At 42.8% G+C, this 72,089-nt stretch overlaps 1 protein-coding gene and 5 non-coding genes across 6 annotated transcripts in view; all 6 read left to right on the top strand.

The window, feature by feature from the left end:
- Positions 1–19,729: 19,729 nt before the first annotated feature.
- trnal-caa (transfer RNA leucine (anticodon CAA)) lies at positions 19,730–19,838 on the top strand. The gene is made up of 2 exons: positions 19,730–19,767; positions 19,793–19,838. It is a non-coding gene; the product is annotated as a tRNA-Leu (tRNA).
- A 1,396-nt stretch (positions 19,839–21,234) lies between these two features.
- trnal-caa (transfer RNA leucine (anticodon CAA)) lies at positions 21,235–21,339 on the top strand. Its single transcript has 2 exons — positions 21,235–21,272; positions 21,294–21,339. It is a non-coding gene; the product is annotated as a tRNA-Leu (tRNA).
- Positions 21,340–21,578: 239 nt separating this feature from the next.
- Positions 21,579–21,683, top strand: trnal-caa (transfer RNA leucine (anticodon CAA)). Its single transcript has 2 exons — positions 21,579–21,616; positions 21,638–21,683. It is a non-coding gene; the product is annotated as a tRNA-Leu (tRNA).
- A 402-nt stretch (positions 21,684–22,085) lies between these two features.
- trnal-caa (transfer RNA leucine (anticodon CAA)) lies at positions 22,086–22,190 on the top strand. Its single transcript has 2 exons — positions 22,086–22,123; positions 22,145–22,190. It is a non-coding gene; the product is annotated as a tRNA-Leu (tRNA).
- A 695-nt stretch (positions 22,191–22,885) lies between these two features.
- trnal-caa (transfer RNA leucine (anticodon CAA)) lies at positions 22,886–22,990 on the top strand. Its single transcript has 2 exons — positions 22,886–22,923; positions 22,945–22,990. It is a non-coding gene; the product is annotated as a tRNA-Leu (tRNA).
- A 27,326-nt stretch (positions 22,991–50,316) lies between these two features.
- ppargc1b (peroxisome proliferator-activated receptor gamma, coactivator 1 beta) overlaps positions 50,317–72,089 on the top strand; it is a 108,463-nt gene continuing 86,690 nt past the window's right edge. The window contains exon 1 of the mRNA XM_030061460.1: positions 50,317–50,453. Within this exon, the coding sequence (XP_029917320.1) occupies positions 50,373–50,453 (81 nt within the window). The 5' untranslated portion in view covers positions 50,317–50,372. The remainder of the gene's footprint in view (positions 50,454–72,089) is intronic.

Genomic DNA, 72,089 nt, shown 5'->3' on the forward strand with positions numbered 1-72,089 from the left:
AGCACAACTTGTGATTATATGCTATATATTACTTTATTGTATTTTATTGTTATTGTACATTGTCGTCTTACCTTTGATCACTAAAACTATTCAGATTCAGGTGAAGATGATCTGCAGGTGCTCATTTTGGAATTTTTATTTTGTTCTGGGTGTGTGTTCATGTGGCGCTCGGCCTCATTATAGAAAAGTGGCCTGTGATCTTGTTAAAATAATAAATAAATGTTAAAAAATAATAATTTTGTATTGAATTTGTTTTGCTTTTATATAGCATTATCATTTGTGAGATTAAAATGATCTGTTTTACTTCAATTATCAATGGCACAATTTACCCCAGTGTATTCTCTCTAATGGCACAATTTACCCCGCACCGGGGGCAAGTTGTGCCACAAAACCACTTTTTTTTTTAAAGCTATATTTCTCAAACAGTTTGTATAAGATCCAAAGTGATTGTTCCCAGGGATGCACAACATCCTAAACTATATGTGCATATTTTATTTGGAGGCATTACTGTAATCCCCTCGCTTTAAAGGCACTTTAAGTAAAAATTGGCACTACTTACCCCACTCTCCCCTACAAGGAGATTGTCGGTATAGTTAAGATGCACTAAGTGATTTATGACCACTAGAGGGCGATGTGAGCTCCAACTCTGTTAACAAACAAACACACTCAGTCCTGCTTCCGGGTTCACGGTACATCGCTCAATTAAAACTGAATATTAAGGCGGAAAAAGATGTTTTTTGGTTGGAAAGGAGGGGTACGTTTCATTTTCACGGGGTTCTTATTGGATTACTTGGATTATTTTCGCTCTGAGCATCAACTTGAAAATGTGGCGAAGCTGCAGACCTTCAGCTGCAAGGTAGGCTGCTTTGAATGAACTTTCTCTGCTGCCGCTGTGCTGATTGCAGCGACGGAGGCGCTCATGCGACTGATCTGAAATTTGGATATGTTTCTCTGCAGGTTGTGAGATATCAGAAACGTTTTGAATGAATGTGAAGCGGCGAGGGGCTGAAGAGGAAGGCAGAGGAGACGATTATTCAAGGCAGTACAGACATTTAGAAAGCTGAAACCAGGAAATAACAGGCTGGCTCTAAAGAAGCCCCATATTGCTGACTCTCACATTGCTAGAGGTCATTTTACTGTAAAAAAAAAAAAAAAAAAAAAAAAAAAAATGCATGTAATATTGTTTAATGAAGCTTTAATATATAACAGTTCAATCATCTGTGCCATAATTATGCAAATAATAATGAAAGACAACAAGGGCAAATCAGAGATATATTAGCCTCTCCTTGAGTCTTCATCACTCACAGATCTCTCACTAGCTTTCACACACACACGCGTGCGTGCGCGCACACACACACACACACACACACACACACACACACGCACACCTTCAATGGGAGTCCAGGCATTGTTAAGCTTGGTGCAAATGGCCTCCTGCACAATTCAATTACTGCAAATGACAGAGAGAGAGGTATGCTGCAACAAGATAACACACACACACACACACACACACACACACACACACACACACACACACACCTTTGTTTTGGCATTTGTTTCTAAGTGTGTGTGCATCCATTTCTTCATTTCTGTATTCTTCTCTGCATGTACACCTGTGTGTGTGTGTGTGTGTGTGTGTGTTGGTACCCCTCTCTCTAAACTAATGAGTCATGTTCTATTCCGGTGTCTCATGGCAGTGTGTCGGTGTGGTTTCTGAGGTGCCTTTCATTCAGGAGACACACCGGAGTCCTTACACAACCAGCAGCTTCCGAGCAATCCGATTGGCCGGCAACACCAACCAGCCGCGCTGATATTTCCCATAAGCCCCGTGATCGCCTTGGCACAGATAATCACAGGGCTGAAGTTGCTCTCAGGTGCCGTCTCTCCATCCGGCGCTGCGTGTCTCACACCTGCAGCACGGCACAGCAGGAGAGCTGATTCCTTCCAGTGTTGTTTACATATAAACAACACTGTGTGGATTATTTACATGTAAACAACTGGATTAATGCACAGAAATACACAGGGACAAATTGTGTGTATAAGGAGCGGTGTAATCTGAAGTGCACAGGAAATCCAGTGCATTCAAAGGTATAAACAATGCTGAATTACATGTAATGGGAATATTAATAATAATAATAATAATAATACATTTTATTCATAGAGAGGTTTTAAAGCAATAAGCACAAAAAAGCTTAACAATGTGGCAAATTTCAAAACAACGGCAGCAGAACAACAACATTACAGAAGAGTTGCAGGAGATAAACTTAATGTACATACATACAAATTAAAAGCATAAGCAACATGAGGAATAATTTCAAAAAAACACAATAGCTTGTGAACCAAAGATGAAAAAACTAGTAGTAGTAATAGTATAATTTGATTGCAAAACAATAATAACGATAACTTTACTTTGGTTGAAATAGGCATGTCTTAATCCCATCGAATGGGAGCAGAATAATCTGAAAAGTGACTTGAAGTGATTCCTGCCACAGAAATAAAGGAGGCTGTGTCACATGTAACGGAAACAGGCGGATCTGATTTATTCTGTTTCAGGCTGGTGTCCGTACACAGTTGGTTTCACAGTTTGAACAGGGATAAACAAGAATTAATAACATGTAATTTCGTTAATCCGACATCAGATTGGCGACGAAGTGGAGCACTTTCACAGGAATAAGCGAGAAAGAAAAGAAAAGAAAGAAGAAATACAGATAAAACTGACAAAATAAAATAAAAAGAGAACACAGAGACATATACAACAAGAAAATACAATAATACAAACAAACAAAACAGTCACAACAGCAAAATGCATCATGACAGAAGTTCCTAGAATAAAAATGGAGTGCAACAAAATATTAAGTCAAGATTTTGTATTTGAGGTTATGCTGTGGATAAATCACCCTAAAGTGTCTCAAAGAGGTCAAATAGTTGCCCAAAAATACTCCAAAGTACTTCCTGTGGTACTTCCAGAGTACTGTTTGAGCACTTTGGGGGCTTTTGGGTATTCTGGGTGGTTCGGAGGATTTTTATTTAGTCGAACGCAAATCTGATCTATTCCTAAAAGAGCTATAATTTGATCACTGAAACAAAACGAAACAGACGTGAGGAAGAGTCGGCTCGGCCGGTCCTCAGACTCAAATTTAAAAAGTGCATTAAAATCATCCTTCAGGATCCTTCACGGTCACTCAGGCTGCAGAAAGTTATCTATGATTTTTTTTTTTTTTTTTTTTTTCTGTAATTGCTGCTATAAAACAAAGCTCATTTATGTGCGCAGCGTTGTTTAAATGTCATTAACGAGGCGAGTTTGGGCGCTGTGGTGTTTGGCTGTTGGGAAAGAGTCATTTCTGCTGACACTTTACTGATGAGGCTGTTTTGGGCCGCAGGACGACAAACGGCTTAATGGGAAATCTGAAGTGTGGGGTTCCAGCTTCATTAATGAAACGTCTCACAACAAAACACTCGGAGAAATACTTACAAACTAACACACACACACCAACAAAAGTGGACGCACAAAGTATCTGACGGACTGGCGTTTAAAGGGCCATCCCGGTCAAATATGTGCTCAGTTTCCATATTTATACAAATTCAAGTTTTCAGGTGATTAAAATCCCTATAAATTCTGCGCTGCACAGTCTCACATTCATGCTTTAGTTTAGAAATAAAGATGTTTGAACTTGGCTTGCAAAACTATTTTTAATTGAGGGATTACTTTCCTGACAGGAAGGTGAATTTCCCTTTAGGTAGAGAGTCGGGAAAATTTTGAAAAACGAAGATCATTTTTTTAATAAATAGCTCCTGAATGGATTAGCAGCTTCCCACCAGCATGTGAACGCACCACAAGGTATCACACTTCTCAGTTCAGTGTTGAATTATCATGCAACAATAAAGCCACTCTGACAAAAACAAACCCAGGCGGGATGTTCGCTCTGGTGGATCTCATGACGTTTCAAGTCTGTGCGAGCAGATTTTTGTTGTATATACTGAGGTGAATGGAGATGAACGTTCACTTTGAAGATGGAAAAACATTCAAAAATCCTGGAAAAAAGGTTTTGAATTATATTTAATGGGTTAAGAGACTGCTGCGGTCTTTTTAATACAGTCAGATGATATTTTTCAACTTATAACTTATCTGTATCTCCTCTATTCTGGAATAGAATTGAGCTGCTCCTCAACGTGTTTGTTCCCGCAGTTTCCAACAAACATAATCATGTTATAAACTACTCACAAAAAGTTAGGAATATTTGGCTTTTGGGTGAAATTTATGGAAAATGTAAAATGTTCACGCTACAGTGATATTATATCATGAAAGTAGGACATTTAAGTAGAAGCATACACTGGTAATTTCCTCATCTCAAACAATTTCTTGAAACAAAAGCCAACAACAGTGGTGGATATAGCACAACAAAAAATGTCAATGTCTCAATAACTTGTCATGTGCCCTTGAGCATCAATTACAGCTTGACAACGACGTCTCATGCTGTTCACAAGTCGACTTATTGTCTGCTGAGGCATGGCATCCCACTCTTCTTGAAGGGCGGCCCTCAGGACATTGAGGTTCTGGGGTACAGAGCTCCGAGCCTCTACACGGCGACTCAGCTGATCCCATAGGTTTTCTATGGGATGCAGGTCTGGAGAAAGTGCAGGCCACTCCATTTGAGGTACCCTAGTCTCCAGCAGCCGTTCCCTAATGATACGACCTCGATGAGCTGGAGCATCAAACACCTGATGTGAATTTTGCCGTTAAACTCCTTGTTAGAGAACAGCAACTTGTGCAAAAAGTACTGAAACATTGAACAGTTGGACACGTGCATTCAAAAGTTTACAGAAGGTCACATTAAGTTCACCTGTAAAGGTTAGAATGCATTTTAGGTTCACCCTGAAATTTCACCCGAAAGCCGAATATCCCTAACTTTTTGTGAGTAGTGTATATCAACTTCTTTCAGTGTCTTCTGCTGAATCTAGCTACGGCAGGGTTGTGGCAATTTGATCTCGACTTTTTGCACGACGGCCTTCGAAAAGGCGGCTCCGCTATGTCCGAGACACACCTGTCCTTCAGAAACGTTTCTGTGTTTCTGTGTTCGTTCTCACAGTTTCAATCCAACATGCAACATGTGACATATGAAAATGTCAAAGCAAGTCCACTTCTCATTTTTACGCTACATCTGTTGGAAGTGTTTGACATCACCGAGGCTATGCTAGGCTAAATTACCTGTCGTAACTGCTCAGCTAGTAAAACAGGGCATTTTAAGTTAGCATCGCCTCCAACTGTATTATTAACTGGTTTGGTCGTTTTATGAATCCAGCACAGTAACTCACCCTCAGCCAACACACACAGGTGCACTTCATCCACGTCTATGGAGACAGATGTATGGCCGAGGGTGACATCTGCTCAGCCACGATTGGCTGGTTTGAATTTGGGGGGTGGGACGGGATACACTTACACACAACACAACTTATACACAACATCCACTGATTTTGGGTGCAGTATCCCTTTAATCTTTGTGTAGAAGCGGCAGCAGCTGCAGGATGAAGAGTTTGTGTCTCTGGTTTGTTTCGGGTTTCGTCAGCAGGAGCTCGGCGTCGCTTTCTGCCGGTGGTTCAACCAGCGAGCAGACACACACACACACACACACACACACACACACACACACACACAGTTTTCCTGAGCAAAATGTTCAGCCGGCTGTCAAAATGACAAATTAATTCCTCCCACACTGACGCACACACACACACATACACACACACACACAATCTTAAATGAATCCTTGTGAATATTCTACAGAGAAACATCTAGAAGCACAAATCTGTGTAAACTTGTTCGCTCCCACACACACACACACACACACACACACACACACACACACACAACAAAGCCCCATGCAAGTGAACTTGTTTTGTTTGCTAAGTACATGTATTATCATGTGAATGTGACTGTGAGTGCAATGTGCAATGCATTTTGAGTGAGTGTCTGTGTGTGTGTGTGTGTGTGTGTGTGTAGGTTAAATCACTGTTGTGCAATGTCTCTGCATGATAAAGTATCAAAGCATTTATTCATATGAAAATAGCGCAGATTCTTTCTTTCTAAGCTACACAGACACAATCCTCGGTGTTTCAGAGAATTTCAATGATGAGGTTTTTATTCATATTTATTTATTTAATTATTTATCTATCTATCTATCTATCTATTCGGGATGCTAGTGTGTGTTCACTGTTTTCAGGCCTGATTTGCTTGACTTTCGGTCAGAAATCAGCCCCCAGGTTATTATATCGTCGTAGTTTTGTTTGGGTGTGGATGGGCTTTCACACACGACCAGATTTTGGGACAAAGTGGAAGCTGTCGCAGAAGAAAAATGATGCGGCAGCTTCATGTTGTAACGCTGGCATTTATCATTTGATTATTTCATTATCACTTTGGAGTCTGAATCTCAGTAAAGGTCAGCGGAGGAAAGTTTTCGCTGGGAAAGTCTCGTGCGACGTCGTGTGGTCACGAACTTAGAAGACGTACAGAAAAGTTTTCTCTCAAACTGAATGGGTGCTGTGAAAGCGCCCTTACGGCTGCAGGAACTCTTACACGGTTCACTTCCACAATTTGAATGTGGCTCTATAAAGAACTAAAAGGGTTTATTTTAGGACAAAAAAGGCCTTTGCCATCGTACAAGCCTGAAGAATCTTCTTCTTAGTATGAAACCCTCTCTGTTAAAAGTGTATTGATTTTTTTTTATCATTATCTTGAATTTAAACCTGATCAATGAAGGGAAAAAAGTTACATTATTGAGCAACCTGCCTCTTTCTTTGCTGAAAATGTGGCTTTATTGTAACCTCTGCACCTTAAAATGATCGGATGTGTGTGTGTGTGTGTGTGTGTGTGTGTGTTGAAGTTCTCTGCAGAGGCTGAAGAGCAGAAGTTGCTCAGAACAGACACCAGTCCATTGAGGCCACAACTGCAAGAATGCCACACATCCAACGCAGAGTACACACACTCTGCTTTGAGTTGGCCGACTGCGCACACACACACACACACACACACACACACACACACACACACACACGCATGCGCACGCACGCACATACTCAACTGTTGACACACTGCACAAACTCATACATTCTCATACATGCCAATACAGTAAGTCACAGGTCACACCCAAATACACCCACACACACTCACACACACACACACACACGCGCACACAGTCTGTGGTCTGTGCAGTCCCAGGTCAGAGGTCAAACCACAAACAACTGAACTGACTTATAGTAAATGATTTAGTAATAACAATGAGAGGAAGTTTAAAAAAAAAAAAATAGAAAATCTGAACCCACTTCTACCGAGAAGTTCCACCCATTTTAACCAAAGAGTTCATATCACAACTAATGAACGCCTTTTATGTGAATTTAAAGAATATCTAAGACTATCAAACACACAAAAAAAAGTAATAAAACTGTCAACCTGTGCTGTGAACTCTTTAAAGAGGAATAACTGTGTTGCATTCTAATTATGTTCTATATTGATTTTCTTTTACTGGAGCCTATTTTTCCTAATAATGTTTTCTTATTGGGATTTTAGCATTATTTGTTTTAATTCGTACTCCTGTTTCCTTGTACGTGTGTTGACCTCATGTCTGAAATATCTGTTTATTTGAATGTATTATCAATACAGATTAAAAAAAAAAAAAAAAAAAAAAAAAAAGCATGGCCTTTTGCATGGCAAGCATTTTTTCACAATAGAGGATTGATGAAAATGAAAAATAACCTTGTGGCTCGCTCAAAAAAATGAAATAAAATAAAATAAAATAAAATAAAATAAAAAAACAGGAGAAAAATACACAGAGTGGTTTCTTATTCATTCTTTGACTTTTTTTTTTATAACAGAGAACCTGGAGAATAACAAGTAAACAGCGAATTCTCCTCAACATTTAGCGTTTGATTATTGCTGCTGATCCTCCAGAGACACTGAAAGCGCTCGATAGACGAGGTTTGGATTGATGGCTTTGATAAAAGTGAAAACGCTCCAGAGCACGGCCGGGGCCACAGCTGTAACAGTGAAACACCCCTAAAACAATGACAAAGAGCGACACCAAATACATTAAAACCACCATAAAAGAAGTCAAAGTAACATTTAAGGCTGAGTAAAAGCAGCTATTTAAAACGGCTGCATGAAAGCTGAACCATAAAAAAAGGAGTTTTAGGAGAGATTTAACAGAGATCTCGCTCTCTAATGCGGAGCTGTAACTCTGATGTACCACCGGCCCTCAGCGAGGCACTTATCGCCCCACAGGAACACGACAGTACGTTTCCCCTTCCTGTGGATGACGGACCAGCTTTGTCTGACTGCAGGAAATGTTTGAACGTCAGGTTAAACGCCACAATCCAAGAGCGAGGCTGTCTTTCTAGAGCCGCCGTCTTGATGTTCGACAACCACGCCACTGCAGACAAGACACCGCAGGAGCAGCAGCTTCACCGCAAACAACCTGATCTTACAGAAAAAAACATGTAATACCGTATTTCACCAATTAATTGCCTGGCCGCAAATAGCCGCCTGGTTCTTTTAAATGCCTGGGGTCTGCACCCATAAACGCCCACCCGAATAACCGCCGGGGCGATTATTTGCATTATATTGAGGTTAACCCAAAATAAGGCTATTCACCTTATTTTTGCAGAAGTAAACAGTTAGCCGTGTGTGCGGCACTTCCGTTTTCTGTCAAAATAAGAGCGCTAGTTAACGTTAGAAAAAAGGGTGCACCGTAATCTTAAATTGCCCGACTGTAAATATGTTGGACAGTAACTGTCATCACAATAATGGCCTGGTGCAGGTCTGTGCAAAAATAAATAAAGGCCTGCAGCGAATAGCTGCCTGGTTCTTTTAAACGCCTGGGGTCCAAGTTGATTTTGCATATTAAACACCCGGGCGATTAATTGGGGAAATACGGTAAATTCGATTTTTTTGCCACCAACAGGGTTGAAATTATGTGCCGGCACCAAAGTGTGCACATGCTCACAAATGTCAAGCTGATGTTAGAAAGCTAAAAGAGTTTGGGCACCAAAACTACGTGGCTGAGGTTAGAGAAGGGTCATGGTTGACGTTCAGCACACTAATGTTAGTAGGGGAAATGAACACAGGAAACCCACGGAGCTGAATCGAGGGCCATTGGACTTGTTTGTAGATTCTCAGACCTGGGAGGAGCACTATAGGCCCGTTTCCACCAAAATGTTCCTGGTAGTATTTGGGGGGCAGGAGCTCCTACAGGAACGTCCTCTCGCTCGGCCCTCTCACCTGCCGTGTCTCCACTGAGAGGGCTGAGTAGGAGGAAGGTTCCTGTAAAGTTACTGGGCGGTTGCGCGACCATGACTGGGGCATCAAAATGTGTGTTGTTAAAAAAGCCTGTTGCTAACGTTAGCGCCCCTAAAAATGCCGGCTAAAAAGTGTGTTGTTAGCGTTAGCTAGCACGTTAGCGTTAGCTTGGTAGTGTTGGCCGTGTTGCTGGGGACGCCTGCTTTCTGTTGACATCACATCGCGCCGTGAGTAAACCCAGGAGTTTTTCGGGGCCGCTCAGAGTCCCTACCCCGAGGCAGGGCCGTTTTTTAGCCCCTGTAAAGGTTCCTGAACTCTCTCCTTCGGGTTGGTTCCGGCGGTGGAGACACGCGACAACGGCCACGGCCCCGTAAAATTACCCCGAAGTTCCTGCAGTGGAAACAGGCCTTATGAGCCATGTAACGTCCCGGCTAGTCTGTATGTGGGTCACCAGATTGGATTATAATTATGATTACCCAAATGAAAGTTGAGTGATTGACTACTACTACTACTACTACTACTACTACTAATAATAATAATAATAACATTTTTTTTTTTTTTTTTTAATTTATAGAGCACTTTTGAAAATCGACATTTCAAGGTGCTTGCTTCACAAAGGCAGCAAAAAAATTTTAAAAAGTCATGAACTCAGGTTTTAAAAAACATTTTTGAGTATAGGGGACGATAAAAGACAGTGCAAAGAAAATTAAAACTCAAGTAAAATCAGGAGAAAAAAGTCTGTTTTCAGAAGGCACCGGCTCACTCTTTATACTTTTTCACTTTTCGTACTTCTGCTATTTCTTGTGTCCAGCATGACTAAGGAATTGACTTTAATTTAACTTTGCATTGGCCTTGTTTCTGTTCAGCTGGCATGTGATTTTTACCCATTTTATGACACCGCCACGTAATGCGTTGTTAAGAATTTCATGCTTATTTCTCGTATTTCTGTACATCTGGCCAAACAGGCTTTAAACTGGACAGGTAGTTGTTGTTGTGTCACTCAAGCAGGAACATTCCCTAAAGAGAAATAAAGATTTTAAAAGCTGTGCAGCATCCCTCCAAAAAAAAAAAAAAAAAAAAAAAAAAGCCACTCAGATAAAGAGACAGAATAATTTGTAATACATCACAGATGAAGAGAGGAACTGCAGCCGTCCCACTTTTTCCTGCACACTTGCTGAACTTTTGCTGCACCACTGAGTCCATCGCCAAGAGGAACAGTTTCTAAAATTATGCTTTTTTTTTTTTTTTTTTTTTTTTTTTGCAGACGGTACAAGGAAAGGTCTGTTGAAGTTGCCGGGCTGAGAGACACGAGTTCTTGTTACGGCCGGTTTATTTGGTTCCAGTGTGCAACATTAAAGACAGGCCGGTGTGCGGTACTAATGCGGGATGGGTGAACGATGGATGAGCGCTCACGGTGAGAGGAGGGGGGGGCGAGGGGGGTCGGCCGAGCTGCAGCTTGTGAGGAATCGTTCAGACGGGCCGAGCCTCAGAAACAATTGGACTTTCTATTATCTTCCCCACGATTCCAGGAGCTCATCCGGCGTCCGTGTTTTACTGCTTTTAATGCGTCGCGGCCGAGGGGAACCTAATGTCAACATCAACTTTGTCCCGTGTCTGTCTCTGCCGGCCTGTTTGCCGACGTCTTATCGACCCGATTCTGTCTGTTTGCTCGTCTGTCTATACCTTTACATCAGTGTACACATCCATCTACATGCCTATCTATCTATCTATCTATCTATCTATCTATCTATCTATCGAAATATCTATCTATCGAAATATCTATCTATCTCAACGTATGCTGTCACAGTCTTCACTATGTGTGCTCTTGTCTGTGTGGCTATGCAACCGTTTGCCTTCCTTTGCTCGATGTGTGTGTGTGTGCGTGTGTGTGTGTGTTTGTTTACACTCCAATCAATATGCCACATAGGTTCAAGAGACAAAACACGGCCCGACTCGTATTCCTCGCCTCCGACGGCCGGTACCGAGCTCACGATGCAGTGCACATCTCAAAGACTCACCCTGCGTCTAAATGTGATTGTGTGTGTGTGTGTGTGTGTGTGTGTGTGTGTGTGTGACCCTGATGTGACACCGGCACCAAAGGCCTCGTAATCCCAGTATCTTCTCTTTGGGCTTTGATCCAGAGGTGAACATCAATGCGGGACCGTCTGAAAAGGTTTTCTTCAAAGATAAAAAATCAGATGAAAGCGAGACGTGTCGCTAACTAGCTCCCTGTTTGCCATGTGAGGCGGCCCGGCAAACCGACAAAAAAGAGCGGTTTGCAGCCTTTTTTTTTTTTTTTTTTTTTTTTTTTGGCCTGTAACCGTAACAAATGAGGAGAGAAGTCGTAACTCGTAACTCCCATGTTGCAGTCACAAACACAGAACTGTGATTAAGTTCAGACAGAAACAGCGGCGTTATTAAAAACAAGTTGAAAAAGTTTAGTTGTTAGAAATACATATACATTTTTAGGGTTCTCAAAGCATCTTTGAACAGAATTTCCATCTTTAAAATGTCATTTAGTCCCATATTTAGCGATAAAATCTTCTCTCCATCCACCCACCCATCCATTTTCTGCTGCTTATCCAGGATAAGTGTCTTGTTTTCTATGCAAAAAAAAAAAAAATCTGCCATGAGATAATCCCATTTATTTACATAGTTTAAACTGTTTCAGAACTGCTCTGGGAACAATAATAGATATTACTTGTAACTTTTGGGTTGGCATTTCTGCTTTATTAGACGGGTACAGAGGTACAGGTAAAATTTTGGAAACAAATTGATTTGCCCTGGAAATAGGCGAGATTATTTCATCCCAGTGTCAAATATTTTATTTGATTTAAAGAGAAACATGATTTGACCACTGCAGATGACTTGTTATTATTATTATTATTATTATTATGATGATGATAATGATTATTATTATTATTATCATTATTATCATTATTATCATTATTATTTTATTTTATTTTATTTTATTTTATTTTATTTATATATTTATTTTACCCAATGAACCATTTACAAATAATAATAATAAAAAAAAAAAAAAAAAAAAAAAAAAGCTGCAGTGGGCCCTGGATCCTGAATCTGCCACAACCCAACCCAACACAGCCGGGCTGACAGCAGTTATCATTCAGACTGTTTGGCTCAAACTGCATTTTACTCTGAAAATAATTCAGCGGGAACCTCGTCTTTCTCGGTGTCCCGTCACTTTCCTCCCTCTTTTCGTCACAGAAATAGCTCTCCGACCCCCAGCCGGAGCCCGTCCCCCTCTCCGAAGCCTCCTTTGACCCCGCTGAGTCCCCGCTTGAGCCTTATATGGAGCCTCTTCCTCTCACAGAGGGCAGAGAGACGCTTCTGCAGGGACGTATCGACGATTTGCATGCTCACATAAGTTTATAGCTGCAAATGTGATACCTGAATAACAGGACTGAACAGATGATGCAAGTGGAAAGAGTGAGAAATGCTTACATATCACTGTGCAAATAGACTTGAGAAGATACAGTATGTCACGCTTAATATACTTTCTGTCACTATTTGCTATCAGGCAGCTTGGCATACAGGGTGATTTGCACTTACCTGCCTGAGAGTTTAGTTGCATTTTTTTTTATTTTTTTTTTTTTATCATTATTACCGCCTGCTCTTTTTCAGCTGCAGCCTGTCTGACCTTCAATACTTTGATTACCACGTCTATGTTGTTCAAATGAACCTGTGGCTGACCTGTAAGCAGACTGATGCTGTTTGCTGTATCAATACAACTTTCAGGCTCTCCCGTCTGCTGAACTTTGACATGAAAAGTTTAAAAAAAAAAAAAGACAAAAAAAAAAAGACAAAAAACAAAAGAAAACTGAAAGTTGTGTGCATAAACAGAACTGAAAATCTTGCTTGATCTGAGTATAACTTTGCTGCTTGTCAGGTAATCAGATGAGATAACTTTACATGGAAATTTCCTCCTTTTTTTTGGAAGTTCTGCTTTTGTTTATCTGATGGTGAGCTACCTGGGCGCCCCGGTTTGTGTGCATACAAACGTACTGACAGAATGAGAGTATGATGTTATTTTTTCCCATGTTTGTATTTTCTTATTAGTATTCATGGGGTGAAAACTTTCTCAAAGTGAGGAAAAAAAAAAACTTTTAAACCAGAGATGCCAGAGATACGGCCTCCAGTATGTTTTGGTGGGAATGGAGGGGAAAAAAAAAAATAAACAAACATATTATTAAATCAATTTTATTTTTAATTGAAATATTTTCACCCAATTATTATCAGCTATGTGTAGTAAGTGAATAAGAGGTCTCTGTGATAATTTATGATAACTTAAGTAGAAGTAAAAGAAGAAGCAGCAGGCTAGTTGCCTCACTGACCGCTGCTGTTTTATATTAGTTTAGCAAACCTGCGGTCAAAAAGCGAAACATTATTATTGCATGTTGAATTTTTTAAAGAAAGATGGAAAGAGCAGTTATTTAATTTTCTTCTAGAAGGTAAATGAGGAACCTGTCTGCTGTGTATTTGTTGCATTTCTCTCTTCTGCTTTACGTAATTATATATAATGTGTCATCTTCATGAGCCAACATGCAGTTTCTCATTGATTGGTCGGCTACAAATTGATTGATTTGAAATAGTAAATCAGAAAGTAGCCTGAAATATCATTGTGCTGATGCAGGTCACATTGACCCTTGTGGGGCCTCATTTGAATGTAAGTGGCCCCACTGCCGGACATGACTCTGACGGCCCTGCTGCAAACTCTCTGGGGCTTTCCTCCTCAGTTCTTGTGTTTGCGTGAGAAGAATACAGCTGGAGCTCTGTCTGCTTGTGCTGCGTTTTTTTACAGAAATGCAGTTAAAACTATTCCTGTCCAGAGTGTCAGGGGGGTTCATCTCCCCTAACCCGTCTCGGTTTTCACAACCTAAATATCTGCGAGGTGTAATGAAGCCCGTGTGTCGCCCCGTGTGGTTTCCTGACATGAGGTCGTGCCGGGTTCCCATGTGTCCTGGAAAACCCGGACATGTACTGGATAGTTTTCCAGTCGTGGAAACGCCTTGAAAATGAGAAAACAGATCAAACAATCAGGTTTTTGCCGCTGATGCCCTGTTTGAGTGTCCATACATCTGTTGCCGTTATGTTTTATCATGCTGCAGCACCACATGTAGACACTAGGGGTGTGCGGATCTGGGAAAAAAGTGGGTGTGGCTTGCCAGAATAAATGTACTCTTTTTTTCAATCATTGGATTTTACCCACAAATAAATGTAAAATGTGAAATAAATGTAAAATGACTGAAATTCCTGCTTATTAAAACTATACAGGTCTAGGAAACCCACTCTTAAGACTCTGTATTCTGCAAAAGAAATCTAATATGATTTACATTTTTTGTGCACCATGAGATGTGGTATCCACGTTAACACAACTTCAAATGAAATGGCTGCCAATCGAAAATGGACAAAGTAGCGTTATCCTTTGTAAGTAAACTTAGATTGTGAAGAGGTTGCATGTATTCTTTGAAGCCAAAATTAAAGAAAAATGTTTGGAGGGATAGTTTATTTGGCAGAAAGCCATTATTCATTACTTGCTGAATATGGATTTGGATTCAGGTGAATCCCTGGTAGACACATGCAAACTACACGCCGGAGAGCCTGCAGCAAGGCTTCCTGAACACACACCAGTGTCCTGCAGCGTGTAATGTCATGAGTCACCCTTTATAATGCACATATTTGATGTACATTTGCCTCACGTATACTGGCAAACTTTCCTCCATGCTGTCATCATGGAGTTTTTTAATCAACGTTGACAACTTTGTGTCCTTGCTAGCCGGCGTCGGCCCGCTGTGAGAAATGCAACATTACAAATGCAGATAGTTGTTCATGTAACTGTGTCACTGATAAATGAGACACAACATTGCATTAGCTTTCTTTCACATGTTCATCATTTGTAAGCTCGTCGGCCGCTCGCTGTCATTGCTAGATAGCCGTCCAGTTTCAAGTTGCTTTTAGTCGATGAAATCCAATCCGCAGCGAGGCTAAATTTGTCTAAGTTACTTTGTCATACTTTGTCAGAGACTGAAAGTATGTGAGTCATTCTGAGACGATGTTCCTTGAGCAACAGATAACGTGTAGCCACTGCAGTCACTGACCATGTCCTTGAGAAGAACGCCCGATTCATTTCTACTAAAATAATGGGAACCCTGACATTCCAATTTGGAAGATTAGACTGCTAATTTCATGTTTGCACATTCTTTATAAGAGTAAAGTTAGTTGGTAACACTTTACAATAACAGCACAACAATTAACGATAGTTAACGTTAGTTAATGCCGTAATGGTTAATTAAGTGTTAGTTAATGATTATTATGACATTTACTAATGTTAATAATATCTACAGTAACCCTTAAATAACATGTAAATTAATACCTTAGCATGAACAGCATTAGTACATGATTCTTAGACACATTAGTTAACGGTTAGTTAACTGTTACTTAATGTTTATTACCTGTTACTTCATGTTTATAATGGCATTAACTAACGTTAATTGTTGTACTCTTATTGTAAAGTGTTACCAGTTTAAGTCAGGAGCACTTTAGCCAGAGAAAACTTTTGTTGAGATCTGCGGTTAAGTTATATTCAGCAGGATGGCGCTACCTGCAGGAACAGAGCCTGGAAAGCCTCAGTTATACTCTCAGTCGGACCTGTAGTAGTTGCATTTATACTCTTTTCTGATGTCTAAACGTGGCAGACGTGCTCCTCACATGCGCAGTAGATCCTGCTGGAGCTCTTATCGCTGGGAGTGGCTCAAAGTTTGGGGTTGCATGCAGACGAACCTTGCATGCGCAGACCTTTGTGGACAAAATTTACAACCTGCGGCCCTTATTAGTGGACCTTTGTGTGCTTGCAGACGCACAAAGAGAGAGAAGGACTAATAAGGCCTGAGGCGGGGGAATCCCACCTCCCCGCCCTTCCATGCACCTTCATGGAAAGCAGCAGCAAAGACCCCCCCTGTAGGGCGCAGACCAGAGCAGGCAGCAGTGACAGCAGCAGCGACACTGATCAAGTCAGCAGGTAGAGGAGGAGCTGGAGGAGGAGGAGGGAGGTGGGCTGCAGAGCGGCAAGCAGAGGCAGCAGCGGGCAGCGGGGGGGGGGGGGGGGACCGCCTGAAGCAGCTTAAACAAGGCGCCCTGGACGAGATTTACCAATCGAATGCACAGAAGAAAATCAGCTGAGCAAGGTTTCGCTGAACATCGTCCCTTCTTCTTCTGTGTGTGTGTGTGTGTGTGTGCATGCACAAGCACACATGCACTAAAAAAGATTCCATTTTATCAAGTCATTTTGTCTCACATTCACTCTTAAAATCTTTCTCTTAAGTTAAAAATCTGCCAGTGGGATGAGATGGGATTTTTTTTTTTCTGCAGAATTTGCTTGAATCAAGTGTCATTTTGTTGATCCTCCTGGCCTGATCTGCCTTCTTCTGCCTTGTTTCAACAGATTCATGCTTGTTCCCACAGAAATCCCTGTCACAAGAGAAACTGCATTAGAAACAAGTGGGTTATCTCATCCTAGTGGCATTTTTTAGTTCAATTGTTTCAAGAAAAACAAGATTTTTTTTAACACTGAATATGAGGCTAAATGACTTGTTAAAATGGGGATTATCTACTCTGTGTGTGTGTGTGTGTGTGTGTGTGTGTGTGTGTGTGTGTGCTAGGTGTGCTGGCAGAGAGGAACATTTTATTTTGTCTGCAGGGACACGGAAACATGAGCCAGACGGACGAGCTAAACCTGGATGAGAGAGAGAGAGAGGAGGAAAGAGAGAGAGAGAGAGGAGGAGGAGAGAGAGAGGAAGGGAAGAAAAAAAAGAGGGACAAGGTGCAGATAGTGAAAATGAAGGAGATGAGAGCAGGAACGAATGAGAGAGCGGAAAGAGGAAAAACGAGGAGGAGAGAAAAAGAGAGAGCATATCAAGGGACATTAATGACAGAAGAGAGAGAGAGAGAAAGAAACAGAGAGCAGGGAAGAGTGAGAAAAGAAAGAGAGAGAGCTGGGCGAGAGAGCACGGAGAGAGGGAGGGGGGTGAGACGGAGGGAATGGGTGAGAGAGCATCGAAAGAGAGAGAGAGCAAAGAGGGAGAGAGAGAGAGAGAGAGAGCATCTCAGTCATGTGACAGTGCAGCACGTGTCATCTCTCTCTCTCTTGCTCTCTCTCTTTCTCTCTCTCCTTCCACTCAGATACAAGAGGTCCTCTCAGCCAATCAGGATGCAGCGCCTCTCTATCACACTGTCTATCTGTCTCTACCTCTCTCTCTCTCTCTCTCTCTCTCTCACTTTCTCTTTACAATTACATCTCAATCTCTCTCTCTCTTTTGCTGTATCTACCTGTCTCTCTCTCTCTCTCTCTCTCTCTCTCTATCTATCTCTCTGTCCATCTGTCTCTCTGTCTTGTCTGTGTTTAGCCGTGGATGAAAAGCCCATGGGCGCACACACACACACACACACACACACACACACACACACACACACACGATGACCGGGTTAAATACAATGCATGCTAAGCCTCTGCCTCAGAGTATAGCAGCAATGCAGAGAGAGAGAGAATTACACACATGTTCCATGGATTGTGTGCATACAAATGTGTGTGTGCACGCGTGTGTGTGTGTGTCTGCACGTGTGCTATGTTTACATCCATTTTGCTTAGTGTGTGTGTGTGTGTGTGTGTGTGTGTGTGTGTTTGTTTTTCCATGCATGCATGTAATATCCGTGTCTGTGCATGTTTGTGAATGTGTGTGTGTGTTTACGTCCGTATTGTTTAGGGGCCTTCGACCCAATCTAGGCTGATCGATGTACACACACGCACACACACACACACACACACACACACACACACACACTCACACACTATGGATTAACTGGACAACAGTGTTACGTGAGCGAACATAACTGGTGGATGGTTAGCGAGAGGGAGGCTGTGAATGGAGTGTGTGTGTGTGTGTGTGTGTGTGTGTGTGTGTGTGTGTGTGTGTGTGTGTGTGTGTGGTGACAGATGTGACTCCAGTCTAATCACTGTGTTGAATGTAAACATGCCTCTGTCTGACAGAGGTAAACACTGTGAGCCACAACAAGATGATGAGCCGTGCAGAGCTGGAGTCGCGCCGCAATGAAAAAACACTTTTTCACCTTTTGAGCTCGCTCTGCGGCGGGCACACACACACACACACACACACACACACACACACACACACACACACACACACACCTGGTTGACAATTTATGCACCCTCCAAAAAAACACCAAAATCTGTATTGCTGATTTCATCGTGTACCCATGGGAAAAATAAAAATAAAAAAATTCACATATTTCACATATTTTTGAACAATCCTGCCCCTCCACCTGTTCCATCAAATAACCCCCCCCCCCCCCCCCCCCCCCCGTCTCTGCCTAGCTGAGCATACCAGCCTTGATACAATATTGCATTGTGGTTACTTTTTAAGCACAGATATGAAAATGGCATCTTTTTATTTCCTGTAGAAACATTTGGAAAAACCCAAATTCAGAAAACATGAATACATCATTTAACTCTGTAGTAACTTTAGTGAAACAATAAAAGAAGGAATTCGTGTCAGGCATGCCTAAAACTGATTAAAATCACGACGAGCGAGGCCTGTGCATGCACCAAGTGGAAGTACATCTCAACAAATAAAGTTGTTTTGTATCGATATGAAGGCCTGGCTGGACGGCACGCTGCTGTATGGAGTTTATCACAGCCTTAAACCTTATTTTGTCTAAAATCAAATAATATATTCAGTCACATAAAAGGCAAAGCAGTCGGCCTAACGGTGTTTTCAATTACGATGCCACTAAGGTAACCATGGTGACGGCATGTTTGGCGCAGCGTATTTCATTACAACAATGATATAACAGAGATCTGGGATGCTTTGTGTCACTTTTTGCAACAAGGAGGTGATAGTAAACGGGCATATTGTGGAAAAAAAAAGTCAAAGTATGAGAGAAAAGCGGGAAAAATTAAACTGGGACGATGGAGGGAGAGCTTTATGAAAATCTGCAGTTTCCCAGAAAAAAGCACAGTGTAAAATCCCACACTTTTGGGAAATACGTCACATTAAAGGGGCAAGGTGATCTCAAAACGGCCCATTTATTTCTGTCTATGTCCAATTTACATTTCCCTCAGTCGTTTTGCAATGCCTGCTGGATGTAACTGCATTTCTTTAGCTTAAATTAACTGATTACAAGGTCGGCCTTATTAGGAAGTTTTTGGGAGATTATTCCCTAGAGGAGATACCACCTTTCCAGATCTCGTTGCATCACTTCCCTCTCTGCGTAAAGCAACGCAGCGGTTTTTAATTTTACATTATTTTCATGTTACTTTTCATGTTTGCTAGCACTGCTTGTTTCCTCTTATAAATAATCCCTGCAGCACATAATCAACCAACAGGCTGCTGCTGCTGCTGCTGCTCAGGTGTCAGGATGGCCGAGCGGTCTAAGGCGCCAGACTCAAGGTTCACCCTTCCTTAGTAATGAGGCTTCTGGTCTCCAAATGGAGGCGTGGGTTCAAATCCCACTCCTGACAACCATGTTTTTTGTTTTTTGTTTTTTTTGTAACTCCCTCGCACTCAGCTCACATTGGTGATTACTAGTTTCCATTTGAGATCAAAATGTGTCTGCACTTATAAAAGTCATAAAAATGAAAAAAAAAAAAAAAATACTCATGAAAGAAACTCAAAGGCACAAACATATGTCACCACTGAACAAATACTCAGATTTTTAGTTAATTGATTTCTTAACCTTGCCAACCTACCCTTCAGATTTGAAATTTCATAATTACAGAAAAATAATCTTTGAAGGAGTAAATCACATATCTGTATCATGACCGAAATCTGACCAGTTATTCCCTGGAAAGCCATTTTTTGAAACATCATGCTCTAAGACGGACTGAAAAAACAGCTAAAAGGTTGAAAACAAAAATACCTCAGGAGATCAAAGCATAAATAATAATGATGAACGCCATTCACTCGTAGTCACAACTCTGACTAAAGATGCTGACTGAAGTTTGCATATCTGCAGACAAACATTAACATGAAGTCTTCGGGCTATTTGTCTCTCAAGTTGTATTCTGCACATCTGTTATTTATGCATGGATTGCTGTTTAACAACCTACATGTACCTTGCACATCTGTGACTCTGCCAGTGGCTGCCAACTGTACCGCTGTTACTACACTTTGGCTCCTCGCAGTGTTTTGTTTAGTCTGTTGTCTGATCTGCTCCGGGTCAAATTCCTCGTGGACCCGCTGCACTTGGCAACTTAAATTTTGACTCTGGTCCGTTTCACAATGCAACCTGATGTGATATAGATAAGGTTGCTCAACAGGGCCATAATGCTTGGTTGGCTGCATGGATTGAAGGTGCCTGATTCAGTGAAAGTATCTCTGCTTTAATGGCTTTGCTGTTGTTGAAACAGAGGTGTGAGTTCAAATCCTGCATGGATTTGTGTTATTCTGGATTAGAGCATTTGCCGAATTAACTCGAATTAACGAATCAAATCAGTCAGCTGACATAGTTAGTAATTAAACATCTGACATACATACACTCAACTAATAACACAGCGAAATGGTCAAGTCATCTTAAACAGCAGACTCAGTTTTAGTCTGTCCTAATGGTGGTTCTGCTCTCTAAATGAGGCTGTTGGTTCATCAACATCTTCTATCAAACCTTGTTATATCCAAAACCCCAGGCATTTTGGGGTTTTTGGGGCTCTCTGTTTCATTATTTGGTGCCACCAGACATCAAGTGACCCTGTGAACATGCTTTGGTTTGACATGTTCAGTGGAAATTCAGCTCAGCAAGAAATGTGAACAGAAAAACAAGAAATTTACCTAGAGTTTCCAATTGGATGATATTATTAACTGATTTAATGGCAACTGTGAGGTTTTACAATGTATGTGGGTCATTTTCCCTCAACTTCAGGTGTCAGGATGGCCGAGCGGTCTAAGGCGCCAGACTCAAGGTTCGCCCTTCCCAGTGAGGTTTCTGGTCTCCAAATGGAGGCGTGGGTTCAAATCCCACTCCTGACACATCCAGAGAACTTTATACATTTTCACATCTCAGTTTCATTATTTGGTGCCACCAGAGATCCAATGACCTTCACGTTTGACATGTTCAGTGGAAATTCAGCTCAGCAAGAAATGTAAAGAGAGAAAAAGAAGAGACTTTCATTGGTCCAGCGTTTCCAATTGAATGACAGTAATACCTGATTTTGTGTCAACTGCAAGGTTTTACAGTGTACATGGACAATTTTCCCACAGCTACAGGTGTCAGGATGGCCGAGTGGTCTAAGGCGCCAGACTCAAGGTTTGACCTTCCCAGTGGGGTTTCTGGTCTCCAAATGGAGGCGTGGGTTCAAATCCCACTCCTGACATGTCTTCATCATACCGTGCACTGCTAAACCTCTTTCTATTGCCAATCCCAGGTTTGTTGGAGTTCTTTGCACTTTCTTGCTTCTAATGAACTGCACCACTCTTCTTTACAACCATTTCACATTTCAGTTTCATTATTTGGTGCCACCAAAGACCAAATGACCTTGTTCTCACCTGAACAAATGAAAGGAACTGAAGAAACACAAACAAAGGTGAAATAAACCTGCCCAAACATGCTTTGGTTTGACATGTTCAGTGGAAATTCACTTCAGCAAGAAATATGAACAGAAAAAAAATAAATTTACACTGGCCTAGTGCTTCCAATTGGATGACATTATTAATTGATTTAATGGCAACTGTGAGGTTTTACAAAGTATATGGGTCATTTTCCTTCACCTTCAGGTGTCAGGATGGCCGAGCGGTCTAAGGCGCCAGACTCAAGGTTTGACCTTCCCAGTGAGGTTTCTGGTCTCCAAATGGAGGCGTGGGTTCAAATCCCACTCCTGACACACATTTTCAGCCGTATCTGTTTCATTTTTTGGTGCCTCTAGAGATCAAATGAGCTTTTTCTCACCTGAACAAATAAAGTGAATTGAAGGAATAAACGCTGCAAAGTTAATATACACCACTGCACGTTGGATTCAGAGGAAATTCAGCTCAGCAAAAAATGTAAAGACAAAAAGAAGACACTTACATGTTTCCAAGGTTTACAGTCTATATTGGGCAGGTTGACGACCAGACACAATGGGTATGTGGGGCAGTTTCCTTCAACTGCTAGGGCACCAGACCCAAGGTGTCCCTTTCCCAATGGGCTGTCTGTTCTTCAAATGGAGGCATGGGTTCAACTCCCACTCCTGACAGATGTTTCTCACAAAATGCTCATTTCCATAAATCAAACCCTTTGCTGTTATTGGTTTGATCATGTTCTCTCATTTGGACATGCACCGCAGCTCTCTTGGTAGAGCACTGAGACTTTTCCATGCATATTGGTTTTGTTATTTGGTGCCACCACGGTTTATAAGGCAGTTTCCTAACCTGAACAAATGAGCTGAGTAAGAGGAAATTCTGTAGAATTTAAAGAACCTACAAAGATGTCTGCTGTGACATTGCAATTAAAATTAAAACAAAGAAAGAATAAAAGAATCAAAGCATAGAACTGCAAATTTTTACAGTGTATACTGGACATTTTCCTTCACCTCGAGGTGTCAGGATGGCCGAGCGGTCTAAGGCGCCAGACTCAAGGTTCGCCCTTCCCAGTGAGGTTTCTAGTCTCCAAATGGAGGCGTGGGTTCAAATCCCACTCCTGACACAGCTTCATCATACCATGCACTGCTAAACTTCTTGGCATCCATAATCCAGGGGTTCTTTGTGCTGCATTCTCAATTTAATCATAGAAAATGTAGAAAAAAAACAGGCCTGCATTGGTTTTTGCAATGTATAATGGAATCTTTTTTATTATCTTTCATGCAAATACCTAAAATACAATTACCTATGCGCGCAAAGCTCAGGATGGCTGAGTTGTGTAAGGCACCAGACTCAAGGGTAGACCTTCCCAATGGGGATTCTGTTTTCTAAATGGAGGCGTGGGTTCAAATCCCCCTCCTGACACATGTTCATCATAAAGTGCTCAGTTAAGCCTCCTTATGTCGATAATCCTGGCTATTTTGGGGTTGTTTGATCATAGCCCTCTCACTTCTTCTCAGCGGTACCACAGTTCTTTACACATTTCTGGGCCTCTCAGTTTCAGTATTTGGTACAACTGGAGTCCAAATGGACCTGGAGAGACTGACAAGGTTTGAGCTTTCCATTGGGATTTCTGTTCTGCAAATGGTGGTGTGAGTCCATATCCCATTTCTGACACATGTTCATCATAAAGTGCAGCCTTCCAGATATAGATAATCCCAGAGTTGTTTGAATTACATTCTCACTTCTACCAAACTGAAACACGATTCTGTACACATTTTCAGGCATCTTGGTTTCACTATTTGGTGCCACCAGAGTTGAAATTAACTTGGACAAATGAAGTGAAATAAAGGAGGAAAGTAGGGCACTACATAACTTGCTTGGTGTAATGTATTTAACATTTAAGAAATGCACCATATCAAGAGCTGTGGAGAAAAAGTGAAGGGAGGTCTATGCTGGTGCCAGGTTTACAAAGTATTATACACCGGACATTTTGACATCATTGCCCAATACAATAGCAGTTAAGTCTTGCAGTGTATACTGGGCATTTTAACTTTGTAATGGATGTCATTGATGGCAGAGTGATCTAAGGTGCTAGACTCAAGATTTGTCCTTCCCCTTATATCTAAAATCCCTTGAACTACATTCTCACTTCTAACAACTGCAGCACAGTTTTCCTCACATCTTGGTTTGACCCTGTTCTCATCTGAATAAATGAAATGAAATGAAGGAAGAAACACTGCAGAGTTAAAATAAACCCCTGCACACATGCTTTGGACTTATTCATATGATTACCCCACTAGATTCAACGAGCTGCACTTATAGATGGCATGATGTCTGAGAGCTCTAAAGCATCAGATGGAAGAGAAACCTTTTCTAGGGCCTGATTTCCCAGTGGAGGTGTGGGTTCAAATCCCACTTAAAGTAAATGTTCACACATTTCAATGACCAGAAAAGGTACTATAGCATCACATGGCTTGTACTACACAGCCCGATACAGCTGCACCTCATCATACACTCACTGTGCATCCTCGGGTGGTCTGAGGTGTTAGACTAAAGATGAAGTCTTCCACTCATTCTCCCAGTGGAGACACATGTTCAACTTCCCCCTCTGTGCCTTTGCTGTCCTTTGGAAGAGAGAGTCATAAATTCTTTCTTCTTACAGCTTAGCTCTTGTGGAGCCATATTAGTAAGAGAGGAACATAATGTTTTGTTGTTTCAAAGTTAATAGTTTCCTTGCTAACCAATATGAGAAAAACTTTTCATAGGCAGTATCCAGAGAAAAGCATTGCTTGTTAGTTTCAAGATTTTTCACCAGTCATCCAAACATCTTCAGTTCCAATCCATTTGTGAGGAAACCCCCATGTTTATTGCCATGATTCTTTTAATTTTAGGACATGTCTGAGGAAACCCGCTCAGGATGTTATTCGCACAATCTACACCGACATGGATGGTTGTCACAATGATGGAATAATTTAAGGTGTCAGACAGCAGATGAGTGAGCCTTTAGCAAAACAGGACACGCTTGACTTCAGATGCTGATGATTTTGTCAGGAGATTAACATATTTATATGCGGTCTAATGTGCAAATAGGGGTCGGATTGGAGTCACTCCTATGTTCCCGGGGTCCTATGTTCCCCATAGTTATATGGCACATAACGGGAGCATGAATGACAGAATAACAGAATAACAGAATATTAACTTCGGGACATAGGACCCTGGGAACATATGACATTGATAACATAGGACCTTGGGAACTTAGGACACTGGGAACATGTGACCTCGGGAACTTAGGACCCTTAGAACGTAGGACCTTGGGAACTTAGGACCCTGAGAACAAGGGACCTTGGAAACATAGAAGGCTAGGAAGATAGAACCCAGGGAACATAGGACCCTAGGAACATATGACCTCAGGAACTTAGGACCCAGGGAACATAGGATCCAGGGAACATAGAACCCTTGGAGCATAGGACTTTGTGAATATAGGATGCTGGGAACTTAGGACCCTAAGAACATAAGACCCAGGGAACATAAGACCCTAGGAACATACAACCTTGGGAACCTAGGACCCTGGGAACATAGATACACACCCATCCAATTCCTATTCCATGTGTAACTCAATGCAAAGAGCAAGGCACTAACACTTGCGTAACCTGTGCTAAAAATTTATGCACACATGACACTGCAAAACTCTTCAGGCATAAGCCTCTACCAAAAGGGGATAATGTTATTTTTTTTGGCACACTGCTTTATTCTTGCTGCACTGCATTCAGTAGTTAGTATGCAGGATGAGCTTTCTGACAGACATAACCCAACTCCCTCTGTCCTGTTTAGATCTGGATGAGGAGGAATGCTTCCCCGTGGCCTAGTTTCCACAGAAAACACTTTCCGTTCCCCTGAATGGAAATCGAGCAGCAAGGCTACGGGAATTATCTCACAGACACAGAGCTAATGTCGTTTTTTTGGGCTGGTGTCTGTGTGTAGAGCTGTTCTGCGGTCAGCTTTTATCTCTCAGGTTGTTGAGAGAGAAAGGGAACGGAGGGGACACGCCTGGCGGATCCTAGATCAGTAATGCTGCTCATGGAGGCTTGAAAATTGCGGCCTCAAGATAGAGAATATGCCGGAGTAAATATAGAGACAGTGGGATATTTTGCTGCTGCTGGTGCATGGCAGCCTAAGTCCCAGTTTTGGTAATTTTTCATGTTGTTTACTTGAATTGAAGGTTTAGACACACTCAGTCAAGTTCTGAATAAGTTTTGTTTGAGCCCAAGACACTCAAAACCGACTGTGAAAGCTCAAGAATATATGGTTCTCAATTTGGAATAAAAGGTTGTCTATCTTCATTCCAAAAATGACTGATGATGACACACTTTTCATTTGAAAGCAGTGATGTGCTGGACTCACTGCAGACAAAAAGAGAATATCTTGTGGAGGATCATTCTGATCTAGCGTTGATGCTGGAAATGGCTGAAGACGAGCATGCAGATCTGTTTTTATCTCTTTGTGCAGAATAAAAGAAGATGGCACATCAAACTCCACTGTGAGTCTTTGCAGTTTAATGCTGCATGAATCTGGACCTAGACTCTTTTAGGTGTTTGGAAATTTTGGAAAAAGGCCTCAAATCAGAGGGCTAGTGCAGCAACAAGCCTTAGTGTAAGTATGAAGGCAATCAGTGAAATTTCCTCAGGGATTGATGCACTGGTCCTCTGAAGGATCAAACCTGTCCTGAACCCCGAACCTGCTTCCAGGCTCAGGACAGTTTCCCAGCCCTTTTTTCCTGAGTGGCTGACAGATCAAGCTTTTCCTTTGCTCATCTCCCTCCTGTCATAGTGAGCTGTCTTGTAAAATTGATGAAATGTGAGAACTGGTCTTAAGGTACAGTCACATCTACAGTAGGTTTACTTCAGTCGGAACTAGACAGGAAAAGTTTAATTCACAATTTTTTTTTGAAGCTCAGCAGCAAAAGTTCATTCAGTAAGACTCTCAATTGCACATTTACAAATGTAACCCCTTTAATGAACATTTTTTTCAGGTACCTATTTATTTATGTAGAGTGTAAAAGGGTTAGAATAAGCTGTTGCAGCATTTTTTGAGTTGATATTATTTGTTACACAGATTTGGTGCAAAATTTGACAAATTTTTCCCACTTGAGAATAAATGGTCAAAATCCTTTGAACACCACATTAAGACACAAAGACCTTGAGGAACACCACAGAAAAATTCCTATATATAGATGTGCATATTCAGTGGGATTGCTGCCCATGAAGATCAATTTTCTACTTGTGTCTAGGCACCAAAGAGTTCTTTTCACAGATAATAAATATGATTCTCTTTCATGGATCGGCATATCTCTGTTTTTTCCCCTTTAGTCTCTTCTGATTGAATTGGTTCATTTATGACAAGATAACTTGTCTGTCTCTTCTTCTGTGGTGTTCACATCAGTGAACAACACACAAAGAAATAGCTGAATATGGTCATCAGGCCAAACTATTTCATCAGTAATTGTATCAGTATTTTGAGCTCTATTTATAGTTTTTCTGTGTTTGTGGTGCTAAAAATTGTATTGTGACTGGATACGTATGATATTGTATTCTGAGATCATCGCTAATACCCAATCCTAACCCATAATCCACTGCATTTAGGGGTCACCTCCTATAGCTGGTTGGATTATAAATCTCAGCACACTTCTCTTGTTAGAGCTCCAAGACACTGTCGGGTTACTCGGTGCCACCAGAGTTCAAACTACATTATTCTCACCTGGACAGACGACATTAACTTAGGAAGGAAACTGCTCAAAACACAGCTGTGGTCAATCTTGGACAAATCCCATCCCGTGACCAGAGATTGGCTGACGACACAATCCACAACTTTTAGGCCAATCATGACCATCGTTTGACACTAGGGGCCCTATCTTGCATCAGAGTCCCTAAACCTGTTATTTGGGGATTTAGCATTGAGTAAGAGGCGTTCCCCCGCCTCTTGCTATCTTGCACACCTGCCGTTATCCGTAAAACACTTGCGCTACCCGTTGCATTATGCATAGGCGTGGTTTGGGCGTTATGCCAGTTAAACCAATCAGTGTGCCAGGTGCCATTGCCTTTAACCCTATAAAGCCTGAACTATGAAAGAATTGGCAGAAAATTCCAATTTTTTGAAATTGAACCCTTTATTTAGTCCTATAACAAAATATATTAAAAAAAAATAAATAAATAAATAAAAAATATGTTATTACACGACCTTTCTTGTGTATGATATATGATATGCACTTGAAGTGCCAATGGTATGGTCCAGGGTGAACAGGGGAAGTGTTCAAAGGTATACAACAGTATTTTGGTCAAGTATTGATTAAACTGAAAACGAAAAACGGAATTGAAAATGTGTATCATACATGATACGAATGGCTTTATAGGGTTAAGGGCAGGCTGCACTATCCCAAATCTGCAAACGGAAACCTGTGATGGAGAGAGGAAGGTCACGATTTAGTACTATCTCTGCCATTTTCTCAGGGGTTCAACTGAGGCCAAAGCAAGGTGGCTTTTTATAGGCGAGTTAATTGGGGAGGTGGAGCCGCATGTGCACATCCACATGTCCAAGTCCAAGTGGACGCGCATTGAAGCCGCCTGGGCGCGCTCTTGTAAAAGCCCAAACGGGATAGCGGGTGGTTCTGAGGACCCGCTATCCACTCTCCCTAACGTGTGTGGTCAAGATAGCAACTATAGGGAAAGCGCATAAACACACCCACGGACACACCTCCAGGCGCAAATAACTTAGTCGGCATAATGTATTGCGGGTAGTGTGGGCGCAAGATACCGTTTAGGGATAGTGGAAGCTGCTAAATGCGTAATTCACGGGTAGAGGGTAGTGGCAGTGTGAAAGATAGAGCCCTAAGAGTGATTTTGAAGATTGGGCTGAGACAGCACTGGTTTGGGCCTTTTGTACCGATGATGATGTACAACGGCTGCAGGACTTTAATCTCCTGCCTCCCGATCCTGTCAGGAACCATCGCGGTGCTTTCAAAGGCCTGATTTTCACGTCTCTTTTTACAGGTTTCGGCATCCACCTGTAGCGAGGACAGAATATCTCGCTCCTCTATTATTGATAACAGCGAGCGGCGAGAGGAGCTGATAAAAAGTTGGAATAAAAGGTGATTAGACGGAGGAGTTCGCCAGGGGAAGCTGTTGAATTTCCAGATAGCATGAAGGAATTCCACAGCGCTCTTGTCTCCTCGCTTTATCGAGAATTAAAACAGCCTCGCCGCGACGGCATACAAATGAGGATATTTAAAAAACGCTGCACGCTTACACATATCGGCCTGTCGCCTGTGGAGAGGAAAAGGAGGAGGCGGAGGCAGCGTGAGAGGAAGAGGAAGAAGGAGGAGAAGGAGGTGGTAGAGAAAGTAGAGAAGGATAAAAGAGAGGAGGCTGGTGAGGAGATAGAAGAGGAGCAGGAGGAGGAGTGCATGAGGAGGTGATGAAGCAGAAAAGAGGGAGCAGTAATGGATGAGAAACACGGTGAGGGAGGAAGAGGAGAAGAAGAAGGTGGAGGAGGAGGAAAACAGGGTGGTGAGGTAAAAGAATGAAGAGAGGAAGGTGGTGATGAGAGAGAGATGAAGGAGGAGGAAGAGGAGAGGCCAGTGGAAGAGGGGAAAGAAGAACAAGAAGGAGGCAAGGCAGAAGGTGAGGGGAGGAAAAGGCTGGAGGAGGAGGAGAGGATAAAGAAGATGGTGAAGAAGAAGGAGAAGAAGATGATGAGGAGGAGAGGACAAAGAAAATGTGAAGAAGCAGAAGAGGAGGAAGAGGAGGAGGAGGACAGGATAAAGAAGATGGTGAAGAAGAAGAAGAAGAAGAAGAAGAAGAAGAAGAAGAAGAAGAAGAAGAAGAGGAGGAGGAGGAGGAAGAGGAGGAGGAGGAGGAAGAGGAGGAGGAGGAGGAGGAGGAGGTGAGGGAGTCAGAGATGAAGACTGAATTTACTTGTCATTATGTCATTATGACCATCACACACATTCTCTCTCTCTCTCTCTCTCTCTCTGTCTCTCTCTCTCCCTCTCTCTTTCTCTTTCTCTTTCTGTATCTTTTAATCTTAATCTCTCTCGCTCCTCCTTCATTGCAGCGGCTAAGCTAAGCTAAGCTAAGCTAACCGGCAGTCGCTACAAAACAGCGCCGGAGTCGTATTGATCATCTGGTTTGACACAACTGGGGCTGAACGTGATGACCCTTACACACACACACACACACACACACACACACACACACAGGATCAATCAGCATGTGCCCCCATCTATGAAATAGGCCATTCCACTGATTGATAACTACAACCTAGACATGTTTTGCTCCAATAGACATCAATGGACAATGTTGTGTGTGTGTGTGTGTGTGCGTGTGTGATCTCTGTTGGTGTTACACTGACATGCGAGCTGGGTCACACTACATGGTGCCAATATTGGCTTTTGATTAAACATCTGATCAGTGTTGTCCACCTCTGATGTGACATCACATGACATAACTCAGTTTGACCGATTACATATTTACTATAGAAACGATCAATTCTGTATCGGTTATGTAGCCGATCCATCATATTCCACACAACTATGCACCACAGTAATCAGTTTATTTTTTCATACCACTACTACTACTACTACTACTACTACTATATAATACCAATAGCATTTTATTTATAGAGCACTTTTCTTTTTTTTTTTCTTTTTTTTTAAATAATTTTTTCATACATACACATACACAAAAACATACCCTCTCATGCGTACATATACTGATTAATACTGCAAAATTCACAATAATAATAATAGTAGTGATGATAATGTTAATAATGATAACAGTAATAATAGTAATGACATGATACAAATATCACAAGAGTAGTAGAAAGAAAAAAAAAATTTAAAACACATTTAAAAAAATTTAAAAAGGAAAGAAAAACACACACATACACACACTCACACCCTCACACACACAAAAAAAGTACACAATACAGAGATCCTTCTATAGAGCTATAGTTATAGAGCACTTTTCAAGCAATAAGTGAAACAACAGCAATGTTAAAGAACAGCTGCAGGAGCTAAACTTATGCATATACACACAAGTTAAACACATAAGCAGGGACAATTGCAAGAAGTTTAAAAAAAAAACTGCCTCTCTAAACTCACCAAGAACTTTTTAAAACTTCTTTTTTTATCTTTGGGGTTATAAAGGGTCAAGATACAAGATATTAAGTACTGGAACAAGATATCAGCCTGAGCTGCAGTGCGGTCATATTGGTGTTGACCTTCGAAATCCCGTTCAGGCCAAACCCTTGTAGGTAAAAAAAAAAAAAAAAAAAAAAAAAAAAAGGCAGAGTGAGCATCTTCCACCCTGAAAGCCTCGGGGTAGATGTTGTCATGGGAATTTAAGGTCGAGGTGTAAACTTTGTGGTATCGTCATCGGTGATGTTTTATGTGAGGGAACCGGGAGAATGAGAGAGAGACAGAAGTCATGAAAAAAAGACGACAGAAACTTGAAAACGACACGGCTTGACGGTAAACTTTGCCTTGACCCGGCAAAGCCACAAAAACACACACACACACACCTCAGCACACTGTGGAAAGTTTTACTGTTCATTTACACCTGAAGAGAACACGCAGGACGTCCAGTCGCTGCATCCACCCGAAGCTGACAAGATAATAATATTTTTTATTTTTCCTAATCATTTTCAGTTAATGCTACCTATAATAAGTTAACAATGTTAACTCATTTTGAAAGCATTAACCCTTTAAAGCCGCACGTGTCATATTTAAGACATGATTGTTTTCAGCCTACAGCAAATTTTTACTGAAACTTCGATAGGAACACTTACTGAGTTGATGCAATGTGAAATTCCTGAACATTTTATAACATTTTTGTTCGTAAAACCGTGTTGAACATGGCTGTATCAAATTTAACACAGCAGTATATTGAGGTAATTTTCACCAAATTGGTCAAAATAATAAAAAGATAATACTAAATAATGGAAAAAGTGTTATTTTCTGTGTTTGGAAGGAAAAGTGTTCTTTTATATGTTTGGAATTACCAATGTGTTAAAGAATTTTTGTGTTTTATGATGTTTTTGTTTGTTAAAAAAAAAAAAAAAATCAAGCACAATTGCCGGATGTGCCAAATATGACACAAATTGAAACTCATAGTTGGGAATTGATATTTTAATTTTTTATTTTATTTTTTTTTTATTTTTTTGGCTGTTTAGTTGGACCAATAACGGCTCCAGTTTCAAAGAATTGGAATTTTCTGTCAATTATTTGACGGTTCAGGCTTTACAGGGTTAAGGAGCATAAAATATGATTTTCATTTTGATACACAGATGCAGTTGTGTCCTCTGGCTCTGCCCACAGCCAATCCCGTCACACGATCCAGTATCTTCCCACTAACTGTCTCAAGCAGAGTGCTGCTCCGTAAATGGAGTGTGTGTGTGTGTGTGTGTATGTGTGTGTGTAATGTAGTGTATACGTGTAGCTCAAGCCCTGCCAGTTGATATGTTGGCACAACACTGGCCTCCATGTTAATGACCACCATCTGTGTATGTATATGTGTATGTGTGTGTGTGTGTGTGTGTGTGTGTGTGTGTGCATGTAATGAAAGTGCATGTGTTATACCCTCAAAGAAAATGGAGCTAGCGGCAGTGTCATTGTATGAGATGCAGTATGTGTTGTACTGTCAACACAAGCACAGCCATGGGCTCTGTGTGTGTGTGTGTGTGTGTGTGTGTGTGTGTGTTTTTTTTCCATAAACACAGCATATTTTCATCTACGTATGAATGTATGGAGCCTTGGGCAAAGTGAGCTCAGCCTCGACCCGCATGTGAACTCGGATGGACCAATCAAGGCGCAGAACATGAGCACCGGTCAAGTCGTACTTATTTATAAAACCCTTTTATCAAGCCGGCTTCTGCTTCACAGAGAGCAGGAGAGAGGAAAGGAGACGAGGAAAGGAGAGAGGAATGAGAGTGGGAGAAGGACAGACAGTAGCACTCGGCTGAAACTCCCAGCGAAGGTACAGCCAGACCGGCACGCCGCGGCATCGTCCAATCAGAGCGCACAGAGGAGCGAGAGTCTGCAGGAATTCACTGATTAGCGCGGGGAAGTGAGGAAGTGATCAGTGAAATAAGCCGCTGTAGTGTTTAGCCGGAGTGAAATCCTGATTGAAGAGCACTGGTATAGAAACACCGGCTGATTAAAAACTCCCGAGAATGCCGAGCTGCCACTTGTGACCTTGCGAGAGAGAAAGTTTCCCCTCGAGATGGAACGAACTTCTGGTGAAAAACGAGCACGAAACACACGCATCGCACGCCAGAGGACAGAGCTCTCCACAGATATACAGAAAGAACTACATTCTCCTGTTTCTACAGATTTTCAAGGCTCTATTTTACAATGTGCACCAGAGAAACTGTAAAAAATGAAGAGAAAACATGCGAGAGGGTACAACAAGACAGTAAAAAGTGATGTGAGAATAAACAAGAGAGACTTGCTGAGTGAATTATTGAGCGAATGGGAATCTCACCAGTGGCAAAACCATTTCGAAACAGGAGAGATGATGATGATGATGACGATGATGATGATCCCTTGAGAACGGCTGATCTCCTTCCCCCGCTGGAGGCTGGAGGTGGAGGGGCGAGCGGGCGACGAGTCATCTCAAAGATAGCACACACATGAATGAATGATGCGTATGAAAAAAGAATACAACGACGTGAGCGAGAGGCGGAGATGCTGATTGGCTCGCAGAGAGGAGAGCGGAAGGGACAGGCAAGCTGATTGGTTCTCTCAGAGATGTGCCTCAGGCGGAAGTGCCTTAAAAGGAGCAGAGAGAGAATCATGAATGGGGCCGAGAGAAGAGAAGAGCTTGCACAAGACGGAGGAGTGCAGGAGTGACGCAAGCGCTCCTCCTGACTGAACTGACGTTTGAAGCTGCAAATGGCCAATTAGATTGAAGCAGGATGTGACATCACTCTTGTCTTTTGCTGACAAATGCAGAGTAGCGAAAGTTCATTCAGGAGGACTCTCTCCACGTGTCCCTCCATTTTCCAAGCTCCAGCAACTCATCCCTGTCCTCAACCAATCACAACGTGACATGCACACCGTTAGCCAATCGTTTGTAAGCTTCCAAATTTGTGTACCAAATTTCTGTACCGCGCCCGCCTCATGGCCCAAACTCCGCCTCCTCACCACCTCGTCCGTGAATGCCCGGCCTCATTTCCAGCCGGGGTCCCGTTCTACTACTACTACTAATAAATGCAATCTTCAAATTCCTAATTCTCTTTTATTTCTCTCATAAGTCTCTCCTGACTGAAACAGAATGGGGATGAGTGCACCTTCTATAACGGAAAAATTGTCCATCCAATCCAACCCAACCATGCTCTCACTCAAACCCTTGCCTTGTCTTCTTCTGTGCATCTGCAGAAAGAGCAGCCAGCTGATCCAGTGTTGTTGTTGTTGTTGTTGTTGCTGTCTTCACTAATGACCCGCCTGGCTCTCCGTCTTGCTGGCTCTGGCCTGGTGAGGTCAGACCAGCAGGACTTCAGCCTCTTGTCAGCTCCTGTTTGAACTGTGGCTCGCATGAGACGACGCTGTCCCTTGTCGTTGAATTCCTCTCATGTGCAAACTCAAGTCTCAGGCTCAGTAGCTTGGCCACTATGAGATGTCCTGTACAGTTGTCCCTCGCTATAACGCGGTTCACCTTTCGCGGCCTTGCAGTTTCGCAGATTTTTTTGTGTGCATTTTTTTTAGTGCATGCTTTTTTTTTTACTGGACTTATTCTTCTACGAAGGTTTGAACTTTGAGAGTGTTTAAATAAGAGAGAAAAGGGAGAAAATGTTAATGCCTGTCTGAGAAAAGTGTATAAAGTGTGTAGTGAGGGGTTTTACAGCCTTAAAACATCTAGAATAATTGTAAAAAAATAAAGCTGACTACTTCACGGATTTCGCCTATTGCGGGTTATTTTTAGAACGTAACTCTCGCGATTAACAAGGGACCACTGTAATGTGCCTCCAGCATGTGGAAATATGGAAACATGGAAATATTGGATTGGACAATGACACTTCACTTTTCGTGTTTGGGTGTCCTTTTAAATCTTTTTAACACAACACATGTTCATATTCCACTTCCTTCATCACAGCAGCAACAGCAACAAAAGACTTGATGATCAATAACATACACTTTTGTCATTAGTAGTGTCATTAGTAGTAAGGAACAATGTCAATTTTAAAGATTTGCATATTTTTTGCTGTCAGGCAGTGATTTATGAACAGTGTTCTCAGTCCATGACAGTAAGGCTTGGAAGAATTTGAAAAGCTTTCTTAGTTTGCTGTAGTTTGCTGTGAATTACTGTACTGATGATTTCTCGGTATAATAAGGTAACATTCACATACAGGATATCAATAATTCATTTACAATCAATTTTAGCATGTGTTCTGTACATGCTAGTGATTGAGATGTTTTTTTTTTTTTTCATTGTGGTCCTGGTCATGGCCTTGTGGTACACCTGTGGTAACTCTGCACATGTCCATCTTTAAAAATGAGATCGTTCTATAATATTAGTAATGACACTGATGAAGGCTAATGGCTGAAATCATTTTGTCCCTTTTCAAAACATGTAAGAAAAAAATAAATATAAAGAAGCGTGAAAAATGAACATGCTCACTGCTCAACACTACTGTTTTTTTGTATTGACCTGTGTTGTTGGGTATTTTACCATACATTATGATTTTATGGTATTGCATGTTGAATGTACTGTGTATGTATGGTGGTTTGTATGGTTCTGTGGTTTCTAGTGTACCAACCGGTGAAGCCAAAGGTGGATTTCCGCCTCTGTGGACTAATAAAATAGTCTTTTCTATTTGAGGGCGGCTCTATTTCAAACATTGTAATCTGACTTTTACAGGAAAGCACCAACAGTCACAAGAAGAGTTCACTAATGTGTTTCGGAAAACCACTTAGACTCTCCGGCTTTGTCTAAAACTGCGGCTGAAACCCTGTGGAGGTTCTTGGTGCCTTCAACTCGATGTTTCTCCGTCCAATCCGCCGACACGAGCGCCAAAATGAAATCGACTGTGCTATGCGAGCCGCTCCACTACGCCTCTCCTCCAGTGTGTTTCTGGCCTCAGCTGAACCCTGCAAGTATGCAAACGTTGGCTTGGAGAGAATGAACTTGTGGTGAAAGCGTGAAAAGGGGGAGGCTTCCTTACACCACGAGGCGTGCCGGCGTCTTTGACGTCAGCCCGTCTCCAACATGAATGGAGAATATCTATCCAGCCACATGCAGCCACTTCCTCTACTGACAAGTCAACTTCCCATGTTCACCTGTCCTCCATCTTTGCATCCTTTCATTTTCTAACTGCAGCTCGGTGGCTAAATGTTATGCAAAAGACTCCACGGTGGGTGCAAGAATCCACTGGGAGCACACTGTGTCCTGATTAATCCTGTTGCACAGCTGTGTGAGAACTCAAAGTCCGCAACAGGCGTCAAAATGTGATGCATCCGCCGGCACAGCACTGCTGATGTGGGCTGCAGTGTACTTCTGAATGACTGCAGGCGGAGGAGAGCTGCTGTGTGTGTGTGTGTGTGTGTGTGGGTGTGACAGACAGAGACAGACAGATATAAATGCCAAACATTGCAGGGCGGGTTATTAATACAGCGTCTTTGCCGGGTCACTGTGAGGGGACACGCCCGATAAAATCTATTTACAGTATGTGTTTATATCCAGACCTTTCATAAGCATCTTAGGCTGTGATGCAATGCCAGCTTGCAGCAGAGCGCCTGGCTCCCGCTCCACATCGTGCCATAAATCACATCATAAATTATATCGCGTACACATGCGGCCACATGAGAACCTCGCAGACTTCTGCTAACCAGCAGAGCCGCACACAGGAACTCTTCATGCCTGATGTCTATCACCAAAGGGTTTTTTTTTTTTTTTTTTTAACATTTTGCAGTCTGTTAACAGCTAAGCGTGTGAAACTGAAAACGGCATTGTGACGAGTCAACACAAAACACAACAACGATGTGTTGTGGGTTCCACAAACCGTAGTAAAGACAGAAACAACATTTTTTTTTTCTTTTCTCAAAACAGATATAGCTCTCAGGATAAAACAACATTTTTGTCAGAGGGCATTTTTTCACCCTCGATCTGATTTTTGCAGCATTTTATTGAATTTATAAAGCATTTGCTTTGCTTACTGGCAAACGAAACACTTCATTTGCGCCATTCTGATTTGTTTTTAACATCTTGCCCACTGGTTCAAGCCAGCTGCAGGCCTTCCAGAAGATCAGTCTATCTATCTATTTATCTAACTATCTCTCTAAGTCGGAGCAGTTTGCGTTGGTTTGCGTTTTGCCGTCCTGGTTGCTGCATGGTGCCGACATTTGCTTCTACCTCAGGCTGCAAACTTGCTGGTTTTCTGCTCAAAAACATTAACATTTCTCAATAAAACTGTTAAAAATCAGGTCTTCATTCACCTCTACGGTTGCTCTTTAGACGGACGAGGTGCTTCATAACGCATTTTTTGCTTTTCCATGTAAAATGATGTATTCAGAACAGGGCAACTGTGGCGTGCCTTGGATTTATCAGAGGAAACCTGTCTTTAAAAATTGAGAATAAACAGTAAATAAAAAGATATTATCACTCTTTTTGCATTTATTGAAAGGAACTGGACGGTCACTGGCCTCTGATAATCACCTACAGTGGCCTGCGAGTGACAGTATTCAAGTTGGACCATGGATATTTGTCAATAAAATAAAAATGAGCAAAAATAATGCAAAAAAAGTGAGCTGGTCACTGAGGTTTTATGAGCTTTCAAGGGATTTCTTTTGACCCTGGTGACAGTTTCACCACTACTGTAGTGAGGTCATCTGTCGCGTATCATTTTTAACATAGCTGCATTTGAAACAGATGAACCAATAAGTAGGTGAACACACACACACACACACACACACACACACACACACAGAGTCCCTCAGCCTGTGTCCCCTCTGGTAACTGGTGCAAAGGTCAAGTTTAGCCCACCGGCTGAGTGAGCGAGTCAGAGAGAGCGGGCGGGCGGGCGAGCCAAACAGTGAGTGAACGAACACGTGAGCGAGTGAGTGACTGAGCGGACGAGCGAGCCGGCGTGGGAGCGAGTGACACGGAGGATGAATTAACGCCAATATCTTCCAGATTCACTCCAGACAATATTTTTTCTGCAGCCTTTCACGGGATTGGCCAAGCAAGTAATGAAATTTCCTGGCTACATGTCAGCCAAGCCCGCTGCCTTGAATTAAACACCGCCATAAATCACAGCACCCCTGATTTGGTAATGTGCTCTACAAGGATTTTTTTTTTTTTTTTAAGGATGAAAAATGTAAATCGATTTATTTTGAGGAGCTCGCACTAAATATAACTTGCAAATCCATGCATGGGTAGAAGGGCAGGTACCGAGTCTGGGAGCTAATGTTGGTTTTTGCATTAACAGGATTTAATCTGGAGGTCAGCTGCAGCTCATCGTCACGAGAGGAGGCAGCCTCTCGGTTTAAATAGAAACTCCAGCGGCTCCTAAGATCTACATTTTGGGCTGGAGAGTGTTATCAAACGGGACAGTGGCTTCCCCTCCGTGTCTCATTAGGCTCTGATGATCATCTCTGTATCGTCAGAGCTCGAAACAGAAGCCACAGCAAAGTGCACTCCACATATCACAAGATGGCCTGTTAGCTCATCTCAAGAATATTTAATTTAATGAAAGTTTATGTCCCTGTAAAGTGCATTTCATTGACTTTGCTACTGCGAGGATGGTGCACTGGCTCACTGGTTTACTGACTGATTTGCTGCCTGGCTGACAAATACTTGTATTTATATATTCATACTTTTATATTTCCACAAATCTCTCTGCAAGGCAAATGCAGGCTGGCTTTATCCACTACTTAACTGCATACAAATTTACACATTTTGATTTGATTAACACTTTTTGATTCAGAATTAAAAAGACTTTTTAGGCTTTCAGGGGCTCTTTCAGCCCTGTTTGACAAATTATTTCCAAATAATGACGAGAAATGTATTTGTGTTTTACATTCGCTGCCTCACAGCCTCGCTGCCCTCCAGCTCAGATCCCGATTGTGAATAACTCCAGCCATCGAGGAGTCTCAGAGTTTCTCCTCGGTCCGTTTTGAGGCGGTGACATGCAGAGACGGAGCAAGCCGCAGAAGACTTTCCAGACACGACTTTCCCTCATTAAAATGAATGTAACCCCCTCATGTTAACTTCTCTGGCTCTGTGATTCCCCCACCTGCTCCTTAGAACTACTGAGAGTAAAAATTGAGAGTTAAATGTCACAATTTGTGTGAAATAAAGAGAAACCCGGTATCAAATCTTCAACACCTTATATATATATATATACTCAAGGCTGATGGAAGACTTTAACTCCCAGATTTTGAGTTGTATGCTTTTGAGTTTTGTTTTGAGGCCTGGATTTCAGTTTGGAAAAATATGCAAGGTCCCATTGTTTCCTGCATGCTATGTGTGTTGCGTTCAGGCTCCAGATTATTTAAAAAAAAAAAAAAAAAAACTCACAGTGGTCCTTAAACTCTTTTAAACTCTCTTAAACAATTTTCCATAATCATGATTTGCTGATTGATGGGAAGCCTGTTCATTTCCATCCTTGGAGTCGTGGGACAGTTTCACATGTTTGTTGATTTATATGATGACACAGATCTCCGTTCAATTCAGGACCTAAAGAATAACTTCAGTCTTCCCAGCATGTCTTTTTTTTTCTTTTACCTGCAGCTGTGCTCGGCTACCTCACATCCTATACACTGAATATATATTTTTTTTTATCAAGACATTGATCAAGAGCTCACAAATTGACTCCTTCCTACTTTCGAGCCACTGGCAGTTGATTTTGTTTGGAAATCAGACCCTCGGCCTCTTTGTTCAGAGCTATATTGAGAAAAACTATCTGCAGAAACATCGGCATCTCCTCCTGCAACCCCAACCAACCAGCTTATGCATTTCCACTTTGCACACAGGATGCTCTGCGTCTTCGCTCCTCGTACATTATTTTTAATGAAGACTAGGCCCTCAGCAGAATGTGCTTTCTGCACAGCTGACAGGCATGGTGCTTGCATTCACATAGTCTGGTGCTGGTAATGGTCTCTCTATGGAATGAAGTATCTACCTTGCTATGAGCTATTTTAGACAAAACCATAGCGCTGTCTCAACCAGTTTGTTTTGTTCTCTCCCACTTCTTTCCCTGCACTTAGACATACCAGTTAAGGCCTTAATCATCTGAATGATTTAGTGGGTTAAAATACTTTGACTGCTCTCTGCTTCATATGCAGTTGTTAAATTTTCAAGTTGCCAGTGGCTTGTTTTTGATCCAGTATATGTGTAAACAATTTTAACCTTTTTTCTGTCTACATAAAAGGAAATGTCATTACTTTTACCAGGGATGGACTGTGTGCCAAAGCCCAGCGAATAAAATCATCACAGATAGTGCCCCGCTCCGTCCCCAACCCAATAAAACTGCCTGTCTCGCTCTAATCGATATCTTATTGGTTTACACTTTAAAATGATCAGTCCACTCCGTCCACCTCATGCTGGGCCCCGGGCCAACGTCCTGTTTCAACAAGAGCACGCTGAGGAGGCGCGATGCTCTCCAGACACTGCTCCATTATGACTTTACCGACAAAACAAAAGTCAGAATGCAAAAGATTTCTTGTATTTGCGTCTGTAGTCCACATAAAATACCTCATTATTACCTCTGATGAGATGAGTAGCACGATTTTGGAAGATCATGGATTTTCAAACTATGGGTCCTGACCCACTTTTGGGTCTCAGTGCATTCTTTTCTAAGTAACAGAAAGGGCAGAAATTTTGAATTCATGCAGTATAGGGGTGATTTCTGTACCTAAAGCACCACCATCCATAAGTTTTAAAACCAAGACCACTTTATGCACTGACTGAAAGAAATAATGATGCTACATGAATGCAACAAAAATACAAAAAAACAAAAAAACAAACAAAAGAAATCACATAGAAATTACAAATAATCACACACTAGTTGTGGTTTTTTAGCCTATAGAGGAGCTGATATTCAGGAAACCAAAAAAAAATTCTAGTCACGTCAAGTTGTATTTTATTGTCACTCTCCCCATTTCAGTGTGTGAGAGGAGTGCAACACATGTCTGCCTGGAAAAGCTGTCATGTGCAAATTCAAATGACGTGAGATGCCAAACAAATGATGATGCATTTTAGTGACTAAATGCAAAACAAAGATGGAATTCACTGCAATGACTGAGAGTGAGAATCAAAATCAAAAAGGCGTCTTTATACACTGATGTGCACCGAGAGCTTTACTACTTTTTTGACAACTTTACAAAATATCCCTCTTCACAAAATATTTTGTATGTCTACATGTGGATCGTAGCGTGAAAACATTGTGGATTCAGACTCGGGCCGCTGCAGGCAGAGCTGAGCGGCACGCCAAGCGACTAAACTTTATTGAAACGTCAAACTTAAGACAGTCGGGATGCTGCTAATGTGACTGAACAGTCAGCTCAGGGGACTGACAGCTGTTTTTAGCAGCAGTGTCACAATCTCTAGCTGGAGTTTGGGGGGCGGCGGTGGGGGGTTCTGCTAGGTTTGTCATCTTGATTATGTTTTCCTATGGGCTGAGGGGGTTTTATAAAGCCTTTTAGAAACCCTCGTCTCTCCAGTGCATTTTATGTTCCTTCTCTTTCATCATTTGCTTTTCATTTGTGCATTGAAAATAATTAAATGTAAACTGAGAGCAGACTTGGTTTTGGTCGGGTGAGGTCACCACAAGGAGCTGATATGACTGGAATAGCAACTTCCTGTGGTTTATAATGTATTTAATGCAGAGCTGCGCTGCACTGAGATATCTTCCTCTGCTTGCTCTTTTGAGTCTGCTAAAAAAGGTTTTAAAATATTTTTACACTTCTCACCAGCTCTTCTTCTTCTTCTCCTTCTTGTCTTTCTTTCTGATTTTGTGTCTGTGATCAGAAACACCCCAGGCTCACCGGAATATTAGTTCCCATCTACACACAGGGTGTTGTGACCTCTGACCTTTGGCCTCCTAATTATCAGCCTCATGCAGAGCTGATGATTATAAACTGAAGGTTTTGCGTCTGTTGACCTCTGACCTCTGCATCAGAGGGCGCTTTATGCCTTCAATGTAAATGTAAAATGTAAAAAAAAAAAAAAAAAAGCAAAAAAAAAAAAAGCGTTAGGACGCTGCTGGAATACCAACGAATTACAGTCGCATTATGACTTTTCTCAGCAATGAGTAGTGTAATGTACGACCTAATGTGTGTCCTCTCACAGAACGCTTGACAAGCTAAATCAGGAGAAAAGTTCACTTTCTCTGAGTAAAAATATTTTTACTCCTTTGACTTCCCTGAGTGTTAGGGAGTCTCATATTGAGTCTTAAAAATCGTATTTTCTAAAAATAAGTGAACAAAATCCGCCAATGGGAACTGAATTTTAACACTGGATGTGATTCTGACGTGTTGAGATGGACATTTTTCCACCCATGATTGATTTCTGAAAGTAAGAGATGAAAGCAAGTCAGAAAAAAATCAATACTACTGCAAGGGTGGAAAAAAAAAAACTTAAAGCACTTTTTAAATCAGCACAAACGACGGGTGATGCATTCCTTTTTTTTTTTTTTTTTTTTTGAATAACACATGCCGATGGATTTCTGCCTGTGACGTTTGTGCAAACTGGCGGCTCCAGAAAGAAGGACAATCAATAGGATGACTCAAATTTATTTATTAATTACACACAGAATAAAAATACAGCGTTTCGAGCCTCGACGCAGTGACGTCAGTCTGATTGCGCCGGTTTCTCCCCAGAGGCTACCCGACAAAAATGTTGTATTTTTATTCTGTATGTAGCTAATAAATAAATCTGGGAATGCACACAGTCTTTCTACATAATCCTGTGGGTCATCCTGTTTTTGGGACTCGATGCAGACGTGTCCGTGTAAACTCCCTTTGGGTTCTAGAGAGAAGTTCTCGCTTTGTGATTGTGAGCGACTGACATCAAGACTGACTTGTCACCTCGTTCCGCTGCGTCTCCATCTTCAGTCTGACTGCCTGAACGATCTACATGTCGGAGGGCGGTTCGATTTTCCCTGACTAATCACTGGAGACCGACGTGTCCGCCTGGATCCATCCCACCTGGTCATTTTAAGTCGACAGCGGTGCGTTGTCATGCCAACATACTGGTTTTGTCAGGGTTTAAAAAGAGGAACGAAGTGAAGTAAACACTACAATGCTGGGCGATATTAAGGAGAAATGCTGTATGTAAAATAAATTTGTCGATCAAGGAGGTGTTTTATCATCCATTCTCCTGTGTTTGCTAATACGCTCTCTGGCTCTCGGTCTCTGGCGAGCCTCGATTTACGTCAAAAATATTTGTCTCGCCCTACGAGGGTGCTGATTGGCTCGGTTAGTTTTTCAACCGAGGAATCACAGTTGAATTTAGCAACAGCAGAACATCCAGAATCCCTCGAACCTTTTTTTTTTTTTGTTTGTTTTACTGTTAATGTTTTAGATCGCTGAAACATTTTCAGGTGTCAAACTGGCCACTTACCCAGTGGAAGAGGAAACATACACCAACACACCACAGCACACTGATGGTTGCATTGTTAGCATTGGTTAAGTGTTACCAGGTGTTTCTTTATCTCATAGTGATATTTGGAGGGGAAACAGGAAGAACCAGTGTTGTGATTTATTATGGGATGTATATGATCGGTAGATCTGTAGGGTTTCGACCGATACGGGTCGTGAAGGTCGATACTGAGACAGATCCTGTTCAGTATCTTTAATAACTTTATCTTTCATCGATGAATATGTGTGTGTGTGTGTGTGTGTGTGTGCATATTCAAAACAGAGTGTGTGTTCTCTGTGTTGGATGTGTGGTATTCTTGCAATTGTCGCTTCTGGTGTGTGTTCAGAGCAACTTCTGCTAATCAGCCTCTGCAGAGAACTGCAACACTCTCTCTCTCTCTCTCTCTCTCTCACACACACACACACACACACACAAATAGGTACACATACAGAAATATGTAGGAACACACACACACATACACACACACATACACAGGCAGGCGCACAAACACACGCATACAAACACACACACACGCTTACGGACACACACTATTAAGGTCAGCGTTGTCAGTCGGCCCTTTACAGACATACTGTGGTCTATTATGGTCATCACTTACTTCAGACAGTTAACCTTTTTACAGGCCACATACACACACACACACACACACACACACACTTAAAAGCTTCACATTTAAAAGCTTCCGGGAAAAGTTGCAGTTAAGTCATAATTCAGTTGCATCACATCACAAGTAATAAAGACATAATGTCGTAATCTGCTTACAGTATAATAAAAAATGCTGAACACACAATGTATTACAGGCAAGTCGTTACAGCGTAAGCTCACAGGAGTGTTTTTAACAAATAATCAGTCATAATTTTACAAATTACCGTAATGAAAAGACAGTTTTAGTGCGTTTCATGTTTTGTACACACTGTAAAAAAAATCTCCGCCCTATCAAGTCATTCATATTCAGCGTTCACATCTTGTTCTTCTTAAAACATGGAAAAAAAAAAATCCGCCAGTGGGATGAGATAATCCCACTTGTTTCCAGCATTTTCTTGAATCAAGTGTCATTTTCTGGATCCCAGCGGCTGATCTGCATTTTTCTGCCTCGTTTCAACAGATTTACACTTGATCCCAGAAAAACAAGTGAAACTGCATTGGAGACAAGTGGGATTATCTCATCCCAGTGGCAGAGGAAAAACAAGATATCCAGACTGACTGAGATGAGAATAAGTGACCTGATAGGACAATTTTTTCAGCGTATAGTCCAGTTTTAGACAAAGCAAAAGAAAAAAAAGAAAAAAAAAGCATTATTACATATTTAAAAAATGCATAAACAGCTGAAAATAGTAAAACTGCAGTGGAAACACTTGGGATTAGGTCATCCTACTGGCAGATTTTTTCCGCTTGTTTGAAGAATTTGAACTAAAATGACTTGTTAAAATGGAGATGGATTTTTCTTTACAGTGCATTTGACAGATTCAGTCTAGTTAGATGTGTGTTAGTCTGATCATTACAGGTCATGTTGTCCTCAGGGCTGCCACCGATCTGTTTCCTGTTTCCTGCAACAGCTGTTTGTTCAAATTCCACTGAGCAAACCAGCGAAGTCCTCCCTGCTCGCTCCCTGCAGTGACACCATCGCGTTTATTCCCAAATGCATTTTTGCGGCTGCAAACCGTGTGACTCAGTGATATGAAACTGATTAGACAGTTACCGGTTGTAGTCTCACTACATAAACTCCCGTTGCAAAACTAATTTGCTGCTGTAATGTTTCCATCACCGAAACGTCCCACAGAAGCAGGGAAACGTCGCCGATTGGAGCTCAGGCGTGCACTGTGAGCACAGAGGAGGAAAATATCTGACGGCTTCATCGACACAAACTGCAGCTGCACCGCTAGTTCTGTCGATTGAAATGAACTGGGAGTGGTGGTTCAGGTAGAGGAGAGCTTTGTGCTTACGTTTTGTCCCTCATTGTTGAATCTGAGACCAAAAAACAAGCCAAACAGCATCACCGCCGTTCAAATTGAAAAGCTCCTGTAAAACTCCAGTAAAACCAATAGAAGATGGAATAGCTGCATTTCCACGTTTCCTGTTTCCAGGACCGGATCAAACACAACCTGGTCGCCCAAATAAAATGAATTGCCATTTTACGTTTCTGCACAACAACAAATATACTGAAACGTCAAGGTTTCTGAACCTAAAATACGCTGAATATGAACATTGAGTCCTACAGCCCGAGTCAGTGTTAACACCTGCTAGCCTCAGCTCGTCGGCTTGTTTCCTCTGATAGCTTCGTTAGCCACCAAAACTACATGGTTAAGGTTAGGAAAAGGTCATGGTTAACGTTACCTGGTGGTTAGGTGACGTTCACTAAAATCAAGAATGTGACGTTAGCTGAAACGAACATGGCTCTTGCTTCACATGGGACACAAACTCTGGTCTGCAGAAGCCACGTTATTTTCATCGTGTCATCCGTCGTCCTAACGCAGCGTTTTTCATTTGTTTTCTAGCTTTGAATAATGTTGTTTCCTTTATTTGACGGCGACAAAGGCGTGAGAGAAATCTGAAAATAGAAAAAAAATAAGAATAAATCATTAATACATTACAGGATTTTGAATATATGGAAAACATGTAGTTTGGGCAATAACAGTAAAATGTAACATGTGATACTTTCTGATAATATTTCCAGTTTTTAGATGTTGCAGCAAGCAGCATAGAGATGGGAGATGGGCATTCAAAACAAAGACTTGCCAGCGATGCAGTCGGTAAAAGATTTAGAGGAGGCTCTGAAAATGAGGGCATCCTGCCAACGACCCAGGAGAGCCCGTTCAAAAGAAAAAACCCGAACCACTGACTTCCCGAAATGTTCTGGTCACCAGGGGCGGATCTACCATGGTGGCATGGGTTGGCAGCTGCCACCCCAGTTTGGGCAATCTAATAGAAAAAAATATATAAATGTTACAAGAAATTTATAAGACTGAAAATCAGCTGTCAGAGTGCAAGTGAATGTGGCATGAGATGACACAGCGGCAGACAGTATTCCTCTAATTTTTCAGAGCGATTTCACCAGTGATAGAAAGATAACCACTGATACAACCAGCCCACCAAACACCAGACGTCATTTGGACGTTGTTTTTGGGCTAAGTCTTGCTGGTCCATCAGAGCCTTCATTTCACCCAAAAATAGCTTTGGGCAGTGTTTAGTCCGTCTGATTTAGACCTAATTTAGCCCAAAATAGACAGTGCAGTTTGTGGTGTTTGCTCATTAGCAAAAGCGATTCTTTCTTTCTTTCTTTCTTTCTTCCTGCCACCCTGTAAAATGTCCATGCCGCCCATTAGCCCCCTATGAATATTTCTCTAGATCCACCCCTGATGGTCACCGTGTTCAAACAAATCTACTCAGATGGCACTAATTGCAATTCTTTCTCTCCATTTCTTAATTATAATTATAGCGCGGTTTGGGCGGCGCTCTGCGCTGGGTACGTCACTGGGTGCCGCGCAGACTGGGCACAGAGTGGGGCGCAGAGTAGGGCGCACGCATGCGCGTTGTGCACATATGTGGCGCTGGTTGCTATGCGACCGATACAGACGCTAAGAAGTAGTTTTCCGTTCTGGCACACTTTTTTTCTGGCGGACAATACAGCAGCTTCGGATGCACTTTGTACCTGTCACTAAGTCAAAGAATCTAGATTTCTAAATACATACACCTCCTGTCCATTTAGAAAATCATTTGCTTCAGTATTGGTCTTTAATTGCAGAACAAAGAAAAAAATTGGCCTGTTAAAGGAAAAACATCATATATCTCTGCCAGTTTTTAAACACACCTGGTATTCCTAAATTGTGGGATATTTCTCTCCATGCCTGGGCTTTTTTAACGATATCACGGTATGACTGCAATCTAGTGTCCCACAGCTGTGCATGCAGAGAGACAGCCACCATGATGCTTTCCTCCATTTTTGTTGTGCCTTTCTGCCAAAATCCGCCTATTTTTTCCGATTCCAATATTCTCTTCTATTGGACGTGCCGAGGTGACGTCACAGGGCGCTGTGCCCAAGTTAAAAATTTTCAACTTGGCGCAGAGCGGAGCGCCCTGGCGCCCAGCGTTCATATACACAATGAATGGCTACGGCGCCGTGGTCGGCGCTAAGCGCGCACTATGTGAAAAGCCCTTAAGACTATAATATTCACCCTTTGCAGACACGTCACAATTATCACGTGTCATGGGAGGCGGCGCCATGGTGGACGGCAGAAGAACAGTGGACGTCAATTTAAGACAAGGAGGCGCGTTGTAGCTGGTGTCATTCCATGGTTGTAGATAGTTTTTAATTTATTTTGATGGTGGTAAGATGGTGATTTCCTGTAAGCTGTAAGCCTCATCTAGCCTTTTACAGGACGCCTTTTGATGCGGACAGAAGACAGCGACGGGTAGCTGCTGTCAGTCGTAAGGACTGGCAGCCCTCCAAATACTCCCGGATTTGCAGCGAGCATTTTTTTTACAAGGTCAGTTTCATATTAAAACGTTATCAAAGTTATGTAACCTTAGCTATGTTAGAGTCAGTCAACACAAACTCAGTGTAGTTAGCTAACGTAGCTACCGTTAGCTACAGTTAGCTAACGTAGCTACCGTTAGCTAACAAACTCAAGTAGGGTTTGTTTATAGTAGTGATGCTAGCTAGCTACTAACGTTAGCTAGCTAGTCCGTCTCAGGACTCTGTTTGTATTAGCTGGCGGCCCTAGATCAGATGTTCTGTATTAGGAGTGCCTACTCCTAATATACAACAGTCTAATATAGTATAGTCTTAAGGGCTCTGACGTCCACTGTTCTTCTGCCGTCCGTCATGGTGTTCATATTTCGCGCGAGTGGAACGTGACGTCATGTGCAAAGGGCATGCACGCACACACACACACACACACACACACACACACACACACACACACACACACACACACCGCCCGCCCACCTGGGGACCAGTCTCTTTCTCCCCCCAATCCCACCCCTCTGCGTGAGCCGCACCTGCCAAAATTAACAATGTATCATATCTTCTCACACACACACACACACACACACGCACACACACACACGCACACACACAGAGGACTGTTCATGTTGATGTTCAGTGCATTTGGTCCCCGTTTTGAATTTGTTTGTTTACAATAACTGTTAATTGAGGAATATGTTTTCTGTTCTGTGCCTGTTTTTTCTATATTCCTTGCACTTACTCATGTCCTCTGCTGGTCTGAGACATTCTCTCTTCAAATTTGACCGCGAACACCTAAATAAGGGCCGAGCAACGAACACAGGAGGAGGGTTAGGCTCTTCAGGAAAGGGGCAGATGAGAAATGTGGTCTTAATGTGGAGCAACACCAGCAGTGGCAATACCTGACATGAGAGCCACCAGTCATCTTTGTTTAGTCATTCCAGCGAGGTGGCACGCCTAAATTTGACGGCGACATGTCGATGTTTAAGATGCGCCATTGAAGAGCTCGACTGTAAAAGGGAGCTGACGAGTCGATGCAGCGTGTTTTTCCTGTTTTCTTTTATTGCTGTGAAACTGGCTCACGTCGGCCCCCGGCTCTCTGTGCGATGCATCCCAATGCGTTAATTCGCTGCGTCAAGCAAACAGAGGCAAAGGCAAGCACAGTTCATCGACCTGCTTTCCTCTGTCTGTCTGTCTGCCTGCCTGACGGACTGGCCTGTCTCTCTCTCCTGACATTTCCCTCCTCACCTACTTACTCAAATATCAAGGGTGTCAGTTCACTAACCCTTAAGCTGTGCCAAGGTCTCTGGGTCTAATATCATTAATCACAGATAATTCAACACTTTTATCCACACACAGTAGAGCAGTGACAGATGACTGACCAGATAATATCATCTGCTCCGTGTGATAAATTATTATCAACAAACTATCAGCGTAGAGGGAACTTTGGTCTGAAATAGCCTATTCCCCTCAGGGTTTTTTTTTTTTTTTTTTTATGTTTGCTTGTTTTAATGTGGATCCTGAATGTATTCCCTGACATTATTTAGATTACGCTTTTTTTTTTTTTTTCCTCCCCACAATAGCCAGATAATAAAAAAACTGCAGCACCACCTTTGGACTCTTTTGTCTTGACTTGTTCTCGCAAGTTTATCATCACATCCATGCGTTGGGTTCAGAATACCTTTATTAGCATAAGTAGTCTTGTGCTGCCAAAGCTGTCATGGAAATTAATGAGAATTCAAATAAAACAAGTGCACGAGCAAAAGCGAGCAAGCAGACGGTATCTGCAGTTTAAAGCTTAAAACAAGAGGCAACGGAGTTCAGGCAATCATCTTCTAAATTCGTCTTTTCGAAACTACTATTTATTTATTTGTTCCTAATTTCCTTGTGGTAACCTTTAATTAACTGAATTTGACCTCCTTTTATAGTTTACTTCTACATATTTTTTTTTCATTTTTTTTTTTTTTTTGCATTGCTCTTGTTTCTTCAACATACTTTACTTTTCCTTTTTCTCCCATTTTTTTTTTTTTTTTTTTTTTTTATATATTTCTATTTCTGACACTACTTATTTGCAATTATAACATGACTGATATTTACTGCATTGCATAACAGTTTTTTCACACATTGTCTGATTGGAATAATTTCCAGCCAGTCGATTTAGAGTTAAATTCCACTCATGCTCATTTTGCTATGTGACCCCCTGGAGCCTCCCCAGGGGCCCCTGGAGGTCCCCGAGCCCCGCCGTGGAGCACCTCTGCCCCCCATGCTTTGAATGTTTGTGTGTACAGGTTTGTAAATAGAAGCGTCCCCTGCCGGCGGCGGGCCCGCACTGCTCCTCCTCCTCCTCCTCCTCCTATACTCCGCTCTCTGACTCCACGGCTTCACTTCACTAGAAGATGGCGGACTGCGCTCCCCTATTAGATGAAGAACTCTCTTCCTTTGTCTTCAATTACCTGACAGAAACCTCCGACAGCCAGGTAAGATATGCACCTGAATGGACGCACGGGACTCTGGGCTCTCCGGGCCGGGCTGCGTCTTTATGCGTCGCGGGCCCTGGTGCACGGAATGCCCGCTTGATGCGAGCCTTTCGCCCGGCTTGTCAGCAGCATCTCTCCGGCACTGAGCGACCCGGTGTCTCGGTCCGTGCGTGTGTGTACTTGTGTGTGTGTGTGTGTGTGCGTGCGTGTTGTGTCTTGACGTCTGGCTTTCACGTGTTTTTGGAGGAAATGTCATCAGCCATGGGTTATGTGGGATTTCGGTGGATTAAAGCTAATAAACGGTGTTGCTGAACCGGAGAGCCGCCGGTGTGTTTTTTCTCGGGCAGGATTGTTTGGTATGCAGGGGGGCGCTTTGGAAACTTTTGACGCATTCTTGGGAAGTTTTAATTCTGTGCCGGAGACCTGGACACGTGGTTCGCGTCTGAACGCGTGGACCTGACCTGAGGACTATTACAATATTATGATATAACAGTACAAATCCACCGCGTACAAAGACGCCTTGGCTTCAAATTTGTGCAGAGAAACGGCACATAGAGCGTCTTGTGTGTCGTGTTGTTGGTGCATTAGTCGGCTCGGTGGACGTTGTGAGCAATAATTTGTGTTTTGGTCGCAGAATGGAAGCTGGTATTCAATAAACTGCCTGTTTGGGGAAGCGGTGCAGTACATCAGTGCTGTGTAATGCTATTTATCCACTCCAAATAAGCTGCTTGCCGCCTCACCGTCAGCTTAAGTGGGTATCTCTGGATTTCTGTGTCGGATTCCTAGCAGGCTGCTCGGTGCGCCTGAAAGTTGAGCAACTCCCAGATATGATTCCTGTAATTTGCCGAGATTGATCAGATTATGAGGCGACGTCTTCCAGAGCCGAGGGGATGGCACAGAGACAGCGGGGTTCGGGTCCGATGAGATAACTTGGTGGCGATTTACGTTTTCGTAATCGTTTGCGTAATCGTTTAGCCAAGCCGCTGTTACAAAACGTTACTGTGGCTGACATGGCTCAGTCTGCTTCAGTCAACTAAAAAAATGAGAGATCCTGAAACGAAGGCGATTGACGGTGACAGGGAACTAAACGATAAACGTGATCTTGCTGCACCGGATTACCAAAGCAGATTCTGCTGTACGTGATAAAACCCTCACTCGCACCAGACTCCGTTGGAAAATCTGGCAATATAAGGTTGCTTTGCTCATCAGCCAAAGTACACTGCTCTTACAACATTACTTGGCATCGTACGCCAACTAATTACATTCCCTCTTTAGTTCGGCGCACACCCAACACCCCATGATGCACCGATCCTAATAAAAAAATCAACTTCAGGAACTGGATGTCCTGTTACTCCCACGGCCATCTCTCACCAAAACACTACGCGGAGTCCTGTAGCGAGCAGCGGGAGCCAACTATAAAAGTTGAGATTTTATTGACGTGAAGTGCTTTCTGGTGTTGTATTTATGAGCCGAATGTACTAGTGGTCGACAGTGACTTGTTTGACATCTTGCGCCATGTTGTAGAAGGTGTCTGCTTTTACCAGCGTGGAAAAAACGTTGAAATTTCGATTTTTTTTAAACGAAGCTTGGTGGAACGTCGTGTCCCACATCAGAGAACCGGCTGTAATCTCCCTCCTGACCGTGTGCAGAATTATGGAAACGCGCTCCCAAAATACGCACGGAGATATTTGGCTACTGTGCGTTAAAAAAAAAAAACGCAACGTAGCTGTTATTTATTTATTTATTTAGTTTTTTACACGCAGGGCCCCCAGCAGTGTTTACAGCATTACAGCATGACATAAGATTTCGCTGTTGTGATTGTGATTGCACGTTCTTGGAGAGGGGGGGTAAAGGGGGGGGGGGGGGGGGGGTGTCACAGCTGATTGGCAGTTTAAGCAGGTTAATTCAGTGTGTGGTGGGATCCAGGCAGGCTATTTATAATCTGCAGCAGTCACATGTGCACACACACGCACACGCGCACACATGCACATACACACACACACACATGCAAATTGTATGATGCCCCCCATCACATACACATACACACACAGACACACTCCCCCCCATTAAACAGCTGTTCATGATGAAGATATATGTTAAATTTATTTGAGAGGAAACAAAACCCCAAATGAAAATAAAAAAAAATAATTCTTGTAATATTCCTGAAGTGCTTCTGTAGTACCTCAGAATAAGATTTAACCAAAGCGTATGTAGTGGCATTATCATTTTGTGGTATTTTTTTTTTTTTTAAATATCCTATGGTTGTCACTATAATATTCTCTGCGTTTACAGTGGCTACATTCAATTTATAATGTTATTTACATGTGTTGTGGTATCACTAAAATGCTCTGATATTATTCTTACAGTAGTATACATTTGTGCCATCCTTAGATTTACTATGGGATTGTAGGAGCTGATTCTTCCTCGGGGTTGCATGCTGGATTGCTGCAGAGTCCTTGAGCGAAAGGAGAGATAGCGTGCAACCTGAATAAGGAAAACGGAAAAAAAAAAAAAAAAAAGAAAGACAAGTTGTGCATTGTATCACTGTTTGACCCATGCTCGCTCTCCCACTCTCTCTCTCTGCATGTGTAGTCTGATAATCCAGCGGCACAGGTTATCTCTTCTACAAAAGCAGTGTTAATATGTTAATATTTATTCAGGGTTATTAGGGCTGGCTGGTGGTTCTCTCTCTCTCTCTCTCTCTCTCTCTCTCTCTCTCTCTCTCTCTCTCTCTCTCTCTCTCTCTCTCTCAGTGTGTGTCTGTGTCTCTCGCCCCTGCCGGCTGGTCATTGTAATACTACTCTATCCTCGTGACTGGAGTTACAGAACAGGGTTGCTGCAGTCATGTGAGTAGTAGTGGAGGAGGGAGGGAGGGAGGCGTTACCACTGACGTAGACGAGTGACAGCCTCACCCCCTCCTCTTCCTCCTCCTGGGGGTGAACATGTGACTGTTTCCTCCTCTCTCTCTCTCTCCCTCCCTCCCCCTCTCCCTCTTCCTCTCTCTCTCTCTCTCATAGTCTCTGCCTCGATCACTCACTCTGTTACACATGCACAGTCAATCTTTTGGTGTCGTTCTTGTTCTTCATCTCTGTTTTTCTCCGTCTTTATTCCTCTTCCTCTCTTTCATCCTCTCTCTCTCACACACACACCATCTCACTCTCAGTGTCTCCTCTCACACTCTATCTTTCATCTTCTCTCTCTCTCTCTCTCTCATACTAACGCTCTTCCTTGGCCGGCCGGCACGTCACTCCTTGCTCTAAATAGACTGGTGCACTTTTTTTTAAAAAACGCGCCTCCTTTTTTTTTTTTTTTTTTTTTTTTTTTAAAGACAACACGTCATCCATGTGTCTGGCGTGTTAACCCGGTAGACATTACGCAAACTGACAACAACATGCGTTCCTGATTTCAACATGTGGGGCAACCTGCTCCAACACGCAGCACACAGGCCCTTTGACATACAATTCAACACCACCAACACAACGAACATGGTTAAAAAAGTTGAATCACTCTCTTAAGCAAGGGTTTAGCAATGTACAAGCCTCTTAAAAAAAGTAGCTGTGATTTTGTAAGTGCAGTCCACTTTGTTCAAATAGCTGACATCTCATTTAAAGCCAAATTCCTTAATGGATCTTTAATTGTATTTAACTTAATTTGTATTGAGCTTTTGCTGGCGTGTCTGGTTCTGTCATGAAGATCAACGGCTGGCAAATAATGTCTAAATATATCACATATGATACTAATGTTGTGGTTGTAGGTTTGTTAAGCAACATTTTAAGTAAAAGCGAACTGTCTGATGAGGTTGATTTGCTTCAGAATTCATCTTTAACCTCAATTTCTACACCGAAACGCTCTTAAGTTGTATCTTGACAAGAATTAGCTCAGTCATCCTGAGCAAATTGCTGACTTGTGAACTTGTCAGCACATTAATTTAGCAAAGCGGATGATGTTAAGATGTAGTAAGATATATAATTCATAAAAACAAGGCGGCTGACCAGATATAATCACCAGCTTTCTGACAAGCGGAGACTATCAACACACAGAATCAGTCGGGTGGATCAGTGGCGAAATAAGTTTACAGTGAGAAAAACCATAGAAATGAACTGTACTGATTTGTTTTAGATGTCGGTGAGAGAGTGTGTGGCATCAATCGGAAGCCCAGTTGGATGTAAATGCTGCATCACGTGTGTGAAACTTATGTGTTGTGTTAAAAACGAACTAAACGCGCTGCAGATGACAGGCCGTGTTTCAGTCGGCGCAGTCAGTGTGTCAGGCCTGCAGCAGGGCTAATTATCGAGTCAAGGGCCGGTCTGGGCCGGTCCAGGGGATTGACTGTGGGAAGATCAGGCCGACTTAGCCTCAGCCACCGTGTCCTATAACAGGACACAAGCAGCCGCTGGATAAAGACTGGCAGGCTGGGAGGTTAGTCTGCTCCACGGCTCCTGTGGCCGTCATGTTGAGTCCCTGCTTGTTTGTACAGGTCAGGCCGGCCAGTTGAAATGGTGAAAAAGTGGCTTGAAAGTTGGTAACCCAGTTTCTCCACGGGGGTCATTAAAATTTCAGCTAGGTTTGGCTGCTGTGCCAGCCACTTCACGGAGGTAACCAGCGGCTGCACAATTTATCATGAAAAATTGAAAATCACAGTCTGAGCCACTTCAATTTCCAAATCGCAGAAGTCTGCAGTTCCTCTTAACCGCCAACCCCTGAACACGAGGCTGTGATTCTCAGCCCAGATTCTGGCCTTGAGTTAAACTCTACATGCTAAAAAAAAAAAAAGCTTTCACTGAATTCAAACACAGCAAATATGCAACAGCATCTGATTTATTATTAAAAATGTCTTTTATCTGGAAAAGAGGGGGGAAAAATGGTCTGTATGTCACTGTTTATATCATAATTGTAATATTTGGCAAAATAATCAAAATATTATTATTTGTCTGCATTGTGGACACTCACTACCGACCAGTGTTAGTTCTGCTGATGAATTTTTGGATGAATTTTTGATGACGTTAGTGAGTTGAAAACAACCTTTTTTTTTAAACCCACAGTGAAAAATAACTTTCATATAAAATATTAGTAAAGAGCAAAGGCTTAATCAATGTAAGCAAGGGGAGCAACAAGAACAATAAGCCAAGGAAGCTCTGAACATGCAACAGTATTTTTAAGAATAGTGTCCCGTCATTTGACTAAACTGACTCCCGTGGCTGCGACTAAAATAATTTGAAGAGCTTGTGACTGAAACCTGATTAAAACTGAAGAGAATGATTCAAATCTGACTGAAAAAATACATATTTCAAGAGATGACTAAGACTGGAACTAAACCAACTGCTACCAACCATCATTTTGAGGTCTTATTCTTTTGTAAAACTGTAGTTAGCTGGGAAAATACAGCAACTGCTGAGTTTTAGGAATGCGCAGAAAATCTACATTGTCCAGAGGGAAGTGTAAGATAACATTTAATTTTAGAAATAAATGAAAGTTATGGGTTTATAAAGACCAAAATAAGGAAGAATCTCAGGAAGAAAACACATATTCTGGGCTCAAATCTTAAAAAAAAAAAATTGCCCTGCCTGTGCCCTGTAGCCTGATTTTTTTTTATTTTTTCCTGATTTTGGTCGTCAAGGAGACTAATTAAGAAGAACCGTGTCTCTTAGCGTGTTTAAGACGTTGATTGCATCCTGAAACAACGCCCACACCTGGCAATGGAAAACCTAATAAAGCTTAAGAGCGGTGACTGTGTTGCGCTGTAGCTTTACAGGGCGCCTCGTACTGTCTGTCAGCACTTTATCCTATAACCCTGCGGCCTTGTGTGTGCGTGTGTGTGAATGTGTGTGTGTGTGCGTGCACGCTCTCAGCCCTGACTATCGGGTGATCCTATCAGATTTCTGTCGGAAGTCACACACTCTTAGCACATTTAACTTGACCTGGCAGCACTACAGGTACAGGACAGGTACCGTTTTTGTCCAGGTTGTTGTTGGTCGGGGCCGACCAAGAATAGAATATCTAATTTATCGGCTTTCGGTGTTAAAATAATAATCTGTGACCTCTTAGACGTAATTTGCAAAAAGCGATGCACAAAATTTAGGCCTAAAGTTTGAGTCTCAGTGATCCTCGCTTCAGTCAATCCTTAATTTTGTGTGTAGTGCACCTTTAATGTGTAAAAAAATGGGATTTTCAGTTCCAAAATCTTTTTCATTTGCCGTTTAAAAAGGTAGAGGTAGCGCTTTCCTGCTGCATAGGAAGTTGCACTTTTCAAATTTCCGATTGGAATAAACAGAAGAAGAACTGGGTCATTAGCGTGCAAAGAAAACTCCGGAAATAAAAAAAAAAAAAAAACAAAGAAAGGAGTGAAACCATAATTCAAATTAGCATTTTAAACCAGCGCACAGGTGCTTGTGTAGAAACCTGGCTTGGACGTCGGAGGGTGAGAGTGGAAACGTTAACGGGATTATCACGTATCCAATCGCAGACATTTGAGTTGAATTAGAGCCACGAAACATCCAGCAGGCTCAACAGTTACCCGCACACACACACACACACACACACACACACACACTTTTTCACCTCTTATTCAGACCTGTTCTCCTGCTCGCCATCCAAACTGCCCTGGCACTGCAGCGAACAAAGTAAACGCCTCCCATTCAGCAATAATCACTGTGTCGCTGCATGCCAATAAATCCGATTTAAATGAGAGAGAGAGAGAAAGCAGCGGGCAGGCATCCAGACAGACAGGCAGACAGACAGGTAGATAAATAACAAGGCTTTGAAGTCCCGCTAGGCAGTGATGGATACAGGTGTGATTGGCAGCGAATGGGATTTTACACCGCGGCTCGGGCGTTCAGCCGCATGCACACACACACACACACACACACACACACACACACACACACACACACGGTCACACTGCAGCGTTTCCTCGCCTACACCTTCTTGGTCTCCTCCTCTATCCACGGATGCACTCGTTTTTTTTGTGACTTTCCCTCTTTCTCTATAGATTTTTGTCTCTCTCTCTCTCTCTCTGCCCCCTCCCCAGTTCTGTGTCAGTGTCTCTCACCCGCTCTCTCTCTCTCTCTCTCTCTCTCTCTCTCTCTGTCTGAGTCGTGATGTGCAGTGCTGCAGTGCTATGTGTTCAGCTTGCAGCCTAACAGTGACTCACCTGTCCCTTCCGACTCCATATGCTGCTCACACACACACACACACACACACACACACACACACACACACAGTCATATGCATCACAAATGCTAATGTACACATATACTCATTCACACATATAAACACACACACACACATATACCTGCACACATGCATGCTTGCACAAAAGCAATCTCTCCCATGTCTGATAATACATGCAAACACACACACACACACACTTTCCCACAAAATGACTGCGTTCAGTGATTTTCCTGCTCGCTACATAGAGAAATGTAAATTAGTTTTTGCTGCTGAACTGACAAAGCTTACATAATGCCATTTAAATTACACTACATTCACAGGTATTATCTCCAGCAGGCCTGACATTATAGCGAGCGCAACGGAAGAGAAAAGCCTCGTTTTTTCTGGATCGCCAACACCGCAAATAAGGAGGCCAGAGGTCAGAGGTCGCGGTGCCGTTTCCGCAGATGGAACAAAATATTCCCCCGAGCTCGAAATGTAAGGAAGACAGAAACATTCCCGAGGATTCACACAGTCTGCAGTGATTTTATTAAAAGTTTCCGTGATAAAAAACCTTTGTCACGTCATTTCAATCAATCACCCAGACAGTGACACTTCAATACAGGCTGTGATTGCATAACAGTGCAGTGGTGTTGGAGGTGTGTTCCTGATCTCACACACACACACACACACACACACACAGCACACAACATCTGCAAGCATACACATTTTTTAAAAAAGGTTTGAAAGTATTTTTATGGTCGTGGTGCACGTATGAGACATAGGACAAGCCTGTAGGATACAATCTCCCCCAAAACTTTGGATTCATCCGTGCAAAAGACATTTATAGAAACAGATCCACCCCCCAAAAAACGAAGGAAAAAAGAGGACAAGGCTTTCCTTCGTCGACTCCTTTTAACAAATCGATGCAGAGGCAAAAAAGTGTGAGAGGGAATTGACTTGATTCTTTGGAATCGGATCTTCGGGGGACATTGATTTCCTGCATCACACAAGAGACAAAGCAAGTGCTGTGTGTGTTTATATGTGTGTGTGTGTGTGTGTGTGTGTGCATTGGTAAGACAGAAATGTGCCAGAAAAGGAAATAAGAGCTGAGGCCAGAAGGTGGAGGTGATTCTTTTCAAGAGAAACTCGGTGATCGGTTGGTTTTATTGGAGGCTGATTTAAATTTGCGGTTTGATAACAATGGATGCTACGGAAGCTGCATCACGGCCAAATGCAATATGCAAATCTCAGGATCTGCAGTTTGCTTTTTTTTTTTTTTTTTTTTTTGATAAAGGTCAAACTTCAAATTGTAGAAATGAACATTCCCACTAAAGCCGTGAAAAAAAAAAACGTCCATAATAATTACGGTGGGATTTGTTTAGCGTTCGGCTCCTGTTTTGTACCTGCGTTCCCTCTCCATTGAATTGAATGGTGAAGTGTGAAATGGATGGAACAGATGCAGATGTGTCCTGTGATTGCGTCGGTGCTAACAAGTGTGTGTGCATGTGTGTGTGTATGTGTGTGTGTGTGTGTCAATGCAGACGATCTCACCATAATGTGGAAATTTAAGCTGCAAGGGTAATGAACAGGGCAAGCTAGGCCAAGCGGAGTTAAATGCATGCATGTGTGTGTGTCTGTGTCTACTATATATGTCTGTGTGTGTGTGTGTGTGTGTGTGTGCATGCGTGCGTGCTGATCCTCACCACGTGTGTGTGTGTGTGTGTCAGAGGGGATGCTGGGAATAAATATGGCTGCTTCCTCCTCAAATCCCCCTGAGATTTGCCATCCATCCGGCTCACAGGCTGATTCGCCCCCAAGGGATCTGTGTGTGTGTGCGCGCATGTGTGTGTGTGTGTGTGCGCGCGCATACATGTGTGTGTGTATTTGTGCCTGCGAGCAAAGATCTTAAACAGCGTGCCTGTATGCATTTATATAAGCATGCTTCTGTGTGCGTGCTGGAGATGCCCAGTCACGACTCAGCCAGCATCTGTCAGTTACGTGTGTGTGTGTGTGTGTGTGTGTGTGTGTGTGTGTAGTAGGTGCTGTTGCTAACTAGCAAGCTACTAGCTGAGGCAGGTTAGGAGGGGGCTCTCAATAATTAATTGCATGGTGATTCATCATCTGCCTGGCATCGCAGGCTGCAGCTAGCACACACACACACACACACACACACACACACACAGGGACAGAGAGAGACACACACCCTGAGGACAGAGGCTTTGATACCATGCAGATTTATAAAGTGCCAGTTATTGATTGTGGGACAATATTATTAGTCTGATTGGCTCATTGATTTCCATCGTGACAACTCTGTGGTCTCATTTACATTTTCCTCTGTTCATCACGCCGCCGACACACACCGCCCTGCTCGCCCTGCAGGACACACTCGGCCTCCGCAGCCCGCTCCCCCCTGTGAGCCTCCAAAAGGACCGGCGGAGGTTTATTAACCCGCCACACGGCCACACACACCTTCCTCATTAGCCTGAGAGTCTCTCAGTGAGGCTTTAACACCACGACTCCTTAGCCCGGCTGAGATCGGGCCTGCGAGCGATTAAAAGTTATTTTCACTGTTGATTAATCTGCCGGCCATGTTTTTAAGTGATCGCTTCATCGTTTAGTCTCTGAACTGTGAAGAGTGACGGCAAAGTCTCACGGTGAGTTCTGCAGGTGGCTTCTGTCATGTGACCCGCGGACAGAAAAGCAACGGAAAGCGAATCCTGATTTATAGTGAAGCTGGAATCAGCAAATGTGTGGGACTTTACTTGATAAACGAAGAACTGAATAATTGCCTTTAATTAATTTCCCATTTCCCATTCATTTCCATTAATTTATGAATCCATCAGCCCTGCAGCCGTTCAACTAGCCGCCTAACCAGAACAGGATGTCAGTGTGTACCCATGTTCTCATGAAGGTCCCATCTAGATAGATAGATAGACAGATAGATACTTTATTCATCCCGAAGGAAATTCACAGTTTTCAGCAGTATCCACAGAGTACAAGATTAAATAAATAAAAAATAAAGAATAAAAGATGACACTAGAGATCTAAAGATCTAAGTACCCAATGTGCAAAAAACAATGTGCAAAAAACCATGTGCATAGATGTATACAATGTGCATAGATGTGGGCAATGTGCAAATTTACAGTGTAAACAGATGATAAATAGCAGCAAGCAATATATACACTATAAACAAGGAATATATAAAAAATAGAAAGATGAACAGTTTAAACATCTAGGTGCATGTGTGTGTGTGTGTGTGTGTGTGTGTGTGTGTGTGTGTGTGTGTGTGTGTGTGTGTGTGTGTGTGTGTGTGTGTGTGTTCAGACCATACCTGTCATTAGGCTCCTGTTTCCTGTTTCCTGTGTTTCGGTCCCGTTGCACGACACCTTTACCAAACACAATGATATTAATCCGAGCGTGTTCATATTTATCATATTATGCAACATTTGCCGTTCATCGCAGGCTGCAGTGTGACTCTTTAGCCTAGTTTGGATGTGCACTTTGACTAAAAAAAAAATGTAGAAATAGAGCGGTTTATGATTTGTTAGTGACTTCACAGCGGATTGCGTCACATTTTGCCGTCGGGCTCATCCTGTAAAACAACCGATGAATTTTCACATCATTAACAGCTCTTTTTTTTGGAGCTCTTTGTTTAAAAGAAACTCATTTTGAGGTTATTCTGGCTGAGTTATGTTGTATATTGTCACCAGCATTACAAGTAATCAATATCACAGAGGTCAAGGGTCAGAGGTCGCCGTGCCGTCACAATAGATGGAGCAAACAGCGATCATAACCGGCCTGTTGCGGCTTAAAGAGATGAGCGTGTTGTTGAGCGTCCCCGCCCCGGCGTTCTTATTAGATTGCAGGGAGAACAGAAGAGAGAGCCTTCTGGTGTCATTAGGTATTCATCGCCCGCCTCGCGCCCCGTCTTAATTTATATGAAAATCTATTCGGCCTGTCGCCGCGTTCCAGGTTGTTGCCGTTCGACCGGAGTGGGATGTGAAGATGTAAATTTTTTTTCCCTCCATCTCCATCTTCTTCTTCTTCTTCTCTCCTCTCTGGTTTTTAATCCAGATGATGTACTCTGCAGTCAGCGCCGTGATTCACCGTCACCGCCCCTCCTTTATGATCTTCCCTCCTCTCTTTCTTAACTTCCTCCCGGTCCGCACGTCAGCGTTACACTCAGGCGTTTAACCGGCGATTTAGGATTTGTCACCTCAGAGCGTTTTATCGTTTACGTTATATTCTGTTTAACGTTCAGCGAAATGCACAGAGTGAGTGAGGGAGTGAGCGGGGTTGGTGCCTTGCTCGAGGGCGCTTCAGCAGGTTGCGTGGCTGTTGATGCCGCCGCCGGGGGTCAAACCTTTTTGACTTTTTCAGCGTTTCTGTTTCCCATAAGGCCGTTCGGCTCTCCTTCACTTCGCCTCAACATGTTGGATTTCATTTTTTTCTTTGCGTGTTTATGTACCGTAAAAAATGGAATACCGCAATCTGTGTAGTCCTCGCTCCACAGAATCAACGTATTGATCATCTCTTAGAGGCATGTGTGTGTGTGCATGTGTGTGTGAGTGTGTCTATGTGTGTGTGTGTGTGTGTGTGTCTGTGTAAGCCATATTTCATGTTGCATTTTTGCCCCAGAGAGATGATACATCCCTCTTTGGCCTTCACGTTGCACACAGGCTATATCACCTCTCCATTCAATCCTGCACGCTGACGTGCACGTGTGAAGGCTGTGTGTGTGTGTGTGTGGCAGCTTTAGAGTGTGTGCATGTGTGTGTTTGTGGTTCAACTGCACACATCTTGTTGCATTTTCGCTTTAGAGCGCTGGTGCCTCGGCCTTGCACCGCACGTAAGCTGCAATCCTTCCTGGGTTTGTGTGTGTGTGTGTGTGTGTGTGCGCGTGTGCAGTGTGGGGTGGGGTTGGGGGTCGTGTGTGTGTGTGTGTGTGTGTGTGTGTAATGTCCTTAGCTAACCTTTACAGGCAATTTGTATTCATCACAGGCGCCCTGTTGCTGTACTGATAGTGTCAACATCAGTGCGAGGCTGTTTGTCATTCAGCGCACATGTGTATACACACACACATACACATGCACACACACACACCGAGGCTTTGAGCAGCACCTGCAGGAGACAGGTGGGGGCTGGAGGAGGAGAGGGAATCCAATCTCAGCCTTTCGTCCGGTCCACTTTGTAGAGAAACATGTGTGCGGACATGTTTCCTCCGCTCGCCGGTTTAGCATGCAGCCGCCAGGGGAAATGTCTTGTTTTAAAGTAGATCAGGCACACACACACACACACACACACACACACACACACCTGTTCCTGCGCGAAACCCAGATGAGATGAGAATCCGACGGAGCTGATAAACCTCGCCGATATGGATCTTATGTTCGCCGTCAGTCTGGATCGGTAGCGTCCCGGTGTTTTCCAGAGAATTCCTCTCGGGGCGCGGCGGCGGCGGTGTAGCTGCGGAGCGGAGCGGGCGGGCGGGGGGAGACCTCGACGACAGTCTGACGGCTGTAAACAGCGGGAATCAAGCAGCGCATACCAAGCGGGGCCTTCACCGTGGCGGCGGCGGCCCCGTTAAAGTGGGAGTTTTGGAATCACTTATCTGTAATAAACGTGGCTGTTTTGAAGTGATTACATCCTGATAAAGTGGGGTTTCCGAGCCGCCGCCCGCTGCGTGATGTCTGTTATTGTTGTAGAAATTTTTTACAGTGATTGCATTTTCTGTGAAAGTGCATTTCGGTGATGTGTACGGCTGTAAAAAAAAAAAAAAAAGCGGCGTGCTGCTCTGATGCCCGCTGCCGTGCGGGTATTGTAGAAATTTTATAGTCTGTATAAATAGGGGTTTATATGTTGCTGCTTTGATGCCGCCTCACGCTGTAAGAAGTGAGTACGGCTCTAAAAAGTTGGATTTGTCCGTTTGTCTAGACTTAAAAATTTTACTCCTGTGAAATCTCTCTCTCTCTCTCTCGTCGTGCAAGTGTTTTGGCTGGGGCTCGGCCCGTCTTGGTGGACAGACAGATCGAGTTGTAAAGACGTCTGGACTGTGTGGGACGGGCAGGCGTCCAACTGCAGGATGCATCATCTCTCCTCTGACACCGACACTATAGCCTGCTGGATCCCCCCCCCCCCCCCCCCCCAGTAATGTCTCACCACCACCGTCTACTATCACCGGTAGTGATGGCACCAATAATCAGTTTCAGTTTCTTTATTTACCTCGATGCCGGAAAAAAAAAAAAAACAACAATCACAAGACACAAGGTCTATACACAGCAAAAAAAAAAAAAGTGGTTAAAAGAAAAAAAAAAGATACAAAAAAGAGAGACAGTACACTCCTCAATGTCATGTTTCCACAAAAATGGGAGTACAAAGGTACAAAATAGCGTATATATATATATAAAAAAGAAATCTTCTGATATGTGTCACAACAGTGAGTATGAAAGATACAAAAAAGCGCTATACAAGTATATATAAAAGTGCTTAGACTGTACTGTATATACATGTAAAAAAAAAAAGAAAAACAGTTATCATGTCACACATCACACCTGTACAATATGACAAGGAAGTCAACTAATGCTTAACCAGCTCCATACACAGTGATGATAGTAACGCCGCCGCTGACGGTACTTGTACAGTTTGACAGAAAAGCAGCGCCCCGCTTGTTTCCAGCTGGTAACTTTCCACTGTTTTCGCCTCCTGACTGACTGGTTAACCGACTGTTTGTCTGTCTGGTTAACTGGTTATTTGGCTGAACGGGTTAAAGTCGCACCCTCCTCGTCATTTTGGACCCTTTGGAGCCCTAATACGAATACAGAAGACGAATACGTGACTTCTAGTGGTGATGCATTCGTGATTCCATTGGTTGAAATGGGCTGAGAATGTAAACCTAGCAAGCCGGATAGCTCTTGGCGTATCTTTCTACTCTCTCTCTCTATCTCTCTCTCTCTCTCCTCTCTCTCTCTCTCTCTCTCTCTCTCTCTCTCGTCGTGCAAGTGTTTTGCTGGGGCTCGGCCCGTCTTAGTGGACAGAAGATCGAGTTGTAAAGACGTCTGGACTGTGTGGAGCGGGCAGGCGTCCAACTGCAGGATGCATCATCTTCTCCTCTGACACCGACACTATAGCCTGCTGGATCCCCCCCCCCTCCCCCAGTAATGTCTCACCACCACCGTCTACTATCACCAGTAGTAATGACACCAATAATGCTAACACCTAGTAGTACTTGTAGACGTGGTAGAAGTCGAAGCATTATGTTCAGTAGTGTTGTAGTGCTACTACTCTTTGTTCAAATCCAGACTCAAAACTCACCTGTTCAAGACAGCCTACTCTCTGGAACTGTTCTCTTCCATATTATTATAATTATTATTATTATTATTATTATATATATATATTATGTAAAAGATATGACCAACAGGCGACTTCCATTACTGAATCCTTCATTATCAGTGGTAGTGATCAAACATGGGTCTGTAAGTGTGAATTAATAGTTTATATTGTGGGGTGGGTGTCACAATGTCTAATTAAGTATTTTTCTATGATGTTTTCTTATGCTGGGTTTTCTGTGATGTGATTTTTCCTGTCGTTGCTGTATTCTGTATTTATTTTTACTGTAAGGCGACCTTGAGTGCCATGAAAGGCGCCATAACAAATAAAATGTATTATCATTATTATTACTATTAGTGCTACTGCAGCACTAATAGTAGTAATAGTACTGATTGCAGTAGTAACAACACCTGTATTAGGCGTTACCGTTGTAGCAGTAGTAGTAACAGCATAGTAACAACAATACTAACACTAATAGTAATAGTACAAGAGTAGTAGCAGTGGTATTTGGGGACTGAAGAAAATTTCCACATCAGTGTACAATATCAGTATCAGGCCAGGTGATTATAGCAGTAAAGATGTATAGCTGTGTAATTGTAGTAACAGCAGCAGTACTGATAGCATTAGTACATATCATGTTAGGGGTTATAATAGTAGTAGCAGTTGTAGCAGTGTTATTGCACTGTAATTAGCAGTAGTAATCACGTTGATACTAGTACCAGTAGTACTTGTAGTAGCAGTAGCAGTAGTGTTAGTAGTGTTATTAGTGGTAGTAGTCACGTGACTGTTAAGGAGGATTTGTCGGTTTTAAGACTGCAGTCTCAACACAGTGACTGTACGTTTGTCTGAGCTACCACACCCTGCTCTGTGTGTGTGTGTGTGTGTGTGTGTGTTTGTTTGTGTATGTGTGTTAATGACCTCCACTATTAGTTGTGCTTTCATGTGCCTTAGAGGGCTTTGTAAACAGGACTGAGAAGATAAAAGGACACTCTGGGTCATTATACCCACCACACTGTGTGTGTGTGTGTGTGTGTGTGTGTGTGTGTGTGTGCATGCATGCATGTGTGTGCATGTGTGTGTGCTCTCCAAGGTGCTTAGTGTAAACCAGAGAAAAGGTTGAAGGAAATTTCCATGGTGCAAAAGGGCACAATGGGGGCTCACACACACACACACACACACACATATACACACACACACACACACACACACACCTGTGTCAACCAAACATATAGCTGTGGCAACTGGGCACCAAGGGAGGGCAAGCTCAGGCTGGTGTCAGCCTTTCCACACATGCACACACACACACACACACACACACACACACACACACACACACACACACACACACCAGCCTTTATGCTCTTCCATTATTCCAATTCAAAATCCATTTGTTGTTATTTTTATTTGTTGTTGGTTGCATTCAGATGAAATGTGCAGTGTGTGTGTGTGTGTGTGTGTGTGTGTGTGGCATGCTTGTCGACTGAGTCATGATTGGTCACCAGTGTAATTCTCTCCATGTTAGCAGAGAGAATCCATCCATAAATCATAATTGGGATTAATCAGGCTGATTCCATCGGGGGAAACAACGAGGATTATCATCTGTCAGGCCGCCGCTGATTCACAGCTCCACTTTATTAAAACGCAATAAAACGTTGGTCTAGTCAAGCGGGAGATGCAATAAACCTGATACTGTAACAGATTTTTCCCGATCGCGTATGAAAGTAAACACATTACACTGCTGCTGTGCTCGGGCGCAGAGATGGAAAATTTACAGGTGTGTGTGTGTGTGTGTGTGTGTGAGAGAGAGAGAGAGAGTCAAAGCAGCAGGCTCCTACTTGCATATGGCACGGAGAGAGAACATGGGTGAGGCCTCGAATGTCCTTTGGGATGCACTAACACACACACACACACACACACACACACATGCACAGAAACAGCTTGACAGTAAAGTAGTGCCCTGCTTGTTTCCAGCTGGTAACTTTCCACTGTTGTCCCCGACTGACTGACTGACTGGTTAACTGACTGTTTGCCTGGTTATTTAGTTAACTGTTTAAAGGTCGGGTCAGCTCCTGGTCGACCGCCTGGCTGCTTAACACCTCCTTTCTTTTGTCTTTCCTCCCCTTTTTCTTTTTTTTTCCTGCCACATTTTTCTCTCCTCTTCTGCATTCATCTCTCTCTCTCTCTCTCTCTCTCTCTCGCTCCCTCTCTCTCTCTTTGACCCAGTTCCTCAGGGCTGCTCAGGCTTGCGTGACCACAGAGCTCAGCGCTATGATTACTCTATATGGCATCTCTCTCACACACACACACACACACACACACACACACATACACACACACATAGACATGCACATATAAATATTTACTACGGCTACACACACGTTATAGTTCATACCATGCATGCGTTGTGTATACATGCTTCCAGGGTGTTGCACATGCACTCACATACACTTACAAAGCCCCTCCCATCTCATCCCATTCACTTTACTCCACCAGCAACAACAGTTACAGAAAGACAAAGTCAATAAAAATATGACGCGTTACAGTCAGAATTGATTGTGTGTGTGTGCCAGTGCGAGTTCATTCAGTTTTTTTTTTTTTTTTTTGTCTCGATTGTGCAGCTGCTGCTGTCAAAAACTTTTTTTTCTCTCTCTCTTGTGCAGTGTTGCAAAATTCACCGACGTCTGTCTGTGTGTCTGTAGGCGGTAAAATATCTGCAGAATTGCAACAAATTAAAAAAAAAAAAAAAAAAAAAAAAAAAAAACGAGTGTCAGCTTGTTAAAGACAGTCAACACTGACACGCCCATGCTGTAGTACGATGTGCACTCTCGCCCACTCTCTTTCTTTCACTCCTTCATTCCTTTCCTCTTTTAAATCCGGGACGCTTTTTTTGCTGCCGTGTTGCAATATTGGATTCCTCCATGGTGTGTGTGTGTGTGTGTGTGTGTGTGTGTGTGTGTGTGTGCGGACATGCATCTGCAGGCGTTTTTACACGTCTGTGTGTGTATGAGAGACAAGGAAACGTAAACGTGTGTTTGTGTGTGTGTGTGTTACGCCCTGTCAAAATCCTCCCGTGTGTGTTTACACTTAAAGGAGAAGTTCGTCTATTTTGGATTTGTATGTAGTCTAATTTGCCTCTCACCTCCTACCTGCAGCACTATTTGCTAGCCAGTAGTCCATATAAAGAATACTAAAACCTGTGCAGAAAATAATATTAATATTAATTTTTATACATTGTGCTGAAGTAGCAATCCTCATTTTCGTTGTAACTTGTTGTGCAATGACAAATAAACTCATTCATTCATTCATTCATTCAAAAGGCATTTGTAGCCTCCGCAGGGGACTTGAGAGCAAATGTAAAAATTGCAAGGTTCATACAGTGGTGGAAAAAAGTTTTTGGACACCCCATGCATTTGTGAAATATCGCATTAACAAATCACTCTTAGGTCTTCAAGTGCAATTTCTTTTAGTACAGTCACAGCCGAAATACTAAACAAATCCTAAAAAAGCCATTAAACACTTAAAATTGATTGGTTCCATAAAAATACATTAGAAATTTTGAGTATTGGGTCATTTTGGTACCAGTGATGAAGGTCGTTCTTTTTATTAAAAGACACAATTTTTGTTGCCAAACTTGGTGTCTATATAAAGCCAGCACATCTGAAAGTTCTTCAGACACAAAAATGGCTAAAACAAGGAACCTAACGCAGGAAACACGCCTGAAGATAAAGATTCAACTGTCAAGAATTTAGTTTGGTTAGTTTTTCATGTAAACATTAAACCAAAAAATAGAATTTGTATTTGTTTGCATCTGTCTAATGCAGCCACACCTTTTCAAACACAAAAAAAAGATTTTTCCACAAATATTCAGGATAATATTTGAGATTGTGAGATTGTGTAAAATTTTAAGGGTGTCCGAAAACTTTTTTCCACCACTGTACATTAAATTTAGCCGGGATTTCATGCAGTTGCACATACTTCCAATAACCAGGAAATCCCTAGGAAAGCTATTTTCTCTCTGCCCCAGCATGCAGTGCTGTTTGCCACCGGCAGCCTGATCTGATCTGCAGATTTTTAGTTTTCAGACTCGACCTCTATATGGTTTGTTTTCATGTAAAAGTCTGTAATCAATGAGCTTCTCCTTTAATAGCAGGGATTTGGCTGATATGGGCTCATGGAAGCCAGTGTTTTTGTACTGAATGTGCCAGTAGTTGCCATTTTGTGTTGTTATTTCTTTAAAAAAAAGAAATTGCCCTTTATTATGAAGCACTTTGTAACGATGCTTTGAAAAGTTAATACAATTCTAACAAATGTAATGCACACTTCATTTCTCCCAAATTGTGTTGCTGTCAGGATAGAAAATCCTCTGATGCAGCTTTTAGACCTGACCATCACACTCAAAGTCTCCACTGAAATTAATAGCTAATACTGTTACTCCTGCTGCTACTGCTAGTACTACGAGTACTACTACATCGAACGGTGGTAATACTGATTATAACAAAACGAGGCCGTCTGTACCCGTGTGTACTCTGATCAAACTGTCGACAGGGTTTCAGCGTTTTTCACTTCGACACAGAGAGACGGACGGTTGTATTCAGACGCCGGCCTGCCTGTCAATCACAGCAGCACTGAGGCCAGACGGTGTGTGTGTGTGTGTGTGTGTGTGTGTGTGTGTGTGTGATGTGCAGCATGTTCCAGGCTCAAGCATCTCTCTGTCTGTCTCGGCCTACACACCTCTCCCTCTTCTCACTGCAGTGGCACAAACACTCATACACACACACACACACTCTTTTTTTTTTTTTTTTTTTTGCATCTTTTTTTCCTCTCGTTTTTCCCTCAGCTCTGCTCGGCTTTGTGCGCATCTCAGCATCACCCGACCTCTTTTCATCTCTTTTCGCTCCTCTCTCCGTCCTCTGCTCTCTGTGTGACTCTCTCTCGCTCGCTCTCACACTTCCTTTGGCCTCTCTCTCTCTCTCACTCTCTCCCCTTTCTCTCTATTCATGCTATTCATTCCTCTCACTTTTTTTTGTCTCTTTTTAATCCATTGTTGAAATTACTATTTAATGCATGCGTTGCTCTTTCCCTGTCTTTCTCTCTCTCTCCAACTGTATTTCAGTCGAATGTGGCTCTACCAACAGTTGGGTGCTGTCTGGTTGAAGACAGCGGCTGATTGGAGCGGTGCAACCTGGCACACACACACACACAAATACACACTCAAATACACACACAGGATGAGGTACACACACACCGGGCAAGGCGGGATGATAGCCAACTGACAGCATGAGAGGGAGCGAGACACGGGGAGACAGTCTGGGAGTCTTTGTGGTCTGATAGCTTATCGATTCCTCTGCAGGTGATTCGAGGAGGAAGAGGAGGAGGAAGAGGAAGGGGGGAGTAGAAAGAGAGTACACACAGAAATACAGAAGTCCGGAGAGAGGTAGAGCGAGAGCAGAAAGGAGAGAGAGAGAGAGTCTGCAGGTCATTTTCCATGCTCTCTGTCTGTGAGAAACTACTCAACAAGAAAGAGAGAGAGAGAGAGAAGGAGAGAGAGAAGGAGAGAGAGAGAGAGACTGGCTGCTGTGGCCTCTGACCCTGGAGTTCTTGCCATTTTTGGTAATCTGTGAATTGAAGCCTCCTGCACTCATCGCATGTCACTCCGAGTCAGATTAAAGGTCTGAAATGTAAAAGGTAACTCGGTTAGTTGCAGAATAACCCGATCCCGCCATAAACCTGCTGCAGCCGACAGAAAAAAAAAAAAAAAAAAGAATAACCGCTATGTCGCAGAAATGCACAAGTGATGTTGTTTCAAGGGGGTGAAATCAAATGGGAAACGTAACCTTGGTCCATCCTGGAAACAGAAAGCGAGTGAATGTGTAACCCCTCGGGCAGCGCTCTGTGGCCCTGTTTGGACGGTCGGGCTAAAAAGTAGCGCCGTGTGGGCTTCAGCTGCTCCTGCAATGCAAACCAGGCTAATCAGTAAACCTGCAGTGGAGCTTTATGGCCCCTTTCATGGGAACCAGGCGAAAGCGCAGCCCCGTATCACCTTGGTTTGCCTCGCAGTGTGAACCAGGTAAGCCTCGGTCAGCCCTTCATGGCCCTCCAGCTGAGACCCAGGCTCATGAGCCAGCACTGGGTGAGCCTGGTGGGGCCAAAGAGTGGCACCGTGGCCTGGGTGGCTTCCACATTGCAAACCGGTCGGAGTGTGGGCCTGGATTAGAGACTTACGATAATGAATAAGCTCTGCGTAGCCCTGTAGTGGAAAACGAGTAGGTCTTTGCTTGCTTTCTCAGTGGAGATGAATCCTGTTAGTTAGCCCTGTGTGGCCCAGTGTGCCAGCATAAGTCGACTTTGCTTAGTCCGGTTTGGCCCTGCAGTGGAAATCAGGGTAAAGAAGAGCCCCGTGTGGCCTCGGTGCTCCGTCTGGCCCTGGATCGAAGACTTAAGATAATGAATTAGCCCCGTTTGGCCCCGTCGTGGAAATCAGGGTAAAGATCAGCGCCGTGTGGTCTTGGTTTGCTCGTGCACCGAAAACCGGATTAGGGGTCTGTCTTGCATATCCTCTCCTGGCCTCGCATTGCAAACCAGGCCAGCAGGTAAGCCTCGGTTAGCCCCGCGTGGCCCCGAGGTGGGAAAGCTGTGCTAATACAAGCGGTGCTGTTTAACACTCCGATCAGAACCGGGCCTGCCTGCTCTCTTTTGTGGCTTTTATGTGTGTTTGGGTGGTGGCATCGCCATTTTGTCTAGTAATGTAGTGGACCGCCTACCAGGGGGACTGAATCATTACCCTCTTTGTGTGTGTGTGTGTGTGTGTGTGCTGGTCTCATTAGGATGGCAGGCCCGGTCCAGTTCATTAGTCTGGTTGCCAGCAGCTGAATGGGTCGTTGAACGCCTCGGAAACCGGCGGTGAAAAGGCTTTCTGGAGGCTTCTGTGTTCTCCAACAGTCTGGTCGTGTTCCTCCATCGCAGCCACCAGCGCAACGGGAACACACACCGCTGATTATATTATGCAGCGAAGTGTGCACGACTGCAGAAGCGAGGGCTCTCTGGCGATGTAACGCACCTTATGGCAGCCATATTGGAGGTCCTACTCTCTCGGGTGGCGGTGGCGGTGTTTCAGCAGAGCCTGCAGCTCCACTCGTCTGAGCAGAGACGACACGTTCT

The sequence above is a fragment of the Myripristis murdjan genome, chromosome 10 (assembly GCF_902150065.1).
Source record: "Myripristis murdjan chromosome 10, fMyrMur1.1, whole genome shotgun sequence".
NCBI classification, from domain to species: Eukaryota; Metazoa; Chordata; class Actinopteri; order Holocentriformes; family Holocentridae; genus Myripristis; species Myripristis murdjan.